At 36.8% G+C, this 72,089-nt stretch overlaps 2 protein-coding genes across 8 annotated transcripts; both read right to left on the bottom strand.

Annotated features, from left to right (window-relative positions):
- Positions 1-6,493: 6,493 nt before the first annotated feature.
- has1 (hyaluronan synthase 1) lies at positions 6,494-12,982 on the bottom strand. The gene is made up of 5 exons (XM_083537276.1): positions 12,660-12,982; positions 11,475-12,127; positions 11,120-11,345; positions 7,649-7,781; positions 6,494-7,504 (listed from the first exon to the last, which is right to left on the bottom strand). The coding sequence occupies exons 2-5, from the start codon at positions 12,111-12,113 to the stop codon at positions 6,823-6,825; spliced, it is 1,680 nt and encodes a 559-aa protein (XP_083393402.1). The 5' UTR covers positions 12,114-12,127; positions 12,660-12,982; the 3' UTR covers positions 6,494-6,822.
- Positions 12,983-23,391: 10,409 nt separating this feature from the next.
- Positions 23,392-62,869, bottom strand: spaca6 (sperm acrosome associated 6). 7 transcript variants are annotated; one of them, XM_083538546.1, is made up of 12 exons: positions 62,391-62,869; positions 59,894-59,990; positions 45,602-45,655; positions 31,454-33,116; positions 30,482-30,568; positions 30,156-30,227; positions 29,704-29,727; positions 29,522-29,599; positions 27,033-27,133; positions 26,716-26,872; positions 25,694-25,877; positions 23,392-23,827 (listed from the first exon to the last, which is right to left on the bottom strand). In XM_083538546.1, the coding sequence occupies exons 4-12, from the start codon at positions 31,665-31,667 to the stop codon at positions 23,743-23,745; spliced, it is 1,002 nt and encodes a 333-aa protein (XP_083394672.1). In that variant the 5' UTR covers positions 31,668-33,116; positions 45,602-45,655; positions 59,894-59,990; positions 62,391-62,869; the 3' UTR covers positions 23,392-23,742. The 7 variants fall into 7 exon arrangements, with proteins under 7 accessions (XP_083394672.1, XP_083394674.1, XP_083394673.1 ...); XM_083538548.1 differs by lacking the exon at positions 31,454-33,116 and having other exon boundaries at positions 62,391-62,865; XM_083538547.1 differs by lacking the exons at positions 31,454-33,116; positions 59,894-59,990 and having other exon boundaries at positions 62,391-62,865.
- Positions 62,870-72,089: the final 9,220 nt, after the last annotated feature.

The following is a 72,089-nucleotide window of genomic DNA, read 5'->3' as shown; positions in this document are numbered from 1 at the left end:
TTCACCCATAGAAAACATTTGGCGCATCATAAAGAGGAAGATGCAACAAAGACCTAAGACAGTTGAGCAACTAGAAGCCTGTATTAGACAAGAATGGGACAACATTCCTATTCCTAAACTTGAGCGACTTGTCTCCTCAGTCCCCAGACGTTTGCAGACTGCTATAAAAAGAAGAGAAGATTTTTTTTGATGCCATGAAATTCTAAATCAACTAATTTTTCCCCTAAAATGATACATTTTCTCAGTTTATACATTTGATATGTCATCTATGTTGTATTCTGAATAATATATTGAAATTTGAAACTTCCACATCATTGCATTCTGTTTTTATTCACAATTTGTTCAGTGTCCCAACTTTTTTGGTATGGGGTTTGTATTTATATTATGAATATCAATATCAGTTTGTATTGAAAACGATTCTGTAAACGAGTTGGGTGGATGATCAGAATCAGAATCAGAATACTTTATTGATCCCACAGGGAAATTGTCAGCTTGCAGTTGCTCACAGTACAAATAAAGTAAAATAAAGTAAAAAATAAATGAATGAAAAAAAAAAAAAAAAAAAAAAAAAAAAATATATATATATATATATATATATATATATATATATATATATATATATATATATATATATATATATATATATATATATATATATATATATAGTGTTCATTTGATGGTACTAAAATTCAACCAGCAGAGAGTGCTGCATACAAGACAGTAGTACACTGAAGTGCTCAATAATTTGAGATATAGAAACTTTTAAGGTCAGCAGATCTTATTGAGTGATAAATAAGTGGAAAATATTTATTGTCAGTGCTTAGCTCTCTATTTATTGCAGAAGTTTTGATAAACAGTCCACAATTTGTTTGTGAAACAACAATTTAATAATGGTTACAACAAAAATTCTTCAGCACTGGTTTAAGGAACATAACAAAGAGTCTCTCAGATCTCAAATCAATTGAGCATATGTGGGAAGTACTGGACCAGTCCATGCAGACCCCAACTCACAATTCAAAAGACCTTAAGTACCTGCAGCTAAGATTTTTGAGCCAGATACCACAGAACACCTTTAAAAGTCTTACATTGGCCAAACCTTGATGGGTCAGACCAGTTTTGGAGGCACAAGGGTGACCTACACTATATTAGGTGGGTGGTTTGAATGCACATCTTGTTTAATGTACATCTCATACCAGATTTAGTTTTTCTTTTGTTCCACACTGGCAGTTCACAAGAAATATTCATAATGTGAAGGCAGACCAGGAAGCACACAATGATAATGAATTAGAAGTGGGAGTGAAATTTATTTATACTGGAACTGTGCCACAATTCCTGTGAATGTGAATTCTGCCAGGCTTCAAAACCACCTTAAACAACCTCTGAACAGGCTTTCAACAGAGTTAGAAATGTGACTGCAGGTTTTTTTTTTCACCTTTAGGCACAAGAGCACCAATGTGGTCAAACACCATATCATATCAGGCAGTTATTATATGGTGACTTACACCCTCCTATACTATTTCACATTTTATAGTGTTACAAACTGGACCTTAATTTTACTTAATCTGTATTAATTGTCATGACTTATCACAGAATGGTTAAGTTCTTTAATTTGATTTGTGTATGTATGTATACAGTATATATGAATATAGTTTAGACAAAAGTTTTTAGTGTAACATACATATGCAAACTGCATTTTTTCTGACACAAAGGACACTGTTACCAGCTGTATGATATAAATATGAGTATAGTCCACATTTTTTTATTTTAGTCATTTTTTTAAGGACCAATGGAAAAAACAGTACCTTCTGACGCAAACATTAGACTGTAATGAGACTGGAAGGGTGGGATAGAGAACATAACATTACTCAAAGAATTACAGTACAAACGTCAGAATCCACCTACAATAAATGGACGGATGTTTTCTTTTTGACTAATTGAGTAGTGAATGTGGTGGACTGAAAGCACATTATTAAACTAAAAACACAATTCAAAAATACACAGAAAAACTGAAAACACGAGCAAAATCAAAACACTTCATGTGCTTTCAATCGAAAAGATCAGAGTAAACACACACAGACAGATTGACTAAACTAAAAACTTTCTTTCGGCTTCTCCCATCCGCATGTTTGATTTGGCACATGTTTTTACGCTGGATGCCCTTCCTAACGCAACCCTTCCCATTTATCGGGGCTTGGGACCGGCACTAAGGCTTGTGCAACGCTAATGATTGGGGATGGTTCCCTGACCGGGGATTGAATCCGGGCCGCAGCGATGAAAGCGCCACATCCTAACCACTAGACCACCAGGGAACCAAACAGATTGACTAAAACAAATATTAATAATAATAATTATAATAATAGTAACCCCAACCGTAATAATATAAGACAACGTTATAAACACAACAAATTAAAATGATACAACTGGCATAAAAACTGGTATTTTCTAAATATAATAATAATCCACTGCGTTGTTGTTTGTTAATTTTGCTTGCTTGGGGGTTTGAATTTAGCGGTAATGTATTATGTGGCCGGAGCAGCCCCTTTAAGAAGGTAGCGGGTGTAGGTAAGACATGTGACCAAAGCATCATGACATGCATCAAGAGTGAGTAAAAGACAGATGTGGTGGGGAGAATCCAGTAATTTTCCAAAATAAAACATCATTCAGAATCAGATAATAAATAAAACGGAAATAATGTAACTTATGTATTCTTTCCGGTACCAATTGACCCACGGACCTGCACCGATGGTTGGGGACCACTGATATAGAGAACATGTCTAAAGAAACCGCATTATTAACCAAGCCCCTACTTCTGGAAAACTGTCAATCAAACTTGCTTTAAAAGTAATTTGATTTGACAGTAACCCAGTAACTTAGGGAAATACTTAGAGAAACCACGGCCAAGAGTATTTCTGCTAGAGAGATGCACAGATCCCCTTCAGGAATTCGAGCTGCATCAGAAACGCTTTGGGAACGCCTCTGCATTGTCCACATTTTGAATCATGTTTATAATCAGTCCAATGGAAAGTGTGGTGTCACCGAAAGGGTGATGTCACGACCAGGGAGCTTAAAAGCAGGCTCTGCCAGATGTGTCTCACTGGGTTTTGCGCACTGTAGACAGAGGCTTTGCGATTCAGTTTAGGTGTCGCCCGCCCCGGTTCAACAGAACAATGGATCAGGAAGTGAACACTTTTTTGAGGAATGTGGCCATCGAGGTGGTCCCTCTATCAGACAGAGAGGCCAGGATCAACAGCCGGTACTTCCTAGTTCCAAAGAAGTCAAGTCAAGATTATTTCTATAGCGCTTTTCACAACAGACATTGTTTTAAAGCAGCTTTACAGAAATCAACAGTCAAGGTAAATAGTGTGCAGTCGTGGCGACTGTGGCAAGGAAAAACTCCCTTAGATTTAATGAGGAAGAAACCTTGAGAGGAACCAGACTCAAAAGGGGAACCCATCCTCATTTGGGTGACATTAAGAGTTTGATCATAAATCTTTCAACAATACAGAACACTGGAGAGTGAGGATGGGGGCTGCGTCCCACTCACATTGTCCCCTCTGGTTGTCCCTCACTCACTCAGATCCTCTCGGACTGGACGCTATGGTGCAGGCCTTCTCCTTCTGGTAGCCTGGTAAACCTTCTCTAACACCATCCCCGAAAGATTTCTCTCAGGCGGGATCTTCTGTCTCAGGCAGAGGGCGCTTTGCTTTGAAGGCTGTGGCCGTGTAGCCGCTGGTCTCTCAGTCAATGTGGTAAAGACCATTCTTTAATCCAGAGCTCCCTCCATGAGGAGGTTGTATGCCACAAAGTGGCACCTGTTTACTATATGGTGAACATACTTATCCTATATATCACAACTTAGATCCAGTTAACTGTCCGGTTGGCCCAGTGCTGGAATGTCTTCAGGAACAGTTCGCCAAAGGGTTTTCTCCTTCGACCCTAAAAGTTCAGGTGTTCATTGTGGCTTATCATGCTCCACTTGCTGAGCAGTCTCTAGTGATAAACCTGCTGGTGACACATTTCCTCCATGGTACCAGCCTCAGGTGCGACCCAGAGTGCCTTTGTTGGATCTGGCAATAGTCCTGGATGCCCTGTCAAAGCTTTTAGGTCCTTGCCTGAGGTGTGCCACACTCCCTGCATCCCTGTGAGCACTTCCTTCACTTTCAAAGCTAGCTCCATCTCCACTGCATGCGCTTTTATAACTTCCTGGTCATGACATCATCCCACCTGTGAAGTCACGCTTTTCCGTTGGACTGATTATATGTGTGGTTCAGAGCGTGGTCAGGCAGAGGCATTCCTAAAGCATTCTTGATGCAGTGTCTTCTTCCCTTGGAGAACCAGGGCTAAATACGTAACCTAGAGACTTTCACACACAAATGTTTTTTTTAACAAACTTTTATTCACAAACAAGTTGCAGAATGTTCATTCTTTATGACACTGTTCTGTAATGTTCACTAAGGCATTGGATTCTTGTTGCTGGACAATTTTGGTTATTTGTCATACAGTCTTTGAATGACACACAGATATACAAATGTTGAGATCTCCTTCAACAAATGAAACAAAAACTTCCCTTCAGCATCTCTTATTTCAAACACATGAAGATTTTGCAATAGTACTGTGACTTTATGAGTTTATTTTCCAAAAATTATGATATTTCTCTAATTGCAACATTTCTCTAATTGCAACATTTTAATGCAATAGTTTCTATACTACATTATATATCACGTAATATTACTCTATTGTAAAAACAATATATTAAAAAACACTGGAACTGAAACATTGTAAATACACATTATATTATAAACTGCTGACTGTATTTTAAAAGGATTCCTCTCGTTTAAACATTTTTCACAATAAAGTTAATATAATATAATAATAATTATATTAAGACTCTAGATGTATAGATGTATAAATAGATAATTTCTTTAAACACTATATGGGAAAAAGTATATGGACACATGATCTTAAGATTGGTATGTGCTTTTTAAACATTCCAGTCCACATTTAGTCCCCATTTACTCTAATAATAACTCTTAAAGGAAAATCTATGTTCCACTATATCTTAAAGCACGGGTGGGCAATACATTTTTACAAGGGGCCACATGAAAAACCTGAATTGTGTCAGAGGGCCACATCCCATATTTTAGGGATGCAAAGAAAATTAAAATTCTTGCCTGAAACCGGAAACGAAAAATGAGGAAACTAAGGCCGAAAACCGGAACACAGAAAGTAAAGATTTTTATTAGAACCGTTGCATTTATGGCTATGACTATGTACTAACCTTACTAACATCAATGCATTGCAATTTTAAGAAAAAATCAATTTAATCAATTAATATTATTATTTCTTTGTTTATAGTATTGACAGACAGACAGCGGTCAATTATTATTAGCAATGGTCTGTTATATGAAAATAATTGACCGCCGGACGTTTGGAAGCCCATTTAAGTAAATGGAACGTTCTAATCTACAGCATTAAGAAGAGCCGTGTAATAAATAATATTATATTATAATAATTATTATTTTCGGGATCTACAGAGAATGTTTCAAAGTTCAAGACCACTGATCTAAGGCAATGAATTCCATAATTTTTTGTGTTATGCCTTTTGCCTTGGCACCATCACTGGAAAACCTTTTCAAAAATGTCCTCTACAGACGGAGTGCGTATGCTCGGATTGACTTTTCTTTTCTGCGCCCAATTCTTCTCATATTTAGAATGGCAATTGGGATGTTTGGATTTCAGGTGATAAATTAAACCCCGATGTGGAGAAACTCTTTGCAGATACACCCCCTCTTGAAATTTCAGCATTGCATGTTTTGCAAATCGCTATCCGTGGGTCTTTCTCCAAGATATTGAAATAAGTCCACACCGCAGACATGTTGGCTCTTATCCAGATAAAATTTGCGGTGGCTGAATTTTCGGTGCATCCCTATAATTTGATTGGCCTCACGCGGGCCGGACAGGGATGTACAATGGGCCGGATGTGGCCCATGGGCCGTAGTTTGCCCAGGTATGTCTTAAAGTGTGCTTGTGGAGATTTGTGCTTATTTATCCAAATGGGTTTTATCTTAATGTCAGGTGAGGAGGCCTGGGGTGCAGTCAGCGTTCCAATTCATCCCAAATCTGTATTGTCATGCAAAAACAGGTTTGGGTCTTCTTGTTAATGTGAGGGGAAATGCGGGAATGCTGTCACATCCAAAGACATTCTATACAAATGTGTGCCTCCAGCTTTGTGGTAACAGTTCAGGGAAGAACCATGTAGTTGTCCCAATCATTTTGTTTAAATAGTGTATAGTGTATCATCTTGTAGTGTAAAACTATCCACTGACATTTGCAGGTGTGTAAGATCTTTCAGCTATTGACATATATACACTAATATAATGCGACTAAGTGAAAGTTATGCAAATTCTTAAAAAAAAGAAAAAGAAAATCCATTGTTAAAATAAATTTATTAAGTAAAGAATTTGTGTTCTAACAAATTCACTAATCAACACGATTGGAAAAGTAAAAGGTCGTTTATTTCATTCTCTGGATGCCACATTGCACAGGTATGAATACTGTATCTTTCAACACAATGGATAATTGAACTTTAACAAGGTTTGTAGAGAATTTCTGTACAGTACAGTTCAAAAAATACAAAATACTGTGGAAATTCTGATTACAAGAGGATTTATAAATAATAACCATGTCATAAACAATCCATTACAAGCATAACAAAAACAACAAAAACAAATGCATAAATAGACAATTAAGTACACAATTTAATAAATACATTTAAATAAATAATAAATAAATAACAACAAAAAATGTTAAAGCACATGAAATTTAAACAAACATATTCACATTGTAACCCTGTGAACGTTTTCGGCACAGTCTACGAATCCATGCCCAGTATATGAAGATCATTATAATCCAGTAACTGACATATGCTACAGCACTATAGATCAAAAATTTTATCTCCTCTTTTTTCACAGCTGAGTTCCAGTCCTCTTTGCTTTCTTTGTAGATTGTGTAGCTAAGACCACTCAGCAGGATGACTGCCCATATTGATAGGGGAATGAGAGGAATGTAATTTCCCACAATCTTACGGCGGCCAGAAGTGCCCCAATTGCTCTTATTTATGGTAAGCATGGCAAAATACTTAGTGGGTAGAAGACTCGTCATGTAGAGGGCAGAATAGAGTGACATGAAGATCATCACTATGTCTTGTCGCAAGATGCAGGCATAGACTGCCTTAATCAGTCCAATTAATTGGATGCAGCAAAGGACCCACAGGATGTTCCACAGCGTACCCATCCAGAACAGTCGGATTATAGTGGCTGTGACGAAGAAGGGGAAGACTCCGGCCACAATGGACTCATAGGTCATCCACAGGTTATGCTTGTGCCACCACAAGGCATTGTAGAGCCACTCACGAAAATATGACTTGGTCCACCGCATTTGTTGGTTCAGCCAACGCAAAAACTGGGCTGGTGTCTCAGTATAGCACTTTGAGCGAGCTGTGTACCTGATAAGACAAAAAAAAACATCACTGTTAAATTATTGTATACATGTCAAAAATCAGTGTGTCAGATCAGATCTGTGGGATCTGTGGGTCAGATTCTTCAAATGACATTTCATACAACTATCTGAGGTCAAGCACAATACTTACTTGGTTGCATAGCCCATGCTCAGCATACGATTTGTTAGATGGCGATCATCTCCAAAAGTGCAATGTTTGCCAAGAAATTTTTGGTTGTACCAAGCTTCCAAAAACTGTTGCAAAAGATCATTCCTATACAGACCTAAAGGAAAAAGCAAGAAGTACAATGAGACCTAAATATACATTATTATTATTATTATTATTATTATTATTATTATTATTATTATTATTCTTCTTCTTCTTCTTCTTCTTTCGGCTGCTCCCATTAGGGGTCGCCACAGCGGATCATCCGTCTCCATACCACCCTGTCCTCTATATCTGCCTCTTTTACACCAACTACCTGCATGTCATCCCTCACCACATCCATAAACCTCCTCCTTGGCCTTCCTCTTTTCCTCCTACCTGGTGGCTCCATCTTCAGCATTTTTCTACCAATATAATTCCTGTCCCTTCTCTGCACATGTCCAAACCATCTCAATCTCGCCTCCCTCACCTTGTCACCAAAACTTCCTACATGCGCTGTCCCTCTAATAAACTCATTTCTAATCTTGTCCATCCTCGTCACTCCCAACGAAAACCTTAACATCTTCAGCTCTGCTACCTCCAGCTCCACCTCCTGTCTTTTACTCAATGCCACTGTCTCTAATCCATACAACATCGCAGGTCTCACCACAGTCCTATAAACTTTCCCTTTCATTCTTGCAGATACTCTTTTATCACAAATCACTCCTGTCACTCTTCTCCACCCACTCCACCCTGCCTGCACTCTTTTCTTTACTTCCCTAACACACTCTCCATTACTTTGCACTGTTGACCCCAGGTACCTGAACTCCTCCACCTTCTCCACCTCTTCTCCCTGCAACCGCATCACTCCACTGCCCTCCCTCTCATTCACACACATGTACTCTGTCTTACACCTACTGACTTTCATTCCCCTTCTCTCCAGCGCATATCTCCACCTCTCCAGGCTCTTCTCAACCTGCTCTCTACTCTCACCACAAATCACAATATCATCTGCAAACATCATAGTCCAGGGAGACTCCTGTCTGACCTCGTCCGTCAACCTGTCCATTACCACTGCAAACAGGAAAGGGCTCATGGCCGATCCTTGATGCAGTCCAACCTTCACCCTGAACCAGTCTGTCGTACCTACTGCACACTTTACTGCCGTCACACTGTCCTCATACATGTCCTGCACCACCCTCACATACTTCTCTGACACACCTGACTTCCTCATACAATACCACAACTCCTCTCTTGGCACCCTGTCGTACGCTTTCTCTAAATCCACAAATACACAATGCAGCTCCTTCTGTCCTTCTCTATACTTCTCCATCAACATCCTCAAAGCAAATAAGGCATCTGTGGTGCTCTTCCTCGGCATGAAACCATACTGTTGCTCACAGATGGTCACCTCTTCTCTCAGCCTGGCTTCCACTACTCTTTCCCATAACTTCATGGTGTGACTGATCAACTTAATTCCCCTGTAGTTACTGCAGGTCTGCACATCTCCCTTATGCTTAAAGATCGGTACCAGCACACTCCTTCTCCATTCCTCAGGCATCCTCTCCCCTTCCAGAATCCTGTTAAACAATCTGGTTAAAAACTCCACTGCCATCTCTCCTAAACATCTCCACGCTTCTACCGGTATGTCATCTGGTCCAACCGACTTTCCATTCTTCATCCTCTTAATCGCTGCTCTCACTTCCTCCTTACTAATCCTATCTACATCCTGCTTCACCAACTCCACATCCTCCAACCTTCTCTCTCTCTGATTTTCCTCATTCATCAGCTGCTCAAAATACTCCCTCCATCTTCTCAACACACTCTCCTCACTAGTCAACACAGTTCCCTCTCCATCCTTTATTGCTCTAACTTGCAGTACATCCTTCCCAGCTCGGTCCCTCTGCTTGGCCAATCGGTATAAATCCTTTTCTCCTTCCTTAGTGTCCAACCTCTTATACAGCTCCTCATATGCCTTTTCCTTGGCTTTCGCCACATCCCTTTTAACCTGCTGCCGCATCTCCTTGTACTCCTGCCTACTTTTCTCATCACTCTGTCGATCCCACTTCTGTTTTGCCAACCTCTTTCCCCTAATGCTCTCCTGCACTTCCTCATTCCACCACCACGTCTCCTTGTCTTGCTTTCTATTTCCAGATGTCACACCAAGTACTTTTCTAGCTGCCTCCCTCATCACTCCTGCAGTAGTTGCCCAATCATCCGGCACCTCTTCACCACCACCAAGCCCCTGTCTCACCTCTTCCCTGAACCTCACACTACAGTCTTCCTCCTTCAGTTTCCACCATCTTATTCTTCTTTCAAACCTTACTTTTCTCCTCTTCTTCTTCGCCTCCAAAACCATCCTACAGACCACCATCCGATGCTGTCTAGCTACACTGTCCCCCGCCAACACCTTACAGTCTCCAATCTCCTTCAGGTTGCATCTCCTACACAGAAGATAATCCACCTGTGTGCACCTTCCTCCACTCTTATACGTCACCCTGTGATCCTCCTTCTTCTTAAAATACGTGTTCACCACTGCCATTTCCATCCTTTTAGCAAAATCTACCACCATCTGCCCTTCCACATTCCTCTCCTTAAAACCATACCTACCCATCACCTCCTCATCACCTCTGTTCCCTTCACCTACATGCCCATTAAAGTCTGCCCCAATCACCAATCGTTCTTTCCTAGGTACACCATCTACCACTTCATCTAATTCACTCCAGAATCTTTCTTTCTCCTCCATCTCACAGCCAACTTGTGGAGCATAGGCACTGATGACATTTATCATCATCCCTTCAACCTCCACCTTCACGATCATCACCCTATCAGAAACTCTCTTCACCTCCACTACACTCTTACTGTACGCTTCCTTCAGAATCACCCCTACACCATTTCTCTTTCCATCCACACCATGATAAAACAGTTTAAACCCACCTCCAATGTTCCTGGCCTTACTCCCTTTCCACTTGGTTTCCTGAACACACAACACATCTACCTTTCTCCTCTCCATCATATCAGCTATCTCTCTCCCTTTACCCGTCATAGTACCAACATTTAAAGTACCAACCCGAACCTCTACTCTCCTACACTGCTCCTTTTCCTGCCGTCTTTGTAGACGCCTTCCTCCTCTCCTTCTCCTCCTTCGGCCAACAGTAGCCCAATTTCCACCGGTACCCTGTCGGCTAACGATACCTGTGGCGGTCGTTGTTAACCCGGGCCTCGACCGATCCGGTATGAAATTCTCATTTGTGATCCGCATATTTGATTTGGCACATGTTTTACGCTGGATGCCCTTCCTAACGCAACCCTCCCCATTTACCCGGGCTTGGGACCGGCACTAAGAGTACACTGGCTTGTGCCCCCCTAATGGCTGGGTTATTATTATTATTATTATTATTATTTATTTATTTATTTATTTATTTATTTATTTATTTATTATTATGATTGATGTTGATTAAAGCTCTTCTCACTTACCTAAGGGGCCACTAATACAAGAGACACAATCAAAAAACGACTGGCATGCTCTCTCAACATTAAAAGCCATCCAGTATCGCAGACTGCTCATGAAGCTGATGTAAGAGTCTTTCAGGTTAAGAATCATCACATCACCACCAACGGCACCATATTTTGTGTTACTCTCAAGCACCTTCACCAGTTCGAGTGTTGCCAGGGGATCCAGCTTCGTGTCTGAATCACACACCTGATGGATAAAATGCATAGGAAAAGCAATGAGTAAAGAGATCATCTTCTGTGCTGGAAACAAATGATGAACTACTCTTTTTCTATGTGATATAATTTCTTGATATAGTGTGATCTAAACACCTCTTACCTGTATGTAGTCCACTGAAGAGCCCAGTGCTTTGAATGCTGTGTACATCACTTCTCTCTTTCCTCCCCACTTCTGCATAATGCAAACACACCGCTTGGTTCGGATCATCTCCTCCACCTCCCTGCGCTGGATATCTTCCTGGGCATCCGCACCGGCTGGCTGTGTGTGGTAATTGTTTTGCCACACATAGCAGCCAGGATCCTGGTCTGCAAAAATCTCCTTGAACATCTCCATCATGTAGCGGTCTTCTTCTGTATTACCGTCCACCACCATGATAATCCGGATCAATTCGGGTGGATACAGGAGTCCCTTAACTGATTGTAAGCAGTCTCGCAGGTACTTTGGGTCTTCTTGGTAAGCAGAGATGGTAAAACCCACAGTCTTGGTGTAAGTGCATGCGTCTCTGCGGGAGCGCATCCGCCGGTGCTCCACAAAAGCAAATATACTTTGGACCAGCAGATGAAGACATAGCAGAAGACCGTAAAAGCCAAAAGCCAGAATGCCATACTGAGATGAAAAAAGATTAACATGGGCAATGTAAGCCCATAGCACCAATCCGAGTACTAAGAAGGCAAAAAGAAATGTGAGGAAAATTCGTACACCGATGCCGAGCTTCCGGAAAAATGGTTTGACATCCATTTTTGTCTCAGTCACTAAAAAAACAAAACAAAACAGAAAAACAACCATGTTAACATACACTCCGAGATTTTGAACCAGGATAATACGCCACATTTAAAGTGTAACAACAATTCAACAAATAAACAATTGAATATTAAAAGATCTAATTAAGAAAATAATAATGAAGTAATGAATTTTAATTCAATCTAATTTATCTCATTATTTATTGTATAGCCCCTTTTTACATTGGATATTGTCACAGAGCAGCTTTTACTAAGATATATTAAGAATATACTTTTGCCTGCATTATTTCCTATATGTATTATCATTTAATTTGGCATTTTAATAACCACTCAATGACTACAAATAATCAAACCAACCAGTTTGGTTCTATTGCCTTTTCATTACAGGATGTTTTAGAAATCACCAAGTACAGTTCATGTTAAGTTGTTAGTTTTTAAACAATAATCCAAAACTAAGTATAATTATTTATATGTATAAGACGGAAAATGAAAATGAGTCTCTGATAGTCAAGTGTGGACTTAAAAAAAAGTCGTGGTTACCTACCTTATAATTTTTTGAAAACCGCAGGACTCCTTAGTGACTTCTCCCTCGGTTTGTCTTGGTGTGAGATGTGTACTGGTGGGTCTGAGCGGTGTATATATAACGCCCCAGCAGCCGCCCACAACAAGCCGAAAACTTGTGCAATCCTCCTCGCGTGTGGTGACGGGTGACGTACCTGCTAAAGTCTACGTCAGGAGAGCACCAACCCATATTCCAAATTGAAGCATCATCAACTCAGGGAGCCTCCGGAGCCAGAGATATGCACAGTTATTCTTATTCTTGAGCAATTTTGGTGGCCTTCACGTCAACGACCCCTCCTGTCTCACATACAGAAGATAAACATCGCTCCATATATGTGCCCGTGACAAATTGCAACTTTAATGCATCCAAAGAAGTCCGATCTGTTCCTGACTGAATGAAATAAACCACACGTCGTCAAATTGCTGTTGTATGATAAGAAATCTGCTTAATAAATAACGATAATAATAATAATAATAATAATAATAATTATTATTATTATTATTTATATATTTTATTATTATTATTTATACATTTTAATATTGTTATTGTTATTACTGTTATTATAACTATAATTTATAACTATAATTTTAGCATCATCATCATCATCATCATAAAACATTTTTTTTTTATTAATTCGTCTTATGCCACAACAGTTTTTTCAATACTACTACTACTACTACTAGTAGTAATAATAATAATAATAATAATAATAATAATAATAATAATAATAATAATAATAATAATAATAATAGGAGTAGTAGAAGTAGTATTTAATTCTTATATATATATATATATATATATATATATATATATATATATATATATATATATATATATATATATATATATATATAAAATCCAGCAGCAGCAGCAACTCGATCAGTATCAGCATGATCATCTTATTTTCATAAACATACAAACTAAAGCTAAAAGCTGTTTTAAATTACCATTCCTCTTATACCACAATCGTACTATTAATCATAATAATAAATAACAATTATTGTTAACATTATTATTTTTCTTGTTGTTTGGCTTTATTAGGTTATAATCATCATAATAAATCAGTGCATCATGATTTTATAACCTAAAAAATGCAACACTAAAAAAAAAAGATCTTAATTGACTCAGTAAAAAATGGAGGATGTTTTTATAATAATAACAGCAAGTGCTACTAGTTACAGATTAGAATTTTATTTGGTGATGGACCATTGGCTTCTATAGTGGAATTCTAAAAAAAAGAAAAAAAGATATCCCTTTTTTGCCTTTTGACTTTTGTTCTATTTGTAGGAGTTACGGTACAGTGAATAAGTGTACATTCAGATCTCAGAGTTCTGACGTAAGACCTCAAAGCTCCTCCTATTAAATCTAAAAATAAATCAGGTTTGGTTAGATTTTTAGTCAGCGGGCGGTGTACTGGGGATGGGCGAAGGAAAGAATTAGACTTTTAGTCAACAACTGCATGATAAAGTCACCAAAATTTGCTTTTATTCCTCCTGTCAATGGGATAGGAATGTGTAAAGGAAGGTATGAACTTAAAAGTGCAAAAAAGTTGCTTTTCATGATTCCTTAATCAGAAGTTTTAATTATAGCGTGTAACTATATCTGTGTTTATTATATTACTTACAGTACAATTATTTAATCTGATGGGTATTAAATCTGCTCTATCACTAGTGTTCACACTACACTGTCCTAACACATCACATCCTCAGATTTTATCTGTACACAAGTCAAGTCAAGAAGTTTTTATTGTCATTTCAACCATATATAGCTGACACAGTACACAGGGAAATGAGACAACATTTCTCCAAGACCTTGGAACTATATAAAACAACATAGAGCTAAAAAAACAGGACACAGAGCTAAGGACTAAAGTAAGTTGTCCTAGCCACATAAAATGCATCGTGTGCAACCTGGTGCAAACAGTGCCGACAAAAGACAGCACAAGACAGTGTTATACAGACACATAAATCACAAAATAGAGCTGCCAGTAAACCGACTGTATACCATGTTACAGTATAAAGTGCAATTTTTAAAAGAGAACTGTATACAAGAATGTAATTATAAACACGAAAGGTTGTGCAAAACAGCAGTCAAGTACATGTGCAAAACAGCATGTAAACAGTAATACAGTTATAATAAAATGATAATATAATATGGGTGGTGCTGAAGATATGGATGTGTGTAAATCGAAATGAGTATGAATGTGTGTTTGAGTTCAGATTTATAGCAGCTCAGTAACACACAGCTGAGTAAGTGTGTGCATGTGAGTGTGTGCATGGCTGTTCCCTCTGTCCTCTGTAGTAGGTTCTACGATGTTTTGTATTGTTTTTAAGATTTATAATCACCCAAATGAGGATGAGTTCCCCTTTTGAGTCTGGTTCCTCTCAAAGTTTCTTCCTCATAACATCTAAGGAAGTTTTTCCTTGGCACAGTCGCCCCAGGCTGCTCATTAGGGATAAAATACACACCATTCACCTTAACTGTTATATTCTGTAAAGCTGCTTTGAGACAATGTCAATTGTGGAAAGTGCTATTGAAATAAACTTGACTTGACTTGACGTGAGTCTTGCAATTTGAGATCTAAATTAAACTAAAATATAATTATTCATGTATTTCTATAACAAAATGAAAGTATTAAAAAATACTATATTGTTGATGTGGTTTAGAGAATACTTTATCTGTGGGGCTGAACCCTAATCAGAATCTTTTAACTTCAAAGGAGTCAGAAAGGATGAGCTTTTTCCAGTGTGCCAGTTGTGTGTCAACAAGTGAAATAGACACAATAAAATGTATGACATCATTGTAAAATGGCACATTTTAAAATAGTATTTCAGGATGACTGTATGCATTCCTATCACTTGATAAACTCGGTTAAGCAGCAGAAACCCAACCGATTATGTCACAGTTTATTGTATTTTAATGTAATTGCTTAATTACTCATGATGACATAATCCTAAAGATAGCAGGGTTTTTCAAGTTACTGAACTGAAATTTTTTTTATTAAGGAACATGAAAAATATATATATATAAAAAAAAAAAAGGTGCAAAGAGTCCAATTCAATTCAATTCATTTTTATTTGTATAGCGCTTTTAACAATGAACATTGTCTCAAAACAGCTTTACACAGATAATGTGGTGAGTAAAAGGGAATATGTTTAAAGAGCAGGCATTGTTAAGGTTGTAGGTGTGCCTAAACACATGATCAGTGACCACTTTACCTTGATCAGGCATGCAGTGGGTTTAAAACCTGCCTGCACCCTGAAAGAGAATTTAGTACATCATAAAACACACACACACACACACACACACACACACACACACACACACACACACACACACACACACACACACACACACACACACAGCTTTTTAATGAATTCTTTTTAAATAATAAATATATATAGTATAATAATATTATTTAATTAATTAATAATTTAATACATTTAATAAATTATAATAATATATTATACAAAATATAAATAATAAAAACAATTAAATAATTCTTCTAACAACACAAATTTTGTGACAATAAAAAGTCATAACAAGTTAAAGCCATAAAGCAAATTACGGACATTTTAATCATGGTTAAACACATCAACTTGCACTTTAATAAAAAAAATTCTCAGTTGCTTCGGAGCATTACTTAAATCATCTTTAATATTTGCAAACCAGTGAGTGCATTTTCCAAACAATTCATACAAACAGCAAAACACATTGAATTTCTTGCAAAAAGAAAACCCTGTACTTTTCTTAAAATCATTAGTTCATCTCTCAAAAGTAAATATTTGTGTCAATGGAATCTCATTTCCATCAGAATAACAAGTCCTTTTGCTTTTGAAGTTTGACGAGATTCACCTTTGACCTGTTTTAGAGAACTAGTTGATGATTGGTTGATCTGATGCCGTACACTCGCCTTGATAAGTGAAATTTAAGATTCATCTGCACACTTCATCAATTCAAGACACGTTTACAAAAAACAGACAGATGATGACAAGTTGTTTAACTATTTTGCATTTAACAACTTATGCAATGAACTGATGCTGAGGTGTTTTGGGAGGTTAAGACTATTTAAGTAAAACCAATATAATATATTTTTTGACAAACAAGTGATAATGTAGAAAACAGCAGAGAATTGTATGAAATCAATTAAATGAATGTATCAAAGCTTTTGAAATTTGCTTAAAGTAAAGAGAGTTGTTTTTATGATGTGCCTAAGTGACTAAAGGATGTGGAGGTTAAACAAGTAGTTTTGAAAAACAAATTTCTGATCTGAGAAACACTCCAAAGCAACTGAGAAAAACCGTAAATAATGTCTTAAATCATTTATGTATTATATTAGCTGTTCACAGTGTGTCAAGTAATAAGGTGAAGGTGGATGCAAGTGTAGATGTTCATTTAAAGTGCAAACACAAAACACAAAGGCAACAAATTAAACCACTTAGACACTGGAACCCAATTAATTTAATTTGAAATTATAGACATGAAGCATTAAAGACAATGTAAGACAATGCAAGGTGAGACTGTATACAAGTCCTAATTAAACAACAAGACCAAAGAAAGCCTTGTGGCATGATTCATTGAAGTGCAGTGGCTGATGGGAAGTGTAGTCTATAGACAGTACAACAGCAGAAGACTTAATCAGGTTCCTCTCCTGTGAGAACAAGAATCTGAGGTTATTGTGGACAGCTGAAAAAATTCTCAGACTGTACAGATTCTGTGAGTCTACAATTCTGTAGATAAAAGGATGGTTTATAATTGAATTAAGTTAGACAACTAATAGGGTTTGGAATTTTAATGTGGTTATATTGTCATCCACATGTTCACTTATCCAATTGTAAATATTTAAATGAATATTCTGTGTTGTATAATGAAGGCTCAGAGAGATGGAATTGCAGTTAAGGCCGTTTTTATTGAAAGTCTAACAAACAAATCCAAAACGTAATCCAAACATTGAAGTCCAGGTCATTCAAAAGGTCAGATTACAATATACACAGGATAATCCAGAGACAAGAAAACCATAAAAAGAACAAAAGATCAGAGATGCAAACATGCTCACAAGGCTTGATAAAAACTAAATACTAATACTTAATTTCTGTAAATGATTGTGTGTGTGTGTGTGTGTGTGTGTGTGTGTGTGTGTGTGTTTAATTGAGAACAGTTGTGTCTCAATAGTAGTTGTGATTGTTTAAGTGTAATTTGGGAGTTGTAGTTCACAGAACCATGTTGTAGTTCACAGAACCATGTCTGTAAGCCATGTGGGTTGATGTCAGTCAGAGCTCTCCATATGCTCAACAGTCTTGTTTATATTTGATATTTTCAATTTAAAAATAAAATAAATCATACCTCTAGTTTCATATTGAACATTATAAGAAGTTTTTTAAAACAGGACAATGAAAGATCAATAAAATTGGTTGCTGGGAAATCATGGTATATCAGTGGTGCAGGTGTTGGAGATGTGGTTCTTGTACCTGAGTCACTTCTCATAGACTTTGAGTTACTGAGAGAATGTCTCCTAACTATAGAAAAGCCAAGAGTCCAATAAGCAAACCCTTGTTTGCCTCTCCTGTGTTGGCGTAACGGTCAGTGAAGTGGTCGCTGCTATCTGACTCACCCAATTCGATTCCTACCCTTTAGCTTTCCTTTAAATTGGTTAAAAAGTTTTTAAAAAGAACTGAAAAAGGTCCTAAAAATCAGGTTCTTGCAGGAGATCCTGTGGCTCAATTGGAAGAGCTTTACCTCTGGGTTGAGAGGTTGCTGGTTCAAACCCCAGCCAGGGCTCAAAGTTAAGAGTGTGGAAGATTCTGGTGGCCATAGTAAGGAAGGTGTCAGGAATGGCTGCATGGAAGGTTGGATGTGGTTCCGGAGGGCGTATCCTGAAGCAGGAGGGCAATATCCGGGCATCTGCCCCTAGGCGTCTGAGAAGCTGAAAAGAGGTGATTATGAAGCAAAAACGTTCAAAAAAGGATCGTCTTAGTTTTGCATATATATGGAAAAATTTGGCCAAAAACCTATCACCCTCAATTTTTCTGAGGCTGTGAAGCAGCCAGTATTTACAGTCAACTAACTAATTGCTCACCAGACACTACTTTCCACACAGCTTACCCAGTGTGGGGACAAGCCAGACTTGAACCAGCAACCTCTGAGCTCAGAGGCAAGGCTTTTATCACAAAGCCATCAAGTCCCACAACACACCTTCTTTTTTGGGGGGGTTTATCCTTTGTTTCATGCTTCAAAACAAGAAATTCAGACCAGACAGAAACACAGAAAGCAGGATTCGAACACTGAACCCCACCAACAGCGAAATACCAGTCTTAACCCACTGAACCATCGGGAAGGACCGGCTGTGATGGTTGTTTAGAGCAGGTCTATCTTTTCTTTCAAATCATAAACACAAGAATATAATGCTGAAGACAGACATAACCATATCATGATAGCAGGAATCGAACCCTGATTCACACTATTAACGAGACACCAGCATTAACCCTCTGAACCATCAGGAAGGACAAGCTGGAAAGCTTGTTTAAAGCAGGTCTATCATTTTTTTTAACCCATCAAAACAAGAATATGAAGATGTAGGAATCAGGAATTTAACCTACCTCATGACTAGCAGACAGAAAGCCAGGTTTGAACCCTGACCACCAACATTAGCAAAGTACCAGCCTTAACCCACTAAGCCATCAGAAAGGAAGCTTAGAGCAGGTCTATCTTTCTTTTCAAGCCATCAACACAAGAATCTAAAGCTAAAGAAAGATGTAGGAAGCAAATACAGATGTAAGTAGCACAAGTTGAACCCACATTGTAAATTACAGGAAGAAATCAGGATTCGAACCATGACCCCCACCACCAGCAAGATACCAACCTTAACCCATTGAACCATTGGTGAGGACAGGCTAGGAAGCTTATTTAGAGCAGGTCTATCTTTCTTTTCAACCACATTAATAACAAAAATATATCGCTAAAGAAAGATGTAGGAAGTGAATCATGCTTCAAAACAAGAAATTTAGACCAGACAGAAACACAGAAAGCAGGATTCGAACCCTGAACCGCACCAAAAGCAAGAAACCTGATTTAACCCACTGAACCATCAGGGAAGACCGGCCAGGAAGGTTGTTTCGAGCAGGTCTATCTACCTTTAAACCATCAACACAAGAATATAAAGCTAAAGAAAGTTTTAGGAAGCAGGAACATAACCTACATCGCAACCAGCAGGCAGGATTCAAACCCTGATCCTTACCATCAGCAAGGCACCAGCTTTAACCCACTGAACCATGGAAGAGATCAGATTGGGAAGCATGTTTAGATGAGGCACAAGCCTTAAACCACTGAGCGACCACTGCTGAAAAGCATGTGTGCTTTTTGGAGGTTTCATACTTTGTTTCATGCCAGCGCAGTAAGAAAGAAGGCATGTAGGACTGGCTTTAAAACCTTATCACCAGCCTGGACTATATTAAGGACCATGTTCAGGCACAAGCCTTAACCCACTGAGCTACCACAAAAGTGCTTATTTTTGGTGGAGTTATCTTTCATTAAAGACCAGGAAATCGAGAAATTAATCCAACACAGAAAGGACAGAATTGAAATGTTTTCAGAGGGGACAAGGTCCAGAAGTTTTATTTACCAACACAGCAACCAGCTCGACCAGGAATCAAACTCTTAAACTCATCCTCGTGGGGACCCTGACATAAACCCACTAGGCTATCACATCTAGCTAGCTAGCTAGCTAATCATGTGAGGTCCAGTTAACAGCTAAAACAGGTAGCAGTAATAACTACTTTTTACTTAAGTACATGTCAGAGCCAAAACTTCTTTACTTTCACTTAAGTAAAAAAGTTAAATCAGTACTTCAACTTTTACCCGAGTATTTTAAAACATGAGTATCTGTACTTCTACTTAAGTAAAGGATGTGTGTACTTTTGCCACCTCTGCTGCTTGTTATTTGGTGTTTTTCTTCTTTGTCTTTTTTTGTTGTTGTTTATTATTAAAATACAAAACAGGCTGTTGTTAACTTTACTTTTGTCCGTGTAATACTACATAATCCATGTATAAGGATAATAAGGATAATAATGAACAAATGTTTAACCCTTTCTGGGTATACTTACTTATGTAAATGACTTGGCTATTACACAATGTAACTATTTTAATAAAGAGATATTGAGCATAAGTATGATTATGTGCATTAAGAAGCATGATGACTAACAATGAGTGTTTGCTGAACTGGGATATTTGGTTGCTGTCGTCCACTCACTCTTACACGTCACTCAGGTTTGTCTGATCCCAGAGATCCTTTATGTTACCTTCTGGTTCTCCCTTTTAGTTATGCTGCCGTAGAGAGTCTTGCCAGAGTCCCCAGTGACCACCGTTCCTGCCCCTCTCCTCGGGTCTTCTTACTTCGTCCCATCCTGCCTCTGGATGGGGTTCTCTTTGATTGGAGGCCACTCTGTGCAGATGGGGATGGTTTCTCATCAACACCATAGGGGTTCCATGAAATTCTGGAGTAAGAACATGAGCTTTAAGGATGGATTTGGACTGTAGTTAATGTCAACAGTCTCCTACACTGACTCAGGACTACAGTTTGCTTCTGATCATCATCACTGCACACCTCAACATCGTTTATCTGTAATAAATGGACATTCAGTGCAACCCAGATGAGGATGGGCTCCCTCTTGAGTCTGGTTCCTCTCAAGGTTTCTTCTTTATGCCATGGGAGTTTTTCCTTGCCACAGTCGCCATCGGCTCACTCATCAGGGACAAACTTACACTTATAAAGAACATTTTAATTATTTTTATCACCACATTATCTGTGTAAAGCTGCTTTGAGACAATATTTATTGCTATACAAATAAAAATGAATTGAATTGATTTGAATTGAACAATAGATTGCCTTGGGTAGACTGGCCACCAATAAGATTCTATAAGATTCCTAGTAAAAATAAAGTTTAAACCGGGCTAAAGCTATGATGTGTATGGTCTGCAGTCATGGATGCAAAGAAGACAGAGACACCTCAGACAGGCCCACCCAATCCTGCTTTCTCAAATTTCACATCCACCCTTTCCTTGCACTTTCTTCTTATATTTTCACTTCCTGTTTTGTTTAACACTCCACCTCTAGTCTTTGTCATTGTATCTTAGTCACGTCCTGGTTTGGTCATTTGTAGTTCAGCCCTGTCACTTGTAAAGCATTAGTTATTCTGCCTTTTCATTACTGATCCTAGATGTTCCTCGTCTTAACGTGTGTGTATTGTGACATTTATCTGCCCAATGTTTTTGTGAGTCTTTGCTTGTAATTAGCTAAATGCTAAGTTGGCAAGTCTACTTTTTGTATATTAACCATGTTTGCAAATTATCCATCTGGAAATGAAATCTGAAATGTATTAAAATAAAAAAATTAATGTATTTTAATGGATCACATATCACATATCTCGATTTTTGTTTAGAGTTTTAGAAAATAGAAACTGCCCATAAAAAAATAGCAAAAACATTACTAATGCCAATTACCACCATCAGGGCCATAATTAAGTTAAAGTGAACTGGACAGAGGACATGTGCCTATTTTGTCTCAGCTCACTGTGAAGAGCATGGTTCATGTGGCCAAAAAATCTTTAAGGATCACAGCTGGTAAACTGCAGAAGTTATTTGCGATTTCAGAAAATCTAAATAATTAAATCTGACATCACCAACATCACCAACAAGCAAAAATCTTTTTTTTTTTTATCTAAAAAACAAACTCAAACATCTTAACTTTGTCAGACACTACTGAAACTTTAAATGGGATTAAATTATATGGTCAGATGTATCCAAAATAGGGCATTTTAGCAAGAAACACTAAAGGTAGGTTTGGCCCACACACAGAGGTAGAAACATTACCTCATACCCACAGTTAAAAATGGTGGTGGATCTATAAAAGGGATGGGGCTGTTCTTTTATTCTAGAGGACCTGAACTTTTTGTTAAGATACATAAAATCATAAATTAAATCAACTAATACACTATAAGAACATTTTTTTTTTTTTTTTTTTTTTTTTAACAAAGTAATCATCTAATTCCACATATAGTCCCCATTTCCTGTTCAAATAAACCCACCTCTTCTGGGAAGATGTTGCACTAGATTTTGGAGTGTGCTTGTGGAAATTCTAACTCATTTATTCACAAGGGTGTTAATAAAGTCAAGTACTGATGACTGAGAAGGTCTGTGGTGGAGACAGCATTCCAATTCATTCCATAAGTGTTCAATAGGGTTGAGGTCAGAGATTGAAAGCAGATAACTCAAGATCTTCCACTCCAACTATATGTGAACTAAATCTTCATGGAGCTGGTTTTGGTCTCCCAAGTCAAGTGAAGCTAAAAATTCGTGTAACAGCATGGGGGGGAAAAAGACATATGGCTGAAAAAGACATATGTCCCAAAACCTGACCTAATGATTTTTTTCTCATTCACATTACATACCAACCAGTCTTATGCTGAGACATAAGAACTTAATGTTCTGTCACTTGTTGCATATTTCTTGTGGCGTCACCAGAAGGTTTCTCTTGCGTTTCTACTAGCAACAGGACAAGCGGAGTGAAGCAAACCAATGTGCCCCTCCCAATCTAAAAGGAAACACCTATGTATAAGTAATATCAGACAAGTTTAGCAACTCAAAGTATCATCAGATTTTCTAAGGTTAACATCATACAGGTTTACGGACAAAACAAAAAAAGATTAAATGCAAAAAGTAGCACAGTTCTTTAAAAATCTTTATATCAGAAATACATACATATATACATTTAATATAAATATATTTTATACAGAGCCTTGCCAACTGTGTTATCTTATATAAGAGTAAAAAAGATAAAGGAACCAATGTGGGTTAAGTGTAATAGAGAATTATTTTATGAATGGATTTGATGTGGAATTCTTCTCGAAAGAATTTACATTTTATTCGTCACGAAATTTACACAGATTTATCAGATATGTTAGAAGTTACAAACTACATTAGTGATTTTGGCATCCTCTAGTGGTAAGCAAAACAATTGCAGGTCATTTCGGTAATATTTGATTGGAATTTTTGTTGGTCTGGTTCAAGCAGTTTAAGAGGCATCAGTATTTTGTTGTGGTCCATGTTCTTCATCTCGCACACAATCCATTTTCTCACAAAAGCACCACATCAGAAGCCTTAGAGGAAGCAGAGACAAATTTGTTTATGCACAACATGAACGACACATGGAGAGTATGAACAGAGAAATGTATGTAACAATTTAGAGATTGTCATGATTTATGCTGCTGGTTCATTCAATTAATCCAGATTCTGTATTTAAACATTTAAAGAGAAGCCAAAACAGAATAATATTTTTCAAACAGTGGGGGGCCATGCATTTCACATATATTCCTTCAGTTTTGTCTTACCTGAATCAGTCTACCTCTTAATACCACCATTATGATGACATGGCTATAGAAACCTCCAATATTATAATGAAACACAGTATATTGGAGCACTGCATCACAGACAGGTATCCCATGCAGCAAGAATAAATGGCATTACTGAAGCAAGAAACCCAATTAACAATCCTTTCACTGCACCACCCGCATGCATCATCCCTAAAAGAAGCATCAATATTAACCTTATAAAATGACCCCAGTGTTTTTGTGCATTTAAGTGCATTAAATTTTTTTTAGGGACTTTTAAATTATCCATTTATCCGAAAAAAATGCAAATAGAGCAAATGGTTCATGAAAAAGCTTAACCGTTCCTCACAATGTCCAGCTTTCCTCTATCTATCTATCTATCTATCTATCTATCTGTCTGTCTGTCTGTCTGTCTGTCTGTCTGTCTGTCTGTCTGTCTGTCTGTCTGTCTGTCTGTCTATCTATCTATCTATCTATCTATCTATCTATCTATCTATCTATCTATCTATCTATCTATCTTATACCTATACCATTCATCTCCATAACCCCCCCTGTCCTCTACAAATCCCTCTTTCAGCCTGACATCCTACATGTATTCCCTCACCACATCCATAATCCTCTTCCGTGAGCTTCCTATTTTCCTCCTTTCTGGCGGAAACATGTCCAATTTTTCTCCTCTGCACATGTCCAAACCATCTCAATCTCGCCTCCCTTACCTTGTCTCCTCTAATAAACTAATTACTAATTCTATTCATCCTCAGCCCTCCCAACGAAAACCTCAACATTTTCAGCTCTGCTACGTCCAGCTTCACCTCCTTTCTTTTAGTCAATGAAGAGAAAAAACTATTTGGAAAAATGTAATACATATTTATATACAAAAATATAGTAAAACATAAGTCAGTGTTTCTGATGTGGTTAGGTAAGAGAGAAGGCCTTCCTGGCCCTGACGGACCGCCACTGAATTCAAATATTCCCGATTTGGACTCCTTAGAGTGCTTAGTTTACATTACACTACATTAAGCTTAACATTTACAGTAAATGTGTAAATCTTTTAAATGCATATCCTATTTGGTGCACACAAACTTCTTACTGTGTACAATGTGCAAAGTGTATGAAACTTTCATTTTTTATTTTTGAACTTTCCTCCACACAAATAAGCTCAAAGACACCTATGATTGTCTACACTAAAAAGTGTATGCCACGACTCCCATTCCAAAAAGAATGTCAGTTTCACTATTTTGAACTCGTATACCACAGATAGCTGTGGTATCACTAGGAATTGATCTTGTTTATCTGTTGCATCACATGAAATCCAGCATTAAAAAACCTGAAAAATTTTTTTTATAAATAAACATTACAAAGAAATCTTGAGTAAAAACAGAGCTGTCCTTTGGTTGAAAACAATAAAAGATTTGTAGAAAAAAGTAAAAGATAAATATTGGGAACCAGACCAAACAGCAATGCCATAGAAGTCTATCATTATAGATAATATACTGATAATGCATATAGACAATGTTTAATACATAGATCACAGCAAAGAACTGCATGTCTTGCCATTAATTTATTTTTTCTTTCTTCTTTTCTTTCTTCTTACATACTATTAAAATCAGGTAGAGAGACTATATTTAGCCTTACCCTAGAGTAAGGAAAAGCAGCAATAGTAGTGATGTCAGGCAAACGATAAGAAAAACTGGACTAGGCAGCTTCAGCAGAGAAGATGAAGGTGTAGAGGGCAAAAGTAGAAACTGTCCAGCAGGTAGAAGAGCCTTATCAAACACATCCTGCAGTTCTGCATAACCAACTATTTCATTAGGAATGACTGGGAGAGAAAGAAAAGAAAACATAGATAGATTGTAATTGTAGTGAATGATTTTTGTAATGAATTTGTTAATTCAGGGCACTCTTTTGCATACAGAAACAATCCAAAGATATAACTGAATTGGGTTGGACATAAAAAATAAGTTATGTAGCAATGAGTTTAGTATTACTTTTTGTATTGCAGTTGTATAACAATATATAGCAATTAACTTATTTTTGTAAAAAAGAAAAAATGATCATAATACCAGACACTATTCATTCATTCATTCATTTTCTCCCGCTTATCCGGGGGCAGTAGTCTAAGCAGGCCCCCGCCTTCGACTGCTGCCCAATCCTCACAGCACCGTCCCTTACGGTCCCTCCTGCAGGTGGTGAGCCCACGGGAAGTACCAAACAATACTTTATAGTTATATAGGTTAATTGTAATATATTGGCCCTATATATTAATAATCAATACTCTACAGCCAATAACACACCAACAATGAAACAGATACAGGAAAAAAGTATAGATTTTTTTAAATATTTCCCGTCACACATTTAGTTTTAAGTCCTAAATCTTCTGCTTACAATGCAGCACCCGTTTGACAAATATTTTTTGTTTGATGCAGAGCAAACGAACAATAAATAAAAGTAATATGCAAATTACCCAAACTAACTCTTAAACTTGCAGTTAAATATCATTGTTTTAGTGTGGCAAGGAATAAAAAACATATCATGTTTGTTGTTTAAAAAAGAACAGAAAATTATTGACAAATTGCGCATCAAGATCGGATTTTCTTTCCTTCAACCCACAAAAAAAGGAGGTGAAACAGACAATGGAAATGTTCACATATTCAGACCTGTAAGATGATAGTAGATGCGGACTAGTGAGCGCTCCTGAGAAAAGATCTCACACTGATATGTTCCTGAATGGTCCAGTCGGGCCGATGGTATGGAGAAAAGCTTATCTGTGCCAACTGTCACCTCCTCAAACTGATCTATAAGCAGTGTCTTGATCTTAAAAGAAAAGGAAGACACATGAGCAAGGTTTTTATATAGACATTTGGAAAGTGCTGACATTAATGGAATTTAGTGCAAAAAGAACTGACAATTGAAATGGTGGTTTATACTGTAAATTGTAAAATAGCATATTTTACAATACTTTAGCTTGCCATACCTCTGCATAGCGCCAAACAATCTGTATGTCATTTGGCAAAACAAATGGCACATGACACCACATCTGAGTTCTGTTATTTTCCTCCACAGTAATTTCCTGCGCTATAAAGAGACATATAAGCATTTCACATATAATACTGTACATACACTAGGCAGGCCTGTTTAACTGCTCACCAATTGCTATAAGGCTTCTCTCACAGGAATTAACAGAACCGACTGCACACCATTTCTGTAATTATAATATTTAAGCAGCGCCTCTAGGGTGAAAGAGGATGATTTGCTTCACGGTAATTGTAACTCTGCTGGCTAGAAATGAGCAACACAGTGCAAGCGAGGAGGTCTGTCAACTCATATAAATGAGTAAAGGAACGTAAAGGCTACATTTTATCCTTGCCAAGGCCAAGGAATAGCCCTCAAGAGAATTGTAGGGATTTAAAATCTACAAATGGATGCTTGCATGGTTACATAATTGTGCTAAAATATAGCATTGCGTATGCATAAACCGGGATGAAAAAACTGTGCATATACAGCATAAAGCAGAGTTAATGCTCAAGAGACTTTCCGGTGTGATTCTTCAACCTTGAGTCCTCTCAGAGTTAATAAGATTCACACTTGTGTATACAATCTACCAGAGATTGGAAGCAACGACGTACATATACTTTATTACTGTACTTATTGAGATTTTTCTGGTATCCGTACTTTACTTTACCAATTATTTTTTGGACAACTTTTTACTTTCTCATTACATTTTTGCACAAACATCTGTGCTGTTCTACTACTCACATTTTTAAACCAGGCTCATTACTGTAGTTTTAATCTATTTGGTGACATGTTCAATATTTTTTCTTTTCATTGCGCACCATTTTCAGCCCATCGACCTATTTCTTGTCATTGCGAAGCTTTTTCAATCTACCTCTGGTGCAGCATTTCCTGGCTATCACACACCATAGACATAGGCTAGCCTATGAAGTTAACAACAAGCAAGGCAGAAGGCAACAAGAAGTATGAGGATAACGTGGATGAGAAAGGTCCAGTTACCACCATGACACTTAAACAGGTATTAGTAACGTCAGAGCCTATACTACTTTGCTTTAACTTGAGTGAAAAAGTGTAGTCAGTACTTTTACCAGAGTCTCTTTAAAAAATACGAGTATCTCTACTTCTACTTGAGTGTGTACTTTTGCCATCTCTGCAATCTACTCAAAAGATGCAAAGTGTTCATTCATGTTCGTGTCACTCTCTCTCTCACGATGGTAACATATACTGTATACCTACAGAATTTTATCAAAGAAATCTATTCTTCCATATATGAGTAACTTAAGGTAAAATGGCTTCTTTTACCCTACGTGTGTGTAAAATTACAGTACAATGGTAACTAGATATTTAAAGGTCCTCACAACAAACTTTGATATTGGCTTGACGAAGCCTGTTTTAAAGTTTGAAATGGTTTTATTATCATAAAGATTGTTGTTAAAAGAAAGAAAGAGTGACAGACAGAAAGAGAGACAGACATAGCTTTAGTTCGCAAGCACAGCACTTTTTATTTATACACAGAGGTTAGCATATAGTTAGTTCACACAGTATATGAAACTGCAGTAGCTCATTTTGAGTTTAACATGAGTGAGTCTCTTTATACATAGATTTGCACAAACTACCTAGATTGACAAAGTTTTTTTGAGTTAACTAAATTTTCATGAAAATCTTACAGATTTTTTTGTGCAAATGCTTCTGTAAACAAGTTACGAATAAATTTGTTTGTGTTCACTTTGCACTCATTGGCTATTATTTATCAAGCTAAATTTTAATGTAATTAATTGGAAATCATTTGTTCTGAAAATTCACAGAAAATGTGATATTCATGAATTGGTTCGTTTGTATCCTACCTGTGCTCTTGCACGTGTGCAAATGTACTTATAAAAATACAAACTAATGCAACCCTATTCAGGATAAAGGGCAGGAAAAAGCTGGTGGCAGGCAAGAAAGTGGCAGGCAGGTGTGGTGGGTTGCAGGGAATAATTATGCAGATAAGCAGGTAGGTGGGATTTACTGTACTTAGTTGGATGACACACAAGACACAAAAAGGCAGCCTACGTACAGAATTTATTTACATAACACGAGTTGTTCATATTGTGAGGTATTATGAGGCAGCACACACGATATTTATTTAATGTGTCCTTCTTCTAATATGTGTGAAAAAAATGTGCAGCTCTTTCACGTTTGTGAGGTGTTGTTAATCCAATGGGTTGGACTCCAAGGACAATTGTGGGGCAACCATTAACAAACATGTTTGCCATTTAAATTTACTATTTGTATTAAAATAAACAAAGGCTGATAAAATAAAATAATAAACTGATTGCATGTTAATTTTTTATTCATTGTTAGATTTGTTTCAGTCATCCATGTGTATAGTATATTTGTACCTCAGTATGATCCGGTTGACATGTATAGTGCACACTGCATGTAAAAGGTAAACTAGTGAAATAAACTCACATGGACAATCCAAAGGAAATTCACAGGAGTCATACTGACAAGTCACGCAGTTATAGACAGTGCCTTCAGCTTGAAAACCTGACAAAATTGCAGTAACAAACATACATGGTAACATGAGAACTAAAAATGCTATATTGCTATATGTTATAAAAGAATCATAGTTTGGTTGAACAGTTACCTACCACAAGGGGGGAAACATCTAGAAGCTGTAAAAGGCATGTAAAAGGTTTAAGCAGAAAAAGTGGAACATACAGCAAAATTAAACAAGTTTCTAAGCTCTAAGCTCAAGGTTTAAAAAAGAGGAACAAGTAAACAGTAGGCGATTTGCAAAAGCAAGAATAATAAACTTACAATAATATTAAACTAAAGTCAATCAGGTTATTCTGGTATGGTAAATATACCGTAGATATACATTTCACATAATGTAAAACTGCTCATAGGCAATAATCTAAAAGCAGTATTTTATATACCAGACAATTATTTCATTTATACAACTAAACAGTTTAGGACTAAGGGTTTTGCTCAAGGGCCCAGAGTCTAAAAACCTAACCACTGAGCTACCAATTTAATAAATATGATCCTAGATCCTTAGAACCTGTACTATTTAGTACTCAAAGAGCAAAGGGAATCCCACCTCTAGGCAGACCGGAAGCCATTATGATGAAGATTTCTGCAGCAGTTTGCAATCGAACTTCATACACTGTGTCTAAAAATATGAGAAAAGTTAAACAGAGAGGTATATAACACTATGTGCAGCACATCTATCTATCTATCCATCTATCCATCTATCTATCTATCTATCTATCTATCTATCTATCTATCTATCTATCTATCTATCTATCTATCTATCTATCTATCTATCTATCTATAATATCTATATGATGAGGGTGGATCTTCTGGTTCCAATTAGCAGTGTGAATAGCAGTTTAAAAGAGTTGGCAAACAGCCAAATTTATATACCATTATTTATATTCTGGTGAAATTCTTCCACAATGGGCATGATTTCAGCTCTCAAAATCTCCTTTAGTACTGTGTCATAGCCACGCCCTGAGAAAAAAAGCAAATCAACAGACATAGCAATAATGAAGCAAGAACAACAGGGGTCGAGGTTAATAATTTGATTTAAATTCCAAATACTTGAAAAAATAAATTATACTATTTCAGTATGTAGAGATGCTTTACAGATTTACATACTGTTTTCTTTCCTGAGCGATGCATTCAAATTTAGCAAATTATTCATGACTACAAGGTTGCCAGATTTACATAAGGTGCCTGAGACTGCCTGAGAAGTGTCTAGACCATCACTAAAAAACATATGAGCATTAAGAAAGGTCCAGTATTTTGTCAGCATATGGCTGCATATTTACTTCCAGTAGTTATAAAATCAATTAATGCACATTTGTTTTCATTTGAAAAATATGACTTCTAACCGCATTTGATAGCTTACAAAAATGTCCCACATTATGTGCACAATGAAGAAGCAAAGAAGAAGAGATAAATATGTATTAAGTAAAGTATTAGAAATGAAGATACAGTATGTCTTTCATTTGGATTGTTCCCATTTCCTGAACAAAGAATCAAAATAGTTATGTGGACTTTCTAGGATGATATAATAAAATTTTAATATTTCGTCCTTATACTTATTTATTGCCCTTGAATTCCATAGTTTTTCATGTATTTTAATGCAGCAAAAAACATTAAATTCTACAAATTGTTAAACAGTAGCACTGGTCTTTATACTGCTTTTCACATTAACAGTGACAATTGTAAGTAAACAAGTAACCTCTGTTTTAACAAACTCTGGCTGACACTTCATCAGTTCACTTTACTCACATCATCTATCAATTTAAGTCCATAGTTACAGCTGAACATTGATTGTTGCTGTTTTTGTAACTTGTCACTACTGATCACTAAGTCGGTTTAATGTCTTACCTACTTCAGCTGCTTTGATTACTCTCGGATCATCGATGAAAATTCTATCGAGAGTTTTGAAACAGGCATCTATATTACGGATGTTATAATTACTAAGAACGTGACCCCAACACAGACGGACACTGTCATCTGGATCTATAAAGCACTGGTAACAACTAGATCCTAAGCAAATAGATGACGCTAGAAATAGTATCCTGAGTGCACATCCGGACATTTTGCTTAGAATGTTTGGATTTGAAATCTCTAAAATCGTTATTTTGCTTCATGCAAAAAAAAAAAAAAAAAAACTGTTCAGAGTTCAACAGTAATTTTTTCTTTAAAGTCTTTATGATGTTTCATTCGCATAAAATATTTTGTTTTTTTATTACCACAAATTGATTCTATGAATATATGAAATTGATTCAGCCTTGATTTCATTTATGCTGTAACAAAACTAGGCCAACATCAGATCATGTTCAGTAGTTCAGTGCTGCAGATCTTACAATGCAACTAGAAGAGGAAAGGTGAACACCTCCATTGACTTTTCTCTTCTATGCATCCTTTCAATCTATTGTCTCCATGACCAAGATAGGGAGAGGAGACAGAGGGAGAACTAGTGAGTCACACAAAGACATGTCAGGGTTTGGGCTTGTAGTGATGTATGTGCATGCGTTTATGTGAGAGACTAGAATTTGAGGAACATTTTAGCTTAACATTAAAAGGAAGTCTATCATATGAACCATAATCAAACTAATGAAACAGATGATAAATCTTATGACCACTGCAAATGACAACATGACAGTACACAGAGGGGTAAAGCACAAGTGTTTTTAATAAAATAGGTTTAATATTTATAGATAAGAAACATTGCTAGATAAAGTTAGAAAAAATAAAAACGGTCTGTGTGTGTGTGTGTGTGTGTGTGTGTGTGTGTGTGTGTGTGTGTGTGTGTGTGTGTGTGTGTTAGTGTTGGAGTGAGAGAGAGAGAGACATAGAGAGAGATGGGGAGCGAAAAATACTACTGATAGGCCCTAAGGCAGTTCCATTGCATCCTGTATCCCCAACCCCCTACTCCTCCTTTTCCTTCTCCTCCCATACACACCCCCCAATTCTTCACTCTCTACTTCCTCCATCCTCCATCCGTCACCATAGAAACCAGACAGGGTGCCTAATATATGAAGTTAATATGTTTCCAGTGGCATTGAGCAACTTGGGTGCTAATGCAGTCATCTGTCTCCTCTGAGACAAGGCAATCGATAGTGTGCAGGAGCCGACAATGGATGACAAGCAGCAGTCCGTCGTCTCTCTGTAAGCCAGTTGTGCCCAAAAATGTCCTTTTTTTCCCCTCTCATTTTATTTATTTGCAATCCTTCTGCATCAGTGACAGGCTGGACATTAATTCGCTGAAACATGACAATTATATTCATACCAACTTACATAATAATTTCTCATTAAATGTGATAGTATCAGGTAAGAAAAAGGTCTAATCATAAATAAAATCCTAGAAAATTAAATAAAGAGAGTTAGTATTCCTGAGTCAGAAAACATTGCTAAATGAGTGGATGAACTGAGCTGTTTTTTAAATAACATAAACTGATCCGTTATCTACATGGTGTCCACAAATACAGAAATCCTAAAGAATACCAAGGAGTATCTGATTTGATGTTAATGCCATTTTTTTTACCTGGAAAGAAAAAAAGGAATATAAAATAAGTGTTCACAAATAAGTAAAGCACTCCCACTGGAATAGTTAAGTGTTCAATCTGAGCAGTAAAATTTTATTTTGTATAGTGCTTTTAATAATACACTTTGTCTCAAAGCAGCTTTACAGAAATATTAGAGTAACGTCAAGTAAAAAGTTAACGTCATAAATGAATATGTTATTCCATAATGAGCGAGCCACTCCCTGAGATTGTCTGACGAAGAAATATTGAGAGGAACCCAATTCATTAGGAAACCCATCCTCATCTGGGTGACATCAATTATCCATTTATACCTGTTACATTTATTTGAATAACTCCTGAACATGAAGACAATTTTAAAGGTCATAACCCAGTGCTCTATTCTTACTAGACCATTTCATAGGTCACAACACAAAGCCAGCCTGCAGTGTGCGCTCCCTTAAGCCACCATGGCAGTCAAGCCCCCAGAATTAAATGCTCTGCAAATTGTGCTGCTTTCAGGAACCAATAATTAATGTTTGCAGTGTATTATTAACACAAGAGTCAATATAATGGAAGACAAGGCATTAGCTTAACAAATTGTTGTGCTCATCTGAACTCAAATATGAATTAACAAAAGCTTCTGAATGGTTCTCGGTTTGATATAATTGATGACATTGCATGCCACCCCGTTCCTGACCACCTCACCTGTGACCTGTATTTATATCACAGGTTAAGGGTCTCAGGGATGGAGATGCATGCTGAATGATGGCTGTGGATGTTTAAAATATCTGTGAGTTATTCCTCTTTATACATACTGCAAGGTTTCACATAGGAATTTAAATGCAAGCTTCTGATAATCCCTAACTCCACACACAAGATGAAAGTGTGGCTTTGGATTAGGCTTGCACCAAACATTTTTGTGTCAGTTATGATAAAACCGTGGCATGTCGATGAATATTTTTGCTGCAGTGAGGTTGTATGAGGATCTTCGTAAGCCATTTCAGCTCAGCTCTACCTGCTGTCATCTAAGAAAAACAGGTTGCTTTTTAAAAAACATTTAGCACTAAACTTTATTATACATGTTTGTTGGAAAGACAGACAGACAGACAGACAGACAGACAGACAGACAGACAGACAGACAGACAGACAGACAGACAGACAGACAGACAGACAGACAGACAGACAGACAGATACAATACATACATACATACATACATACATACACAAATACAAAGAGAACATCAGTTATATAATAAAAGTATTTTAAACAACTATTAAAAAGAACAGGAATGATGCACCTACACAAACAGTAAAAAATAGACATAATATTATTTTCTCTACCAGCTAAGCACAGACCAATAAACAGTACCTGCAACATCCTTTTTAGGGTTTCCAAACCCAAAATGCACAGTAGTTTGCACTCAACTCATTAAATATGCTATATAAATATTATATACTAGACTGCATTCAAAAATGTTTTATTGATGCAGACGTCTTAAATTTGCACTAGTGCTACATTCAGTCCACTTTATATCCAGAGGAAAAAATAAAAGAGTTTGGCACCCCCTGTAGGTAGACAGTTATCACTGACATAAGACTGAGTAAAAAGGGTTCTGTCTACTATCTTTGTCTTCTCAAAATCTTATCTCTGGAAACCATTTTAAGTCATCGTCCCAGTGACAATACAACCGCTCTATTAGTGCGTACTAACATTAACGAAACACTGTGGATTATTCTGAAGCATCATTAAAATGCTGAATTACCTATCACACCACAGCGGTTATTAGCTGTAACAAGACAACCAATGCATTATTCAAAAGATGAAAAAGTAGGCAATAGACAGAACAGTGCATTTAACAATTGCACACTTTGTTTAGTTCGCCCCATGTAAGAAACTTGAGTCAGACTCACATCCTGCATGTTCATATGTGCACAGGTGAACATGCATGGAAATGGTGTGACCACAGTAAACAATCACATGCACATGCTTGGTCCCAATTATGCAAAATCAGTTACTGCTGAACAACATATTGTACATCCAGAATCCTATACAAAAACATCAGGCTTAGAGGTGAACAGGTATAAAAATATTACTATATTACTATTGTGGTGGCATCTCACAGACTTAGACAGTAACAGTGTTTCAGAGGAACAATGTTTTCTCACAAGAGCATCCTGTCTGTGTCTCGTCGTTCTGTCGCTCTACCCGTGATGACAATAGTCAGCGGAAACAAAGGCAGTTCGAATGGAATATACATATCAAGGACATTTTAGCAAATAGAGATGGTCATACTGCGTCAACTTAACCCCCCTTCCAATATCCTATAGCCTACAGTGCCAAAAATACTGCAGCCTGTTCAAACAAATGCTACGAACATACCTGTGAGTGCACACGGGTGTGCGCTTTTCTCCCTCTAATGAGTGTCATTTCCTGATTTTGTCTCTTCCCTCATCTGACCATTCTCACAGTCTTTCCTCTTTTCATCTTTCTCCCTTTGCTCACATTTGCTCAGGCACCATGCCTCTGTTACCCCCCTCTGCCCCCCCCCCCAACCCCTTTGCAGACTGCATGTTCACACGCCTCTGTGTGTGTGTGTGTGTGTGTGTGTGTGTGTGTGTGTGTGTGTGTGTGTGTGTGTCTAGTGAGGATAGGAAATGTGTGCGAGACAGAGGGAGCAGGCAGGGGGCAGATGAGGAGAGAGGCGAAGCGAAGAGACAGCAGGGAAGAGAGTGGAGGTAGGGGGAGGGTCAGGATCACAACCAAGCGTCGCACTGATGAGAGATGAAACAGAGGAAAATATCACCCCACATGTTTGCGTCTCTTAATCAATGTGTAGACGTGCCCATCAATTTGAGCTCTGGCCCTGTACAACAAAATGAGCAACACACTCATGCAGTGTTGCAAATTATACACATTCTTTGTTTGAGGTGAGATACTGCATTTAGTTCAGTCATTCTGATTAAGCAAAGGCCTACAGCACTGTTGATGTTCCATGCAGTTTATTTGTAGGACAGACTGTTTAAGTGTATCGGTAAAAGAAACATTACAATCACTTAAAAAAGGAAGCTGCAGATTGCGAAATTAAAAAAAGGCATATTTATATAGCTAATGTAACCAATACATGTTTCACTGTGGTACATAATACATTGTTAAAAAGTTAGAACAGGGGAGATGTGTTCTCATTGAAATATGATTTATGACGTTCAAAAAGCAGTCATTCATGATTCCTCAAGATGGGAAGAATGAAGAAAAGCACAAACCGTATTAAAACAGTTCCAACCAAGCTGCAATGGAGAATGAACAAAACAGTGTGTACTGTTGAATTAATGTTGCTACTTACATCTATGGCTGTTTGTGCCAACTATTCTTTACCCCATGTTTGTTACTGGGTATTTCTAGCTTACCTGGCTGAAGTGTTGTAAAGTATTTCAGTAAATGTACGTTGTTACTCTTTTTAAATATATTTCTGGCTACTTTCTAGTTTTTCTGAATATGAATGATATAAGCAACTTTTATTCTCTACTCAACTACATTGATGACTGACTATATGTACTTTTCAATCCACTATATTTTAATTGAAAATGAAAATACCAATTACATTTTGCACCTTTGCTGGAGATGTCAATAAGACTTAACACTTCCTTACACACATCTGCTGCCTGTGACTGACTTTTTAGCACCGCTGGTCCTGTTTTCAGTCTACAAAGTGCTGAAATAAATTACCAAAACCTTAAGAACCAGCTTTTATTGAAATGTAATAAAATATTGCCCCTTTCTGGAACTGAGAGAGGCATAAAATTACCGTGAGCCCCGGATGTTTGGTTTTTACTTTATCCATAATTATGTACTTTAATTGTATTTGTCCATTTAATTCCTAATGGTTCTTCTACTTTGTGACATGATACTGTACGTTCAATATGAGTAAAAGACTAAAGTACTGTTAAAATCAGGCACTCTAAGACTTTAAACCGAGTCATTTTGTAATTGATGGCTTTTAACTTGTAATTATGACTTGTAATTACCATAATTAGATTTGACTTGTAATTACAGTCAAATCAGTGTTACATTGTTTTTGTCACACGGACCAAAGGTTGACATGGAAAAGACAACTAAACGTACAATATATAAAATACATAAGAATTATATACATAAATACATTTGAACACAAATACACTTTGAATACAACATATAACCATCTGTGATTATTCCATTTACAAAACATTAGCTCTGTTTTCTAGGTTCTATTGTGAATAAAATATATAAGTAAATTAGTAAATAAATGAGATAAGGTAATAAGGTCAATAAGGTCATTGAATCTGATGGCAGCAACATGTTTGAAAAAGTTCAGACCGGACCAACAAAAGGTTGTAAAAGTAAATATTAGTAAACAGAAATAGCTGAAGTAAATTTTCCAAGTAATTAGGTTAATTGGCAGCAGGTAAGTAAGATGACTGAGCATAAATAATGTATCTTAGAGAAGCAGGGTCTCTTTTAAAAAATAAAGATGAGCAGAGCTTCACCAATCTGTGAAAGACTGTCTACAAAATGAGGAACAATTTAAAAATTATTTTTCTAAACATAACATTGCAGTTAAAAACTCTTTATCATTTACAGTGCATAATAATATCAAAAGTTTTAAATGCCTGTGATCTCCAGGCCTTTAGGCAGCACAGGATTAAAAACAGGAATGCTTCTTTAATGGAAATCACTTCAAGGGCTTGGAAACACATCCAGTAATCATTGTCTGTAAACACAGTCCAGAGTGTCATCAACAAATGCATGTTAATGCTATGTTATGCAAAGAAGTAGACAGAAACGTTTTTTGGGCCAAAGCTCATTTAAAATGGACTGAGGAAAAGTATCAGCACTCATTTCAAAACCTGTATATCTGATCGTATGGGGTGCATTTGTGATTATGAAAAGGACAGCTTTCACATCTGGAAAGGCATCATCAATGCTGAAAGGTAAATAGAGGTTTTAAAGCAACATATGTTTCGATACCCTTTAGGGAAGGCCTTGAATATTTCACCAAGACAATGCTTAATCACATACTGCATCTATTAATCAGCATTGCTTCATAGTAGAAAAGTCCAGGTGCTGAACTGGCCTGTCTGCAGTCTAGTCCTTTCACCAACTGGAAACATTTAAAACATCATGAAACAAAGAAGAGCCAGGATTGTTGATCAGCTAGAATCCTGTATCAGACTCAATTGGGATAACATTCCTCACACAAAACTCCAGCAACTGCTATCCTCAGTTCCCAGATGTGTATAGATTGTTCCCAGATGTATAGGGTGTGCTACACAACAGTGTACATGGCCCTATCTGAACATTATTGCAGTCATCAAATTCTTTTCTCATTTTTGTAGTTCAACATTTTCTTTGTTTTATTGAATAAAATAAGGGTTTATGATATTTGCAAATCATTGCATTCGGATTGTATTTACAGTTTACACAGCATCCCAATTTTTTTTGTAATTGGTGTTGCACATGAAACCATCACATTCAAACCACCGTCTCTATTGCAACTGTGTAAAACACACAATAAAGAATACCGTGTCATATATACAGACATTTCCACCAGAATGTTCTTTTAACCCTTTATCAACTTTTCTATGGCCTGGTACTGGGTCATGACCAGGTGGTTGAGAATCTCTAATCTAGATTATACTTTATAACATTTAGACAATATTTGTGAAAGTGATAGAGGGTCTATGTTTCATAAACCTGAACAATTGAACTGTTTTTAAATAAATGTGCTATGAAATTATTTACATAGTCACCACTAAGGAAATAGCAGTTATTAGATTGTATAACATGGAATTAGACCCTAGTACCTACAAAACAAATTTGTCAAAACACACCACCTGACACAAAAACATCACCACCTCTTACTCCACCACCATCTTCTCATCTGGCAAGACCTTATCTAGTGTGTGCTATGCATCATTTCTTCAATTTTCATGTTTGCTTTCTTAAATGAATGCATCTGTCACAGAACTCCTGCCTGTCTTGTGTTATTTGCCATGTTATTACACATTCCCCAGCGTTTATAAAGATCATAGTTTTATACAGTATTTAAACTTTTTTCTTGCAATGTATGTTTTCTGTTAGATTACTGCATAAATAGTGTTTCATTGTTTTCATATCTGGTCTCTGTCTGTGATTTTCTGGTATATTGAACAGTGGCATTGTGGGATTGTAATAGGTGTTTAAGTGCTGCCACAGGGAAAGCTAGAAGGCTGTACAGTTATCTCCAGGCTATTTACAGTATGAAACCATACAACCAACTACCTCAATCTGTGGCACACACAACTCTTCTCCATGATGATATGGGCAGGGAGCTCATCACTTGTTCTTCTGAATGTTTGTCCATCTGCTTCAGTGTTATTTTTCATAGTTTAGACAAAAATTCCCCTTATATTTATATTCATTACATGTTATAGCCAATATAACAAACATCAAGAATAGCAGTGAAATGGCTGACATTACTATTGTATTGCCCTCCTGTGGACCAACAAGGAAATGCAGCATGGCTTCCCTCTTTTTTCTTGTGACACACACACACACACACACACACACACACACACACACACACACACACACACACACACACACACACACACACACACACACACACACATAAGCAAGTGCAAACATTTTACAACAGATTTTATATCTCCTTTATGCATCATTTATGGCTTTATGCCATCAAAACACTATTAAGTTAATATTAAATACACATCAATGCCAGACACATCACTGATAATCATCATTATTAGTTTTTCGTAGGTCTGACTAGTCATTAAGTTTTCAGTGCCTCCAAATTTTGCTCTCCAATTTCCTTGGCTTCCTACTATAGTGGCTTATTGTGTTTCTCTGGCCAATAGGGTGTCTTGGACACACAAGTTTACACAATTCCCCAGCTTGTTAATGGAAATAGCCATTAGCAACAAGGGTATATATTGTCATCTTCAGTTTTTGACCATACTTATGAAGGCAAGAAAAGTACTTCTGAAGCAGGTCTTAACTGATCTTAATCAAGGGGAAATAAATGCAGTTTTTGCTCACAATGCTGGCTTGCAGTGATGATTAAATGTCTCTTGACTCCTTGATTGCTTTAGCCATTTCTCTGTATCATCTCAACAGCAACTCTCAAGTGTCTGACAGGGTGGAGAGGCCTGGGGCTGAGACCAAACTCTCAAAGCCTATGCAGCTGGATCAGAATGCTCAACTGAGCATGAGAAATAAAAAAAGGGATATACTGTGGGCTTCTTTGGTCAATCATTTTGGTCAAACTTGTGAGATCTACCCTGGTACAACTAACAGAAACCACTATGCACTCCCTATAGTAACTCCAGCTCAGTGTCTGTCCTTAGAATCTTTTACCCTGAATGTGTAGGGTAGACTGAGACCAAATCTTTGCTCTTTTAACACTGAACGAACTAGCTGGAAATTGGACCATGATACAATCATTAAACATACTCACACAGTCACTGCATCGTCTCCTATATTTGTGCCATTAATGAAGGACCCATGAGTAATACATTATGGTATAACAAGGACCCTCAAATATCATGGTGCTTTAACCACTGTAGAGAATCCTGACACCTAATGCCCCTTAGACATTCCCCACAGACTATTTAAGAGGTCTTCAGCAAATCTACAGTTGGTGGTCTTTTCTGTCTCAATAATTGAGGGCTCAAACAGATCATACTTAAGTACCCTTATCCCTTTCTCACTGGTCCCCTCAGACCTGGAACAACATTGTTCAGCTGAAATATTCTTTTAACGTGATAAGTGCAATGTTTACAACCTTAAAATGTGTCCACAATCTCCTTTCTTCATTATTGGTCCTGAGGAGGTGAGAGGACCAGGAAATAGTGGGAGTTTTAAAGATTGCTAGGTTTTGTGAAGTTCTATGGTTTCAGGGGCTTTAGTCCCACTATTCCCCTCACATCCCTATTAGGGCTAAAACAATTCCTTCAGTAACTTGGGGTATTCGAATACTAAAATTCATCGAGGCAAATTATTAGCTCTTAACTTGTTTAGTACAACTAACTACACACAGAGGTTTAAAAGGTTCAAAAACCAAAGCTTCATTAGGTAGTTTAAAAAAGATTTAAACAGTCAAAATAACCTATGACATAGGAAAAAGTGCTTGGCTGTGAAGTTTGCCCTGGAGGGGTGAAGTCACCGTCACAATTTCACAATCTTTAGTGACCACATATACCTTTAGTGACTGAAAACTACCAAACAACTCTTGTGAAGCCTAGTGGACTGTGCCTAGTTTGACACACTCTTGTACAGACATTGTTCTACTAAGGACATCAAGGCTGACTCTCTGTAGTGCATCCATCCCACTATAAACAAGGAACAGTGACTAAAACCCAAAGAGCCTTCATTTTCTTAGTAAGAGTGATAAACTGTTCCCTCACATGCTGACCTAATTAAATGTTTGTGCCACCCACATCTGAGACATTAGCTGTCACATGGGCACACATGAACCCAGCCACAGGCCATCTTAACACATAGAGGATATATAACCTGTTAAAAGTTGAGTACTGGTGACTGAAATTAATGACTGTCATGCACTGCTTGTGCCCAGGCAAATATTCCATACAACCACCCAGCAAGTAAACTCATGCCTCTACCTCAGCAACCTTGAACCAAAATTGCCATAGATTTCATCACTGACCAACCTGAGTCTAAAGGCAACAATGTAGTCATGGTAATCACAGACAGATTTCCAAAATCTTTATTCCTTTTCCTCACTGCCCAACCCACCCAAAACTGCTTTACACATGTTTTATTACATTGGAATTCCTGTACAGAGAGATTAAGGCACACAGTGTCTTACCCAGCTGTATAGAGAAGATAGAAACCTCACAGTTTCAAACTGGTGTGCTTCTACGGTTGTCTATTAAGGACAATAGAAACATTCAAGTGTGAAATAAGCTTGATTGCAAGGTGCCATTTGCCTATTCAAGATCTTCCGCCACACCCATGACATGACATCCAAGCTGGATCTGCCCTGCCAAAGTCAACAAGCACCCTCATTTGACTTATCACGTCTCAAGCCCATTACATCTGGATCACTACACTGTTCAAATTAGAAAAACCTGCTCTAGATCAAGAAGATCCTAAACTCAGGCCACAATGGAAAATCGTAGTATCTAATTAAATGGAAGGGATATGTTCTCGAGGAACAATGTTGGATTCTGGCACCTACTGTATTGTTCTCAATCCCCTAATGTGCCACAAATTCAATGCCAAGTATCCAAAACAACAAGAATCAATTTTTCGTTAAATGAACCACAGCCACAGACAAATTTTCTTGGTTCTTCTCACCAGGGCTCGCACATGCTGGACACCATCTGAGCCAAATAAGTTTATCGTAGTCCCATCAGACCACAGGACATGGTTCCAGTAATTCATGCTCTTATACAGGATGATGGATGGTGGCTATGCAAACCGACTTGTTGCAGTGTGTGTCATATGGTCTAAGCCAGGGGTAAAAAACCTTTTTAAAACTGAGAGCTACTTTTTGGGTACCGATTAATGTGAAGAGCTACCAGTTTGATGCACACAGTTTTCAGTTTGATCTGAAATACCAAATTTGCTCAATTTATTTAATAATGTTATTATTAATAATTAATGATATTTATCTATGTGAAGACACTGATCATGTTAATGATTTCTCATAATAATTATCAACAATGATTTAACAAAGTAGGCAACAGCTATTTTTAGAAAAGGCCCACAGGCTACTCATGTGGCCCGCAGGCACCACGTTGGTGACCCCTGTTTTAAGCACTGACAAGCAGACCTTTTACTTCTGTAATCTTTAAAGCAATGTTGGCAGCACTCATGCGTCTTTTTTTAAGTCAGTGTCTGCACCTGACACAAAACATGAGGAATCAACTTCTTTGATGGACCCTTGTGAGGCCTGTTCCGAGTGGAACCCATCGTGGAAAACCTCTGTATGATCTGGCCACTGTACTGTAACTCACTTTCAGGGTGTTACCGATCTTCTTATAGCTTAGGCCATCTTTATGGAGAGCAGCAATTCTAATTCTCAAATTCTCAGACAGTTCTTAGTTCTTATAAAAAACATATTTAATTTTAATCACCACATTATCTGTGTAAAGCTGCTTTGAGACAATGTTCATTGTTAAAAGCGCTATACAAATAAAAATGAATTGAATTGAAATTGAATTCTTTGCCATGGGGTGCCATGTTGAACATCCAGTGGTCAGTATGAGAGAATTGTATTCAAAGTACCCAATTTTAACTGCTTTAACAAGATACAGAAATTTGTATGGTCCTGTCAAGTAGACAAAAACATGAAAATCATGAATAGGACATGTGGCTTTGCCTGGTTAAACAATGTACAGCTGTTATAACTTAGGGTGTACTGTCTTTTGTTCCAGGCTGTTTTGACAATAATGGCTGTATGTTGAGATATTTTTAGATTACAGTAAATCTGTACTGTTATACAATCTGCACATTGGCTACTCTAAAATATATCCGTTTTATTTTTTTATAGTATTGTCCCTTGAGAAGATATACTAAAATGGTTGCTGAAATGAGAAAGGTGTACTCACTTTTGTGAGATACTGTACTTAGCATAAACATACAGTTCACTGTCAGTTCCTTTTTCTTTAAAATTTAACTGGAGCACTTTTACTTTAGTAATATGTTGCCTAGTGAATCTCTACTTTAACTCAACTATGTGGCTTGTGTACTTTATCCACCACTGCAATACTGCACTGCAGCGGGCCCCACTGTTGAGGAAAGTACTAGGAAAAAAGAAAACTCTAAACACATGAGCATTTCAAAACCTTGAGCCAGTGGCACACTGCCACAGCCACACCAAAGCATCCATTAATGCAAAGCCAGGTGGATTTCTTTACCCTCTTCCCTTTCCCCAGTCCCTTTTCCTGGATGCAGCTCAAGTTGCTAATCCCCTTGTGAGGCCCCCCGACTGCTGCCGGATCCTCTAATTCTTAAAGTTTTCCCCTGTCCCAAAATGCCCCCACACACATTCCAGGTGGTTATTCTTGTATGGGCTGCTTTTCTCTTTTATCTGGCTTTTTATCGCCTTACCTCAAACCACCTCTGCCCTCTGCAAGTCTTGGTTTTGTAAGTTGACTCCATTTTGTCTCTCTGTGTCTACGGGCTCTTGAAACCAGCTCATCTATTTATGACTATTACAGTCTAAGATAATTATTCAGTTACTAGAATTGTGAGTGTGTTTTAAATTCCACATGCATATGTCTGAGCTGTCTATGTGCTTTGCATTGACAGTAAACTAGAACCACCCTGTACACAGAAGCTGATACCTTGTGAAGCAAAGGTGTGCAAAAACTTATTAATGGTGGAAGTGTGAGAACGTTGTGTGTAATATTGACCTTATGAATGTGTTTTTTACTCATCTGCACATAAGACTGACCAAATAATTATTTATCATAGAAATAATTATTGAATTAATGACAATGCAATGCATATGAGAGTGAGGTATTGATTTATGGAACAAGATCACTGCTAAGTTTATATTTATTCTTAATCATAGAATATAACTAATCATTTAACCACATTTTAAATGATTTAATAATATATGTCTTCAAGAACATTAATGCATTATAAAAGCTGCACCAAATCAAAGCTGAGCTTTGAAATTTAAATGCTTTGAAATTATTCTACAAGTATGCTCCTATCATAAATATCCTTAAACATCACAAATATCACTTTTTCACCTAATTTATGTCTTGTGCATAACAATAACTGTTACAGCAGAATATAGTAGCAAACTCAGACTTCTCAAACTTATTTATGAGGAATGGTTTAATTTGATTTGAAAAATATCATTTCACAATTTCAAAATTAATCGTTTCTGGTAGTATTTTATTATTAGTTTTGTACCTGCTATAAACCAAATTCATGAGGGAAGACACAAAATCTGCTTTTCAAAAAACCTTTTATATATATATATATATATATATATATATATATATATATATATATATATATATATATATATATATATATATATATATATATATATATATTTTATCCGCACATATATATATATATATATATATATATATATATATATATATATATATATATATATATATATATATATATATATATATAGGTATATATATATATATATATATATATATATATATATATATATATATATATATATATATATATATATATATATATATATATATATATATGTGCGGATAAAAAAATAAGTTAAAAAGGGTTGCCATAGGAATCGGGTATCGTGGTAACCACTGGCAGTTTGGCATGGTGCCAAGCAGTCACCATGGTAGTGCTGTCAGTCATGCTTGGGTGCTAAACATGTAGGTGGCACAGAGATTGGATGGGTGTAGTGGGAAAGCTTTGGATTCATATTTTCATACAACTCGTTTTGGTGTAATGATTGTCAAATGGGCCAGTTAACCTATTAAAAAAAGGAAGCTGAGTTACCTGACCACTATAAACACACACCTCAGAGGCATGTGGACATATGAAGAACAGCACCTGGAACAGAAAGAGAAAATGTTGATGAGTCAAGTATGTGTAGAAGAATAGGCTTGGCACATTTTTCTTATAAAAAAAATTGCATTCTCTGTAAATAATTTACAAGTTAATAATATTACATGCATTTAGACAGCAGCGACACTACAAAAATTAATCTGTGTGGGGAAATAGCTCTAATGTTTGTATTCATTAGATTGCAACACTGTGCTTAATATGTTAACTTGATATAAACATTACACATGTCCCATATTTCACTTAAAATTCTTCCTTCAAATAAGAATTTACGGCATAACACAGGACCTTTGAGGATGAATTTGGATTGTATTTAATGTCAACAGTCTGCTAAAATGACTCGGGATTACAGTTTGCATTCGATCACCATAACTGCTCACCTCAACATCATTAAACTGTGGGAGAACCCAGACAAAACCCAAACAAACATAAGAAGAAAAGACAGGACTCCACACAGACAGTAACCTAGTATTAGAATCAAACCAGAGAATCAGACTTAGACATGATTTGGAATATATTTTTATTTATGGCATTTTGGCAGATGCCATTTTCCAGAGTGACTTACTACAGAGCGGTTGAGAGTTCAAGTGCTTAGCAGTGGCAGTAGCTTTTTGTTGCTAGGATTTGTACTTTTGACCTTCCGCTCTAAAGTCCAATGTCGTAACCACTGAGCTACCATCTACGCATGTGTAAACATCATATAAAAGCTGTAAAGCCTAAATGTCTCTGAATGTCTGTAGATAAGAAGATATGGAAGAAACAGTACAGAACAGGATAAACAAAAATGCGATATAGAGCACTTGTTTTAAGGTTTAGAAGAAAGATACAGTGAACAATGATGACCTTTTCACTTGTTAGGCCAGGAACAGAATTCAAGCAACTGTAACCTTAAGCTCTTTGGAAGGATATGAAGCTTTGTGTGACTCAATGAGGGCTGGTTGTTGGAAAGGCTATATGCAGGATCCATAAATTATAATCCAGAAGGGACTGGTTTCATTTGTTTAATCAGTTTGTCATAGTCTCCAGTCTGCTATCAAGCGTGCTTCCAATTTGGCTGTAATTAAAGCCTGCAGACACACTGGCCCTTTCAGATAAGACTAAAGTCACCTGGCTATAAACTGTGATTGGTTATCCGTGAACTTTCCTGGTTAATGCAGGTCAATCTGTAAATTATCTAGAACTCTATGCTATGTCATGCCCTTTACATCGGGCATACAAAACATGACATGGCTCACGAACAAACCCAACACATTAAATGGTGATTTCTACTGTCACAGATTTAAGTGCAAATGCAGCTATATTACATTGCATTGTTTTTACGTTGTTCTCAGGAGTGTAAATCTTTTTTCCACAGCCACAAATTTACACAAGCAATATGAAAGAGTACAAAATAGGCCACTGCCAATCACACATAAGCATAACATCCAGACCAAACATGAAATCAGAACAGTGGGCAGAAAAAAAATTCAAGAAACATCACAGACTTGACTAATAATAGTATAGCTAACACACTAAAGTATAAGCAATCTTTCACAAATTCCCTATAGCTCTTGTTTTGCCAGTCAGAGTGTGTATGAAAATACAGCTAGGAGTTATCTGATCTGGACTTGCATCTTATTCTGTATGTAAATACACAATATTAAAAATAAAATTAATAATAATAATAATAATAATAATAATAATAATAATAATTATTATTATTATTATTATTATTATTATTATTATTATTATTATTATTATTATTATGATCTGAGCTGCAACTGCATATCACACACAGATCTCATATATTAAAAGAGCATATATTCCAGGAGTATCTACAGTTGGTAAAACACTGTATACACTGAGTCCACTACCAAGAGCTTGTCTAACACGATGTTGTGATACAGGTTTTTATCATATAACGTTCTGTAAGCATTAGCAAAGATGGCACATAATGACATTAACTGAGACCTGACCTGACTCAGAGAGGCTTGGATATCTTGTTACATAACTAACTGACAGACATAAGATAAAAATAAATACACAAAGAGGGTAAGTCAGATGTGGTTTAATTTTTTCTTGAAGGAAAGTTCCAGCATTGCGACCAGTGGGTTTCTAGTTACTGCATTCGGTTGTATTTGTGCAATCACCATGGACAAGAAGTCCAGAGATAAACCACAATTAAGTTCGAACCATACTACTCATTATGATAGCAGTGATAAGTACAAAATTATAAAAAAGAAGAACAAACAGTGCATGAATAATAGATTACAGTGTTCACGGTTTTGATAAATGATAAGTAGTACACTTTTGTATGGAATTTGTGCCTGGCCATATTTAAAGTTTTACAAATACACATTACAACACAAATTTAAATAAGAGTATTAAAACATTAATTCTCTGTATGTTTGTTGTGTATGTGTGCCTGTGCCTGAGTTTTGTGGCTATGTGAGCCCTGGATGCAAGGTGGATACGTAGAGGACCCTGTTAAAGAAAGCAAGGGGCCTTTCAGCCCCCTTCCCCCACCTGCCCTTCTTTCCCCTTTCGATTGGCCCCACATTGGTAATGCCTGGCTGACCATAGTACCCCTTAAAGGGGCCAAAGGTCAGGCAAAACAGTCTGGTGTTATGGCAACCTGGCTGCCACCAACCAGATTTCTAGAAAGGGGGTTCTCAAGATAGGTCAATCAAACAAGGCACAGAACCACTTGCAGGCTTTTAAGTGGGACTAAAAGATAATACATACAGGTTGGTTTTGGATAAACTCAAGAAGCAAGCACGCCATTAAAATAAGGAGTATACTGGGAGTATACTTAATTTTAGATTTAGGTTTGCGTATCTTTATTCGGAGCTAACATTATTGAAATATTATAGGTTTTGTATTACAGCGCTTTCACTATTATTCGTAAAGTCCCTTTTTTATATTAACATTTTAACCGAGAGAGAGAGAGAAATACTGTTATTTTTGTATGTAGTCAGTATGGGAAGGGTGGATAAGTGGATAAATGAAAGATAAATGGATTTAGATCAATAACATACTCAAGAGATATGTGTGAACGTGAGACTGAATGAGTGGAGGAGTGCGAGAGACAAAGACAGAGAGAATTATTTTAACCTTATAAGCATACTTACATATTTTTAGAGTCTGGTCCCTATGGTTATGTTAACTAAATGTAGATAAATCCAGGGGGCAGCAGGTGAGGAAGAAAGAAGCAGAAAGCAGAAATCTGTTATAGTACAATAGGGGGTGGAAAAACAATCTCTGAACTCCTCGTTTTAACCTTTCATCATAAAAATCATAAACTTTGCTGAATAAACAAGACCATACAAACTTTTATTTCTTTTTTTTTACTGTATTCTGTAAAGCTCTGTGCAGCTGGGGATAATTCCACATCAACAGCCTAAAGATCCATGTCATTTTTCCTTGCCACAGTCACCACTGGCTCACTCATTAGGGACGCTATATAAATATAAAAAATGCTGTGGACATCGTTTTAATTATTGATAACTTGAATATTATATGTAGTTTGTCATGAAATGCAGACTGGTTGCTTTGAAACAACATGATCTAGTATATACTGAGCAGATATTCAAAATGTGCTCATACTACTTAAGTAGAATCCTTTTGAACAAGTTTATGTAACTGTTTGTACATAATTATTTAAACAAGAAATTGCAAAAAGAAGTCATTTATAAGTCATCTCTGACCTTGTGATGATTAATCCCAGCACCACCCACCATATTTCTGCTTTTGCATGCTTCATGCCGACCTTGATTTCTTGCTCAGATTTGACAACTTTCTCAGAGCAGTTTTATGACTAATTACTTATTTTTTTTGTACAGCACTTTTAACAGAGGACATGTCACAAAGTGGGTTGATAAAATTAAATTGCTGACATAAATGTTTTTATTAATACATTTATTTTGATAAGTTTATCCCTTATAAATGAGTCAAAGGTGACAGTGGTGAGGAAAAACTCCCTGAGATGATATGAGGAAAAGGTCCAGACTCAAAAGGCATCCAATCCTCATTTGGGTGACACTGGATATTGCGATTATAAATAATTCCCTTATATAACTGTGTATGCAGAAATTCATAAATGACCTAGAATTACCTAGAAATTCATCATAGTTTTAACATGAAATGTATTCTGTATTTGAGTAAGCTGTTCACTGATGGAGACTTCAGGGCAAAACAGGTTATGGCAATTGTAGCCCTAACCCATTGTAGCAAAACTGCAGTCCAAAGCCATGTTCAATGCTTTCTATGTGATACCATACACAGTTGTCTCATCTTTAGGTTTTCTATGTAAACAAATACTCAGCAGCAATTTTTTTCAAGTGAAGTGAAAACAACTAAAATAAGCACCAGGATGGATCATATAGAAAGCAAGTTTGTTGCTGGATCAAATAAAAGCAATGAACTAAGAAATACAGTTTATTTCCTTCTACTGAAGATTTGTTTATTTTTTGTCTATGACAGCATTAATAATCCACAGTCCATCAGATAAATCAAACACAAATGTCCTCACAATTGCTTGAAAACAGAATGTGCAAGAACTGTGGCATTTTTTATATAAGCAGATTAACTTAAATGTTGACTAGCCCATTCACCTTTTTATCCCCACCATTTTTCTAACACCACACATTTTATTTTAAATAGTGAAAATAATGTCACCACCAGTGTCAATTTTGTATGCAACTAGGGATTCTTTTTGCATTATATTTTATTGTCACTGCTAATTAAAGGATTAGGAGAACAGTGTCACACTTTGGCTTTATTTTCAAGGCAAACTTGTTTCATGTCTTAATAATTAAGAGCATGCTAAGGAGATTGAATGCAATGCTAAAGTAGTAACTACAATAATAATGTAGAATGTAGGTGCTAGAATTGGGAATGGAACAGGTGATGAACAAGATGGAGAAAATATTTGGACACGACCAAAACAATTTGTATGTGCTTTTTGAACATCCTATTCCACATATTGTCCCCATTTATGCTCATTCAGCCATAAAGGCATTAGTACAGTCAGGTAATGATGTAGGGCAAGGAGGCCTGGGGTGCTGTCAGCGTTCCAATTCATCCCATTTCATCCCTCTATAGCAGGCCATTCAAGATCTTCCACCCCAACTAATATAAAGCATATCTTCATGGAACTCTTTTTGCACATAGCTGCATGTCACACTGGAACAGGTTTGGGTCTCCTAGTTCAATTGATGGGAAAATTCAGTGCAACCATATGCTAAGACATTCAATATGATGGTGTGCCTCCAAATTTGTTTGGGGAAGAATATATGCCTGAAAAATATCAGCTTTATTTGTGTACTTTTTTACCAATGGGCATTGTCCTAAAGCGGCTGCAGAACTTTTAAATTTAGTGCCTATAAGTTTGTTCCTTTTAAGTTTATCACTAAAGAGCGAGCCACTGGCGACCGTGGGAAGGAAAAACTCTCTGAAATGGTATGAGGGAAAAATTAGAGAAGTATTGTAGTTCCATCAAAAGTCAAGTGTCTCAAAACTTTTGTTTATATAGTGCATTTATCATTATGCCTATATTTTGGTTAGCTACAGCACTAAGTATAATGAGTTCATTCTGTTGCTATTTTGATAGGTACAAGCCATGCATGCTGTTGTTACTTTCATGGTCATAAATCATTACGCTGTGATAAGTCAAACCCGCTTTTGGTCCGAAAATGTTTTTGCTCTTAAAGATGTGTCAAGCAGATTATGCAAATGATATATAAGCCCTAGGCCAAGAGTCTTTCATTTTTTCCACACATACAGTATAAATTTTAAACCAAGTCAGCTAAACATCACATTAATATAGTACTTTATAGGTTTTTTTTCCTTCGACTGCTCAGTTAAAAAAGCATGTGTATCATTGTCTATATTAATCATTTGCTTTAAATTTGTTTTGCTTTATTAATTAATATTTATTTACGTTTAGCAACTATTTTAGTACGTATATCAAGGGACAATACTATAGAAATAAGACTTGGATATATTTTAAAGTAGTCAATGTGAAGCTTGTGTAACAGTACAGATTTACTATCCTCTGAAAATATCTCAATATACAGCCATTATTATCTAAATAACCTGCAACACAAATGAGTACAGTCTAAGTAATAACAGCTGTATGTTGTTGCTGTAACCATGCAACACCACGTACTATTAATCTTGTTCATGTTATTGTCTGCTTGACAGGACCATAAAAATGTTGTATTTTGTAGAGCAGTTAAAATTTGGTGATTTGAGTACAATTCTCTCATAATGACCACTGGATGTCCAATATGGCCCTTTATTGCAAAGAACTCTCTGGAGATTTGAGAATTGTTGCTCTCCCCAAAGGTGGCTGAGGCTATAAGCAGATCAGTAACACCCTGAAAATGAGTTACGGTGGCCAGGGTCATACAGAGGTTTTCCACAATGGGTTCCACTCGAAATAAGCTTTGCAAGGGTCGATCAAAGAATATGAGTCCTCGTGCTGTGTGTCAGGTGCGGAACAGATACGAGTGCTGCCAGCATTGCTTTAGATGTTGTATAAGTGAATGGTCTGCTTCTCAGTGCTCACTCAATTCCCCACACACTGCAACAAGTCGGTCATCATCCCAGAAGGAAGCCTTTTCTAAAGCTGGCTTACAAGAAACAACTTGTCTTGCTGTATTCAAGCACATTAATGAAGTTGAATAGAAGGAAAAAATGTGGTTAAAACAAAGGCCATTCAAGAATTTAGGGAGATTCACAAAAAGTGGACTGCAGCTCAAGTCAGTGCTTCAAGAGCCTCCACATACAGAGGTATCCATGGGCTACAACTAAAGCATTTCTTGTGTCAAGCCACTCCTGAACCAAAGACAACGTCAGAGGTGTCTTACCTGGCCAAAGGACAAAAAGGACTGGACTGTTGCTCAATGAGCCAAAGTCGTCTTTTCAAAAAAAAGGATAGAAAATGTTGCATTTTATTTGGAAATCAAGGTCCCAGAGTCGAAGAATCCAAGTTGCTTGAGGTCCAGTGTAAAGTTTGCACAGTCAGTGGTGGTTTGGGGAGTCATGTCATCTGCTGATGTTAGTCCACTGTGTTTGGGCAAGTCCAAGGTCAGCACAGCCGTCTACCAGGAAGTTTAGAGCGCCCAGCTTTATGGAGCTGCTGATTTCATTTTCAAGTAGGATTTGGCACCTGCCCACACTGCCAAAAGCACCTAAAGTTGGTTAAATGACCATGGTGTTGGTGTGCTTGACTGGCCAGCAAACTCACCAGACCTGAACCTATTTTGTCAGGAGGAAAATACGAAAACAAGATACAAGATTCGCAAAAATGCAAATGAGCTGAGGGCTTCCATACCACCTCAGCAGTGCCACAGACTGATCACCTCCCTGCCATGCCGAATTTAGGCAGTAATTCAAGCAAAAGGAGCCCTGACCAAGTATTGAGTACATATACACTAAATAAACATACTTTCCAGAAGGCCAACAATTCAGTAAAAATGTTTTTAAAATGGTCTTGTGAAGTATTCAAATCTTTTGAGAATTGGTGTTTTTTTTTTTTTTTATCAAATGTGAGCCCAAATGATCAAAATTAAAAAAAATAAACACTTGAAATATATCAGTCTGTGTGTGATGAAACTATATATATATATATATATATATATATATATATATATATATATATATATATATATATATATATATATATATATATATATATATATATATATATATATATATATGGAACCTTGACACTCTCAGCCTTGACACTACATTTGGAACCGGACTAAGAGTAACTGTGTGCTTGCGCATTGATTGTTTTGATTGTAGATATTGGATTGTTGGCATTTAAAATAAACTGCATGCACATATCGTAAATAGTAAGGGAAAACCATTGTAGTCCGTTATAGTCTGTTTGACTATAATTGTGCTATCAGCAAACCTGCAGAGTGAAAGGCATACAGTCATCAATTTGACTGGTTGTGTGCCAAAACAATTTGCACAGCAGTTGGAATGTGTAAATATGCACCCTTCAGAGTCATGATTACAAATCTTTGTGTTCGTTCAAAAATCACATCAGCCTTTTAGCACACAGAATAGCATGTAATTTCAAATCTCTTAAATGCAAAAATGTTGTGAATTAGAAAAAAAAAGCAGCCATACGTTTCCTGGACTCTTTCAATTGTCTGTTTTTTACTACTGCGGTCAGGATAATCATTTGGTTTGAGTATTGAACATTTGTGGAATGCGCCCCTGTATTTAGAGGTCGCCAGTGGTGATCTTGTGTACATTGTGCTAAAATTTTTTGGTAAAAAGCTCCAAAGTTTTACCTAAAGAGGTATGAACCATCACACAGTTAGCCGTTTGAATTCAATGAGGACATTACGATATGCTGGTTGTTTCTGACATGAAACAGCCTTTGTGTTCTGTGCTGCTATGATGCCACCGACACGGCCCTGATGCATCTGTCTTTGAAATAAAAATCTGCAGGAATGTTCTGCCGACACATATGAGTGCCTAAGGGCAACCTATTGCATCATGTCATTAGTTCTTGTCTCAGACGGAATGACGCAATCTTTTAATGCTTCTTGGGTCAAAGACCTGCCAATGTCACTGTCAAACAGCGGTTGGTGCAATGTGCTTTTTACTTGGTTCCATTATGATAAAAACTTGGCAGTGGTAAAGAAACATTACCAATTCCCAATTTTTAACCCACAGTCAGAAAACATTTGTCAAACAACTACAAATACCAAACTCCTTTTCCACATTAACAGGCCTGGACATTTGCTTGATGTGCTGTCTGTAAGATATCTCTGACCACTGCATCTCTTGCTGCAAGCATAAGGGTCAGTATCAAGTGTGTTAATGTATAACAATTGTTAAATGTTTTACAAACCATCATATTATGTATTTTTTTTATATTCAAGCTGCATGCATCACAGCTTGTTCTATGCGTGAAGCATTTTCAGACTGAACAACTATAATACAAAGTAATAAGCCGATTTCTACACTGAAAGCAATGATTTAAAGCCTCTATCATATCTTAGCTTTATGAATTTGTACTTTTTATTATTATTTTAATTCAGACAAAAAGTGTCTAAATATATATGCAGTTCAAGTCAATTAAGGTCTAAGTCACAAAGTGACATACATTTGTCAGTGCCAGACATACCCTCAGGCACAGACATTCCAGACTGGTCATCGATCCCCAGGTACATAACCTGAGATGTAAACATCTGCTCTCCAGTTTCCAGAGAGTGCACATGGCATGCTTTTGAACCTGTCTCAAATAACTCACTGTGTATCATCGTTACCTTCTTCTTCCTGTCTCTCCTATTCCAGGATGACAGACTGTACATAACAGTATCTGATATATAGCACATTTGCAATAAGGACCTGACACGGCAGTGCAGGATGATTGTTGAATAATTTGATAATTGTTATGTTATAAAATATCCTTATAAAATACTGCTTTCTTTCAATACCATAAATCATACTCACATTTAAAGGAATGTACTGCACACAGAAATAGTATTCACTGGATATACCAGTGTTACAGAGTGATACTGTTGCATGCTAAATTTATACTATAAAACACAAATATTGTCTTGAGTGCCTATAGCGGAAGAAACAACATTTGGCAGATCTGTAATGTCAAAACAGATTCAGTTCTGGTGAGGTTTTTTGTTTTGTTCTGTTTCAACACAATCAAAGCCCCTCGCAATAGATGTGGATATCAAAACAACAACAATATGTTCATTAACCTTAAATTTTAAGTTAAACAGAAGCATGAATCATATATTAATACCAGCTATGGTGCAAAAATGAGCAATCCACATCGCTGCATTTATGTAACACACAGACAAACACACCTCTCTCTTCACCACTCTCATGGTCTACCCCAACACCTTAAGGTTTCAGACCTAAGCATGGAGGACAAGAATACAATTTAGAAATGTGTGGGCTGCCATGATGAAGGTAAAGAAAAACCGAAGAAGTTAAAAAAGGAATTAATAATAAATTTAGGAATTATTATTGGTCACCTAAAATGTTTACCCCTACCATATTTGCTGTCACATATACACACAAACACACAAAGCAGCAGAGTCTACTTGATTATAGAAATGTACAGTAGCAGTCAACAGAAAAAAAAAATGTTCAATTGCACATTAATACTGAAGACATCCAAACTATGAAACAACATGTATGCGATAAATTTTTAATTACCTAGAATATGTTTTGTATTTTCAATTTTTCAAAGTTGCCACATTTTGCTTCGATGACAGCTTTGCACACTCTAAAGTCACAAAACTCTCAAATGGATTTAGATTGTGAAGGCCAGATCATTTGATGCAGCACTCCCTCCCTCTCCTTGTTCAACAAACAGCTCTTACATAACCTAGAGGTGTGTTTGTGGTCACTGTCCTGTTGGAAAACAAATTACGGTCTCAGTAAGTGTAAACCAGATAGGATGGCATGTCTCTATGACTCTATGCTGGTGAAGTGTGCCCTAAATTTTGACTAAATCACCAACAGTGTTACCAGCAAAGCACCCCCACATCATCACACCTCCTCCATGCTTCACAGTGGGAACGACACATTCAGGAACTGTCTGTTCACCCTCTGTATGTCTAACAAAAACATGGTGTTTAAAACCAAAAATCTCAAATTTCAAATCAGACCAACAGACAGTTTTCCATTGATCTAATGTTTATTCTTTGCCCAAGTAAGTTTCTTTTGGTGGTTGTTCTTTTGAAGTAATGGTTTCTTCAATGTTGTTCGACTATTAAGACCTGACTTACGCAATCTCCTCTGAACAGTGGATATTGAAATATGTCTGCCAATTATTCTTTCCCAGAAGCATTTATGTAAATCAGCGGTTTCTGAGGCTGGTAATTCTAATAAACGTATCATCTGCAGCAGAAGTAGCTCTTGGTCTTCTTTTCCTGGGACGGTCCACATAAGAGCCTGTTTCATCATAGTATTTGATGGATCTACTACACTTGTAGATACATTTAAAGTTAATTTCCTATGGTTATGATGAAATGTCTTTTCTCTTTGCTAAACTTTGTTTCTTGCCATAATATGGATTTGTACAGTAAGTGTAGTAGCACTAATAGGGCTTTTGACTCTGTACTCACCATTTCCTTTGTGCAAGACAACTGATGGTCTAAAGCCCATTAAGGAGGCAATAATTTGTCACAAATTAACTCTTGAAAAGGAACAGCTGTGAATTGAAAATCATTCCATTTGACTACCTTGTGAATCTGATGAAAGAATGGCCCAAGCTGTCATCAAAATTAATTGTAGCTATTTCTTTGATCTAGAACATAGTGTTTCAAAGTTTGGATGTCTTTATTATTAATGTACAATGTTAAAAATATGTTTCATATGTTCATATGTTTTTACTGAAGACTGGAGACATTTGAGTCTGAGATCAATAGATGAATATTAGATGAATTTCACCTTTAATTTCTTTTGTATTTACATCCATACAAACAAAATAAAAACATAGAATATTTCGTTTCAAACCACCCAAGCTAAAGTACAGGAACAGAAAATCTTGAAGCTCAAACTAAATGCTTTGTTGTTTGTATATTGTCTTGTAGTAACTGCATCAAGCCTATAATTTATTTACCAAACTGTTGGTATCTTTTTTGTGATGCTTTTTACTTAAACTTCTTACTTCTTTAGGATGCAGAAAGTATGCACACAATCCTTTTTTTGAGTTGGTAGTGTGGTTTGGGTCAGTGTCTTGTTGGATGACAATGAATCTCCAAAATCATTTGAACGCATGTTTCTCTAAATATGCAGACAAAAGATTCCATTTGAATTCATCTTGCTGGTACCATTATGAGTTAATCAATAAAGATTAGTAAGCATGATACAGCAGCCAATATAAACACTTGACACTACCATCACCATGTTTTACAGATGAGTTTGTATTTAGATCATGAGCAGATTCTTTATTTCTCCACACTTTAGCTTTTTCATTACTTTGCTAAAGGTTAATCATGGTTCTTAGTTTTTTTGTTTTTTTTTTGTTAGGTGTTTTTTTTTTTTTTGTTTTTTACAAATTCCAGTATTTTCTCCTGATTCTTACTCCTGATTCTACTATACTGTTAGTCTTCAGGCTAACTGTTCAAATATTAGATTGTCATACAAAGAACATTCCAAATTGTTTTATTCAATGTTAAAACAATCAATCTAACAGGACACACCTCGAACACCTGTCATAATGCAGTATTTGTGTTTGCATAAAAATTGGGTGGTCTGATACATAATGCTCTCATTTCTATGTCATATAACACATTTACATATAAGTATTGAACATTAAATTAATTGGCTTTGCTATTCCATTAGTTTTGGAATTGGGACTGTATATAGATTTTCTCCCAGACAATATGCCTTATATACATTAATAAAGATATCTAATAATATCAGCAACAACAACAAAAACAGTAATAATAATAATTATAATTATAATAATAATTAACTATTATTATTGTTATAAGAATGAATACATTTATTTGTTTTTCTTTTTTTTTTTTGTTTATTTAAAGAGTAAGACATTGTATTAAATTAAATAAATATACGTTCTCATGAGCATTATTTTCATATTCAGCAGTACAGGTAGTACAGTATTACAAAATATTTGGCATATGGCCTCAGAATCTCAGGTTTCTAAAAAATTAATAAAAGCGAAAGAGACTTTACCATGTGTACCCTAACCTGAAAAAATAATTAGACTGCACTGCAGTCACTGACGACTGAAAAACTTCTTTGAAGTCTGAACTCCAAAATTAGACCACATGTGTGTATTGCTAAATATTTACTACATCTGTCATCAGAAATAATACACAGACTTCAGCTGGACATGTTTGCTTTCAAATGAGAGGATGTGTAGTGATCAGGCAAAAATGTTTTAAGCATTTCCATGTGAGATGAGCAAAGAAGCTAAATTAATATATCTTGACTTACAGTATTATTTTCACACACTGGTATTTATTAATGTTATTTAAAGGCGTATAACCTTGTGCTTTTTGTATGTTTGGTGAATATGAGTCGGGTTTGCAATTAAATTCAAATCTCACTACTGTAGCGGAAATCTTGCATTCATTGCATTCTTCTTGCAGGCAATCACGACAGTCCAAAGCAAAGTGGTGGAGGAGCAGTAAAAGCAGTTAGCAAATATTCTACTAAATGTTCTACTGGATGCACTGGCTTGCTTATGCTGCTGCAAGCTACTCCATTGCCCATGTCACTGCTTATTGCATGACCAATTATTTTGAAACTGCCTGGTAAAAATCTATTGCTTAGACACCTGCTTTTGTCATTTCAGCACTATTTATCAAGGGCCACTGGCAACTTCATGGACCAAGGCTTCTGTTTCCTTTATTTTGTGAAAGGCCTTGTTGAAACACCAAGCAACAAACTTAAACTGTTTAGCATCATGCTGTCCAAACAACTTCCATTCCTTTTCAAAACGTAATCGTGTTCACAATTTGTTCCTAAAAAAACAAGAAGCAATTGACCTTGCATTAATTGCAGAGGTCATGAATCATTATCTATCGACCTCAGCACTAGAACAAATCATTTATTTTTACTGAATGTGACATATATTCTTTAAGGAGAAGTTTTACCAGAAGGTTTTTTGGCATTTATAAAAATACTTTTTATCGGAAAAAAGTATTTTTATATTTAAAAATGTGTCATAGTCCACACAGCTGACCTTTTGATTTACTCCCTTTCCTTAAAGCAGCATACTGTTTATCCTATGCCAAACAAGTGTTGCCCACACCAATTATCTGCATGTAAAGTGAAAGAAATGTGCATTTAATGTGAACAGAATTTCCTTCATAGTAAGGAGTGTTCACATATCAAACCACCCAGGGCAGTTCCTAACAATAAAAGATCTTCAGAGATCTCTAAGGATTTCTGGACAAATTTTAGTGGGTGATTAATTCTAAGGGTGAGTATAATGCCAGCACCATTTACAACTTTTCCATATGAAGGTTGCAACATCCTATTATGAATACCAAAGCAGACAAGGCTTATCGATGCATAAAATCCATTCATAATCCATTTAAAATCATTAATAGTAAATGCAGGTAAATCTGAACCCAAAGTGTGGAAATATTTTGTCATAAAAACATGCTGAACTTTTTACCTATTGACTTTATTTTCATGATGTGACTATGATACAGGTAACAGAGTACTCTTGGAAGAATGACAGCACTGGCTTGTAAATACCAAGAGACTTACCTTTGAACAAGCCAGGTGAACTGTTCTTTCACTTCACCATCACTTATCTTCCAGGCTCCAAAAGGTATATGCCCTTGCTTGAGTTTATTCCTCAACCCTATTACAGATCATGCAGAAGCAGCATAAACAAACCTCCCCAAATCAATTAATCAAATCATAATTCATTGGGACTATTACAGCAGACAACAACCAGGAAATTACCCAAACTAACTGGAACATGCCCTCACAGCCCTTCTGCCCAGTTTCCAAGATTTTGAGAGAAGTGGATGATTTCTATGCATGCATCAACAACCACAGGCCATCCTAATCAAATCTTTCATTTAGTCAAAATGGGATAGTAGTGGGCTTATATTATCACATATTTACAAATCCATTTCTTTTTGCCCAGACTGTATTAAAGCCAAAGTCCCTAGGCATCATCCTGATGGGACTCTACTCTTGTTAACAGCACCACTGGTTTCATATTGCAGTGGACTTTATCACAGACCGTACGCCCTCACAATAACACACAGTCATTCTAGTTGACCATTTTTCAAAATCCCTGCCTCATACCCCTGCCACCTTTACCTTTACACTACGAAATGACAGCCTGTTTTCAACCCAGTGTTCAAATATTTTATTTTACCAGAGGATATTGTGTCAAACAACAGAGCTCAATTGTCCTCACACATGTTGGGGTCCATTATGAAAAAGTTCATCACAGTGGGTTTAGACTTAGGTATCACCCCTCAAACTAATTAGAGCAAATGAAAATATTGAAAATTCAGGAGGACTGATCTCAAAATCTCCCATGGGCCCAAATATGTCAAAAACATTGGGTCATTTAGCTCCCCTATTTCCATAGAGCATAACGCCTTCTGTAGAAGCAGACACATTTTGGAGAATACCTATCAAATGTATACTATGGATTTTTCTATAATTTTAGTTCTGTGATAGAATTACAATTTGGGTTAAATTATAGAAAGGTTTTGTGAAATCAGCAAAACTCACAGAATAGAACCCTGTTATGTATTTGTGGTATTTTAGTTTCTTTATAACTAATGTTTTCCAATTACAGCTTCACGGTTATTAATGAATAAACTGCTGAAAAGTATATTGTTCTTGGGCATTGGATCCTATAATACCTGGGTTACAGAGTTGGTATTTTCCTTTGTACAATATTTGGCATTAAACACTAAAATATTAATGTCAAAATGTACCACTGACAGCATACATTTTGAAATGCCACAAGGTGATTTATTACAGTATGGTGCTGATTTAATTTGTCATCTTAAGCAAGCCAATGGAAGGTACAGCTGGGACAATTGGAACATCTATTCCTGTGTCATTTGCATATCATGAACTATGACAGCATGAGTGCAACAAGCACAGTCATGTGATGTCAATTTTCCATTTAAAAAATGCTGTAGCCTTGAACAGCCTTCTGCTCCCTGTATACTGTATACAGTGTTCTATATATAATCATAGCCATTGCTAAATAATCTATAAAAAGTCATAGGCTTTGAAAGCATCCCTTGTTTCATTGCCATCTCAGATAAATGATGTCACATTCTGAAAAGTCTCTATGCCATGAAATATGTCATGAATATTACTAATATGGCATGAGCAAGAGAGTTGTTCATACACACTGTAAAGTTCAGACCATTTCATGTAGATACAGTTCAATATTTTATGCATAGCATAACACAGCACAGCACAGGAACTTTTATGGGCACAACAAAGTAGTATATAGAAGTATAGTAGATTTTATTATATAGAAATATAGAAACAGTGACAACCAGATGACATGGGGAAATAGAATGTGGAGAAAAGGATGGAAAGATATGGAAGAAGGCATCAAAGATTCTTATGGAAAACTCTGCTTCCCAAACACCAGAAAATCATTATAATTAGACACTGTTTATTTCAGTTCGTAACTACAACCAGGCAAGTGTGGTTAGCCATAACCTTTTGAAAGCACAGTAACATGGGAACTGAAGGATCACGAGAGGAGTGGGGGAGGAGGAGCAAAACAATGGATCGCACTTTAAAAAAAAAAGACTAATATCAAGCACCAGAGATTACAGCTACAGTTAGTAAATGGAATCATCAATCTCTGCAAATAGTTAAAAAATAACTAAACTCACATGTGGGTCTACAAGTATGCTCGGGATATATAGGCTACATCATGAGGCCATCTTCAAATTGTATTATGCTGAAGTTACAGTAAATAAGAGTCTTTATATCTGGACCCGAGCCCATGCAAATGCAATGTACTTCTCTAACTAGAATGCCTATGTTACCTGTTTATTCAGACCAATAATTGAGCATGAAAGAAGTGTGGTGATAGGAGAAGGAAGAAAAATGGCTCAGGGTGCCCACATGGATGGCCTTTCTTACCATTACGAGGAAAATATGCACTGATATGCTCGAATGGAATATCTGGAGAATATTTGCCAAGGAAAAATAGGGCGAGGGGTTGCAAATAATGTATAATAAATTGAGAAATACTAAATACCGTGAAGAAGGAGAAGAAGGAGAAGAAGGAGAAGAAGAGAAAAGCTGTGGTTTCAATTCCAGCATGGCTGTCCATCATCCCATGTTCCTCCCTGACTTTTTTTTTTTTTTTTGCTCTCTCCTATTAATCACAGTCCTCTTTGCTGGATCCTGCTCTCTTCTCGGGCTCCTTCTCTGCTTGTGCTTGTTCTGTCTCTCTTTCGCTCTTCATCAGCCTCTTCGCAGACATCTCTCTCTCTCTCTCTATCTCTCTCTCTCTTTCTCTCTCTCTCTCTTTTTCTCTCTCTCTCTCTCTCTCTCTCTCTCTCTCTCTCTCTCTCTCCTTCTTTCTTCCATTCCTTTATGGATTAAAGGGAGGAGGGAGAGAAAATTTATACTGTAAAAGAAAGGACAAGCGAGAAGGATTCAAGTGGAGACCAAATCTGAATGAAAAGCATGCCTGCCCAATAAGTGATAGAGCAGAGAGGGGGGTGTTAATGTGAAAGCAGGAAAGGACAGGGAAAAGGGGGTGGCTTAGGAAGAAATATCTTAGAGGGAGGAAAAGAGGAGGAGTGTATCAGAGAGGGGGACTCGCCCTCCCACTTTTGACTTCATATTTTTTTTCTACCCCAAAATTTCCACTCTTTTGTAGCAGTGATGTAGGGAATTATATTTTATTTTTATTCTATTTCATATTAATTCAGCAATTATTATATACATTACTGGGGCACTGAACTGTAGCAACAGAGACAGTGAGAAGCACAGATTTGGACGAGAAGCGGTCTTGAGGGATTAAATGCAATAATGAAGATAAATATGTGTGCATAATCTAAATATTGAAATATTCAGCTAAAGTAAAGTTCCTTAATTATATATTAAATAAAAGGCAACTAGAATTAAAGAAGAGGTGTATAATATTCATGAGAATTAAGTTCAACATATAAAGCTAACTTGTTTATCATGAAATATTTTATCAATCCAAAATAGCCAGTGCTGAACAATGAATTCTATGCGCAAAAAAAATCTCAGTAAAAAAATAAAAATAAATAAATAAATAAATCGGACGCTAAGGACAAATTGATTGACATTTACAGTACATTTTTGTACTGTATCTGTGTTCATTTAAGGCATTTATTTACAAACTAAGAACAATTACATATTTAAGAAGGCCAGACCATGAGCATGAAGCCAAAAAGCCATATTCAACCTCAAAATCAATTTCAGTTTCTCCTTGAAAGCACTTAAACAACTGGAAAGGATAAAACACACCACACTTTATTCTACGTGCCTTGAATGATGCAGATGCCTGAAATGGTGCTGTACATATAAACAAGCAGATAAAACAAAAGAAACACAGAAAGAGAGAGAGAGAGAGAGAGAGAGAGAGAGAGAGAGAGAGAGAGAGAGAGAGAGAGAGAGAGAGAGAGAGAGAGAGAGAGAATAAAGGGTGTGTTCCAGAGTGTCCTGTATGTTTGTGTGAGAATGAAGGAAGTAAGAGTGAATGTTTGAGGTTATAATGAAGTGTGAGAGGTAAGTATGCAAGTGTACAGTGTGCTTATCCTGCTGCTGGTTTTGAAAGGGCATGGTTATTGATCACGTTAATCTCACTGTGAAATCAATATGTTTTTCAAGATAGAGTGTGCTGTGTGTGTGGCATTAGCCCACACAATCTTTATTGATACAAGAACCCTAAAGTGGCCCATTTTAGTCAATAACGACACAACCTGAGAAATATGAAACTGAACCAGTAAAATATTTAATAACTTTTTTACAGACCAGAAATATAGCATAATTTAGATTACCAAACTCTTACCGTACCTGGATTACTGGAAGTCGGCAGACCCTCGTTAAAATAGTAGGTGTGTTTGGGATGTAAAAAAACGCAACCACGAAAATGCCAGATAATATTCTATTGTACTGCGTAAATTAGGCAAACTGAAGGGGAAGGAAAAAATGTAAAACAACATGGCTACAATATGGGGTGGAGGAGGTTGTTGGGGCATCATGCTGACACTACCAAGAACTGGATGTTTCACCAAAATAGATAAAAGTAGATTTTAAAAAGGGGAAAGCAGTACAACAAAAACCCTTATGACTGAGGCTAATGTGAATCTGCCAAGTATCTGGCAAGTATTGTTCACTCTTTGCATGTGAAAACAATTTTACATATTTGTAAACAGATCTGAAAAACCCAGAAAATTCAAGCCCCAATCATCCCACATTATGTGACAATGTGTTATGGTCTGATGCCCAACTACCCAACCCCAAAGAACACCAATGTGAGGCATGGTAGTGGCACACCATGGTCAAAATACTTTATATTAAACATTTTCTGACTTTGTGTTTGACTTTTTTTTATCATCATTGGTTCTCTAATTATGGTTTGGACATGTGCAGAGGAGGAACATGGGGTATATCGGTAGGAGAATGCTGAGGAATGGAGCTGCCAGGAAGGAGGAAAAGAGAAAGACCAAGAAGGAGGATTAAAGATGTGGTGAGGGAAGACATGCATGTAGTTGTTTTAAAAGAGGCAGATGTAGAGGACAAGGGGGATGGAGACAGATGATCCACTGTGGCGACCCCTAATGGAAGAAGACAGAAGAAGAAGAAGAAGATGAATTAGTTCTCTGATTGTTTTTGTGTTGTTTCCCCGGCTTAATTTTGCTCATACTCTACTGTGCTAATGATTAAGTTCATTTCAGTGGTTTGAATAAATCTCCTTCACTGATTAATTTATTAAAACAATATCATGGTAAAGGTGTTTTGTTGACCAACATCAGGCGATGCTAAAGTGTCTCTGTAATGCAGGCTTCTCCTATACATTATCAGAATATTTTTTTAAAAGCAGACTGATGCTAAACCCTACTGAAATCACATTCTCAATGAGCTTAAATCGATCCACCATCCCTCGTGATATAAAAGATGTGCATCAAGATTCAGGTGGTGGATTGAACATCATCTAGCTATCCAAACAGCTGAGTCATTATATTAAAGAAAGATTGTATGTCTTAAAAAAAATATTTAATGGGCCCTACTTTTGAAAACATCATCTTTGCTGGAGCAACCTGTACTCATCTGTGTAGATGTGAGAAATTCTTTGAATGTTGTAGGTGTAATTGAACAAAGGTGCAGATAATAAGTATGATAGTGACTGTGATCCTGTTTGGGGCTTTTGCAGTTTGTGGTGGCAAAGTTCGTGTTGTGTTGTGTTCAGAGAATAATATCTTTGGATATGTTTAGTAGACAGCCACATCTGGACACATGGTTCACAGTGGAGGGTCTGCCCAATTGTTGATAAACAAATCCTTTTTTTTATTCCTTAAACAGTCGGTTTATTGAGGATGAATCAATTTGGGTGGCATAGAAGAGGCTGATAGCTGAAGACACATAGGAAAGGGTGGAGTAATGGAAACTAAGTGCAAGAGAGAGTTTTGGGCATATGGCAGGAATTATAAATTGGGCGTCCTGGTAATTCATGATGTCCTTCCGCTAGGTTAACACATGGGTAATGTAGAAAGAGGATTAAACAATTAGGTCTACTATTATTATAATGCGATGTTGTTCTGATGCCATTTCCACACTAACACAGTACATTTTTGTTTAAAAACGCATAGTTTTCTCTCGGTTTTGGCCTTCCATCTACACTGAGATGCCGTAGCATTTTTAAATTGATCCCCAAAGTCGATAACTTTGAAAACAGCTTTTTCACATCTGATTGTGGACTATGAAAATGGAGGCTTTTAAAATCTATGACACATTTCACATTAGTCATTGCCACGACATTTCAAAGAGCCCAAAATAAATAAACGGCAGGCGGAACTGAAGGTGGAAGCGTCTTACGTTTTGCTCATGCGCAACACAGGGACATAAACTTTTTCAGACATTTCAGTGTGGATGAGCAGCTTTGCGAAACAATTGAAAACAAAAGAGTGGTTATGGAGATTTTTAGGTTTAAATTAATCTGGATTAGTGCACTCATGAAAAATAGGGAGGTCAGTGACAAGGTCGGTGGCTATGTGTGACCATGGTTGCTGTGGTAAGGGTACCTTACCTGTGGCCAGAGTTTGGGGTACTTTGGCTTGGGCTCATAAGAAGCATGAGGCATTAACTATTGGATGACTTGGAGCATACAGGGACACAAGTATATAGTATACCCTGAAGTAGGTGGTGTGTTTTGTGACTGCTGGGGTGTCCAGTTACAGGAGAGATACAGTAGAAGCCTACCTGATCAGATTATCTTTGAGGTCGAATAGGCACATATATTTTCTTCCTGGACATTATACAACAACTCTCACCTGTGTTGCTTAGCTATTAATCAATGTTTTAAGATGTAGCCACTGCAATTCGTCTATGTTCATTCTAGCACTGAGGCGATGGAGGCAATTTGAAGGTCAAATTACCTAACATTATCTAAAATCAATAGTCAGAATTTCTTAACCTGATATTTTGCCTTTGAAAAAATTCATGAAACCATTGCTACTAACTATTAATGTGTAAATGCTACCGTGGAGGTCTTGTTCCTGGTATACTTTAAAGGATTTAAAATTGTATTGACTTGTATCAGGGTGGAGATATACAGTATATTGGTCTAGCAATTCTAATAGTTTTAGCTATATAATAACTCAAAGCTATAAATTAAAGATTTAAGAAGCTTTCTTTTGAAGGTGCCAAGCACTTTGTAAGTGTTACATTCATAGACAGACAAAATTGTTTCTAAGCAAACACTGAAAAGCAAAGACTTACTTATAGGCAAAGAGATTTAGGGGTTGTAGCTTTACTCATGATGTGCATGCTCCAGGGTTCATGTTCCAGATTGTTTACATTTTATGGGGAAAATGTCCTGGAGCCATGATCATGATCAAATTTGATAATGGTTGGAACAAGGAGCAAACTTGAGGTTAAAAGTAAGCATTTTTAGCATGTTATTGTAACTGTTGGCCAATAGGGGCACTGTCACATGATTTGTTAGATCATCTTAGGTTATGGTCCTAAAGATGGTTACAAAGTTGGCTCAATATTCAAACTATTTCGTGTGTACGGAATTATTGTAATACATTGGTGAATGTTAAACTTAGCATGGTATAATGGTGAGATAATTTTTTTATTTTTATTTTTTAACAAAATCCAAGATGGCAGAAAATCTATTTAAGGAGAAAACATTATCATAGGACTTGTTTAAAGTAATGAAATTCAGGAACTAGCTTTCAGATTTTGGTTACATTTTCAAAATGAAGGAAAATGAACTTGCTTACAAAATAGGCACAAATTTAACCCAATGGTTTTACTAGAGCACTGGCAGCACTTGTCACCTTTGTCTACATGCTACTTTGGTGTTTTGCCCTCTAATTTAATCTTTTACAGCAGTGCAAATACACTGTTTGTCTAAAAGTGTTGTATGTCCCCCAACCATAGGATGTCCAATTTTCGATTACAGAATTGACCTTGCTCAAACATGTTCCAGCATGACAATGACCCTGTGGAAAACAGTCCATAAATTTGAATGGAATAACTTGTTTGGCCTTCATAAAGTTCTGAACCTTAACCCAGTGAAGGCGAGGTGCTGAATTTCAAATCTATGCCTTCCCGAATCATTAGGACGCCATGGTTACAGAAACCATCAATACTATACAGAAACATAGTCTAACAGAGCGCTGCATCACAGACAGGCATCTCATACAGTGAGAATGGGTGTTATTATTAAAGCAAGAAACACAATAAACACAATTTAACAAGTCTCCTTTCACTGCAGCCAAAACTGCCCCGACCACATACATCATCTTTAGCACAAGCATCAATATTAAACTCATAAAATAACATCTCGTGCATCTTTGTAGTACTTTTCCTGGGGAAATAAAAACAAATTATGCATTTTTGTGCAAATTCTACAGGAAAGAAAATGCAAACTTATAAATGGTTCATGAGAAAGCTAAACAACTGTTTTGAACTATTTTGGCTGACTTTTCGTTTAAAAAGTCTGTGTTGTAAATATCCTGGTAAGTCAATCTTCGACCAAATCAAATTCTTTTCCCCTGTTAGTGGAATGAAATACACATCTATTAAATCCACACAAATATATTTAAGCTTGTGCAGTTTGCTATAGATGCGGATTGCGAGTTATGACTAGTGTGCCTTCAGAACAATTAAAGGATTTGAAAATGCAGATGTTTCTGGATGCCTTTTAGATGGCCCTAATCGGGTCAACTCACAATCTGATCTGGTTCATACAACATGGATTGTAAGCTACAGAAAGTGCACAGTGCTTATTTCTGAAGGCCTTATAGCAGTTTTCTATGATGCTGGCACTTGATGTCTCTTGCTCTTGATATCACCCAAATGACGATGGGTTCCCCCTTTGAGTCTGGTTCCTCTAAAGGTGTCTTCCTCATAACATGTACATTTATATTTGCGGCAATAACCATTTACCATTTAGCACATCATAACATCTAAGATTTTCCTTAGAAAATATTTTTTTCTAGCCGCAGTCTGCTTATGGCTCATTCTAGCCACAGGCTGCTCATCAGGGATAAATACACATCGTTCACCTTCACTGTTAAATTCCGTAAAGCTGCTTTGAGACAATGTCCATTGTAAAAAGTGCTATAGAAATAAACTTGACTTGACTTGACGTGTCAGCTAAAATCTCATTGGATAGAATCTTTGGCCTAAACGTACACCGGGTTGCTCTGCTTCACATGAGAGACCTATTGGGATTAATTTAATACATATTCATGGGAAAAAATGTGCTGCAAAATCATAAGTCAGTGATTCTGATAGAGTGTAGGCCAGCAGAGAAAGCCTTGCTGGTCATGACGGTCCACCACTGCCTTAATCGCATGAGGTTGCCAGATCTCCTCATGCTGCATCACTCTCTGTCCTAACAAATGCTCTTGTGTATGAATGGGCAGATAACCAGAAACATAATCTTAAATCTGGTGAAAAAAACTTACAGTAAATGGATGTGATTATTAGGTTTGTTCATACAGTAATTCTGTTCTTCTACAGTAGTCTCTTCCACCCTCTAGTGGGCGTGGGGGGGAATGACAGTGGGTAAATTCTAAAAGCATAGTGTAGAATATTGAACTGCAACAAATGGTGGGTAAACAACACGGTATGATCATGTTTCCTGCCTAAGGCTCAATCACAGACTTACTGGTATCATCACAAATGCAGTTTGTCTGAGTAAACAAAACACCATTGCTCTCAGCAAAGACATATTAAACCACTTGCATGTGTCGATATCCTGCCAGCACAACTCTGTGTTTTCCAAGAAAACTCACAGATACTTGATCAGATTAGGATCTGGAGATTTTGGTTGACAAATTATGTCTTTTATGTCCTCTAGTTGAATAGTGTTGCTATGAAGACACTATTTGAAAGGTTGACTTTTTCACTATTATCTGTTCAGATACTTGTTTCTATGGTGACCATTTGCATGTAGGTTTAGCTTGACTTCCGCAAGGAAGAGGAATTTGCAGGTAATATTATCTTCGGAAATCACGAGTGGCAGCATGCTTAAACAATAACATTTAAATAATTACATTTAAAGAGAAGTATTTTTCTTCAATGATTGTCCATACTCAATTACAGATACATGCATTCTTAGATAAGAGGATATAAAGAAAAGATCATTACTTACGTTAAATATGTAATTTTATTGCAATTCCTGAATCTAAATACACTATATGGACAAAGGTATTTGGACACCTCACCTTCCCATCATACCCATTTCCTTCCCACCCACCCCTTCACTTGAACTCTGAGAAAATAAAGTCTATGTGAAGCTGTGTCTACAATCGATCACTCATTCACTAATCTCTATATATTGTACAGAAGGTGAGTTCACTCTACAGAAAGAAGAGAATGAAAATGAGTAAGCGAATTCGGACAGTGACGTAAATATCCTACATCAAAAAGGGAGGTGAGAGTGAGATGGTTTGGTCATGTGCAGAAGAGGGACATGTGATATATCAGTAGAAGAGTGCTGAGAATGGAGCTGCCAGGAAGGAGGAAAAAAGGAAGACCAAGGTGGAGGTTCATGGATGTGGTGAGGTAAGAAATGCAGGTAGTCAGTTTGAAAGAAGCAGATGTAGAGGACAGGGGGGTATGGAGACAGATGATCTGCTGTGGTGACCCGTAATGGGAGAAGCCAAAAGAAGAAGAGAAAGAAGTTTGTATACCTAATGGGCAAGGCAGTGGCGAATGTGGCAAGGAAAAACTCACTGAAATGGTATGAGGAAGAAACCTTGAGAGGAACCAGACTCATTTTCATATCTCCATCTGGGTGGCACCAAATGTCCATTCAATGCAGTCCCATTGTTGAGGTGAGCCATAGTAGGTGTGTAAATGTTGAACTATTAATGCAACCTATGGTCCTGAGCCATTGTAATAAATTATTGATATATAGTAATTACAGTCCGAAACAATCTTTAAAGTTGGATCTGCAGGCTGTGGAACCATCCTCAGTCTGCACAGAGTAGTCTTAATTGAGAAAGACTTCATCCAGAGGAAGCACATTGGGATGAACCAGGCAGATGCAAAGAGAAGAAAGGACAGGAACACTAGACACTTGAACCTCAGGGGCATGTTTACTCAACAGAGAGAGAGAGAGAGAGAGAGAGAGAGAGAGAGAGAGAGAGAGAGAGAGAGAGAGAGAGAGAGAGAGAGAGAAGAGGCGTGACAAGAATAAAGATTTTACAGCATTCTTAATGTTTAACTGTTTAAGGACACTTTTCAGTGTGATCAGGTTGTGATAAAGATCTAAGATCTAAGGAAGACCTACTTACAAAAGGGTTGACTAAATAAACGTTTTCAGTCTCAGACTGTGTCTGAGTCCTGAACACTAATTAAAAGGTTGCTCCATAACTTTGATGCTTTGTAAGAGAAAAATCTGCCCCCTGCTGTTGTCTTCATTATTCTAAAGTAATTAAAATGACTCCAGGCATTGAATCCCATGTGATTAAAATAACATAAACCTGATCAGAAATACATCTGGATCATATTTAAAAAAAAATTATATATATATTTTCTTTTTAAATAAAATTTAAATTACACAATTAGAATAAAAATATACCAAAAGTATAAAATACAAATATAAAATCGAATAAAATACTTTGAATTTAGTGTTGCATTCAATTTACACATTTGATTGTATGTGTTCCCTGGGATACTCTTTTTGAATTGTTGATGCATTGCTTTACCAAATAAGCTATAGAATTTCACAAAAATATAATATAAACTGATTTTTCTTATCTGCCTTGCACAAAATGTACAAAATGTAAAGTGTTTACTCACAAACTGCTCCATCACTTCACCTGCAGGCCTCTCCATAATCCGTTCTCTTCAGAAAAGAGTGTGCTTCACCAGGTTCCTCAACCTCAGAGTAACTGGGGTTGCTTTTACGCAACTCCAGGGTGATGGCATCAAGGTGTTTTAAGAAACTTGTCTCATCCTTGTCCCATTACTTCCAGGTCCAACACAATCTGGGGTAGGTGAACAGTATTGTGCAGTACGTCATTTTGAATTGAAACATCAAGCTTAAAAACTGATGTATCACTTAAGAAAAACTAAACAAGATACATCCTGTGAACAGGCAGAATCATTATATGCTATTATTTCCAGTGGTTCTCTTCTACATTTTGCACTCTGAAAAAATAATGTCAACATGTTCCATGTTAAGACCAATTCAATCTGCCTTCTAAACTAAAATGTATTGAACTGAACT

The sequence above is a fragment of the Silurus aristotelis genome (genome assembly GCF_946808225.1).
Source record: "Silurus aristotelis genome assembly, chromosome: 1".
Classification (NCBI taxonomy): Eukaryota; Metazoa; Chordata; class Actinopteri; order Siluriformes; family Siluridae; genus Silurus; species Silurus aristotelis.
This window is presented reverse-complemented; position numbering and strand designations above follow the sequence as displayed.

What these genes read in the sequence shown, in the direction of transcription:
- has1 (XM_083537276.1), bottom strand. Translation starts at nt 12,113, where the DNA reads ATGGATGTCAAACCATTTTTCCGGAAGCTCGGCATCGGTGTACGAATT. An exon ending in TTGTATTAGTGGCCCCTTAG is followed by an intron (nt 7,782 to 11,119) that starts GTAAGTGAGAAG and finishes TTTTTCCTTTAG; the next exon opens with GTCTGTATAGGAATGATCTT. An exon ending in AGCATGGGCTATGCAACCAA is followed by an intron (nt 7,505 to 7,648) that starts GTAAGTATTGTG and finishes TTGTCTTATCAG; the next exon opens with GTACACAGCTCGCTCAAAGT.
- spaca6 (XM_083538546.1), bottom strand. Translation starts at nt 31,667, where the DNA reads ATGTCCGGATGTGCACTCAGGATACTATTTCTAGCGTCATCTATTTGC. An exon ending in GGCTTCCGGTCTGCCTAGAG is followed by an intron (nt 29,728 to 30,155) that starts GTGGGATTCCCT and finishes TGCCTTTTACAG; the next exon opens with CTTCTAGATGTTTCCCCCCT. An exon ending in TAGATGTTTCCCCCCTTGTG is followed by an intron (nt 29,600 to 29,703) that starts GTAGGTAACTGT and finishes CAATTTTGTCAG; the next exon opens with GTTTTCAAGCTGAAGGCACT.